The 72,089-nt window shown below is 33.2% G+C and overlaps 3 protein-coding genes across 4 annotated transcripts; all 3 read left to right on the forward strand.

The window, feature by feature from the left end:
- The first annotated feature begins 3,900 nt into the window (after positions 1-3,900).
- On the forward strand, positions 3,901-26,555 carry Wat (worker-enriched antennal transcript). 2 transcript variants are annotated; one of them, XM_083096825.1, is made up of 5 exons: positions 3,912-3,930; positions 4,002-4,256; positions 15,654-15,780; positions 19,490-19,588; positions 25,105-26,555. In XM_083096825.1, exons 2-5 carry the CDS (start codon positions 4,248-4,250, stop codon positions 25,128-25,130), a joined length of 261 nt encoding a protein of 86 aa, XP_082952951.1. In that variant the 5' UTR covers positions 3,912-3,930; positions 4,002-4,247; the 3' UTR covers positions 25,131-26,555. The 2 variants fall into 2 exon arrangements, with proteins under 2 accessions (XP_082952950.1, XP_082952951.1); XM_083096824.1 differs by having other exon boundaries at positions 3,901-4,256.
- Positions 26,556-34,323: 7,768 nt separating this feature from the next.
- LOC145970090 (uncharacterized) lies at positions 34,324-35,063 on the forward strand. The gene has a single exon (XM_083096547.1). The coding sequence runs from the start codon at positions 34,324-34,326 to the stop codon at positions 34,858-34,860; it is 537 nt and encodes a 178-aa protein (XP_082952673.1). The 3' UTR covers positions 34,861-35,063.
- LOC145970089 (uncharacterized) lies at positions 34,867-37,603 on the forward strand. The gene has a single exon (XM_083096545.1). It carries the CDS (start codon positions 34,867-34,869, stop codon positions 37,342-37,344), a length of 2,478 nt encoding a protein of 825 aa, XP_082952671.1. The 3' UTR covers positions 37,345-37,603.
- The last annotated feature ends 34,486 nt before the right edge of the window (positions 37,604-72,089 follow it).

Raw genomic sequence — 72,089 nt, forward strand, 5'->3', positions numbered from 1 at the left:
TTCAAATTTCCGTTAAAAACGAAATTAGCTCATGGACGTTCAACACGCGTGACGCACCTAGTAAATTACTAGTTTATTATTCGTAAGACGGTGCTGTGCGCGCCGAAGGTGGATAATTAGCGGTACGAATGCACTTTTCATGAGGTCGTGTCGTTACCTTCGATAAACAGGCTCGTTAGACTCGCTTTCCGAGCGGACCTTCTCTGGCTGGAGATCCTTAGGGACACTTCTCGTCAACGGGCTTATCTATCATCTCAAAATATTTTGAATAACCTCGATTATCGGATAATTGCTCATTTTGCGTTAATTATGCAACGGTAATATTTATTATTATGCGCATAACTGTGAGAATTAATTAGTGTGACACGTGGCATAGCAAGACAGCATAGAAATATTGGACAAAGCCTTATTTGCTATCCATGATGATCGGAAAATGAGTCTTCATAGCAAGAATATATTCTTTGATAAGCATATAAAATAGTCATATAGATATATCCTTGATAAAGATTACCGATTAAAATGTCATTATAGTGTTACTTATATAACAATGAAAAAACGAGAAAATTCTCCATCAAGTTAAGAATTAATATTACACTTATATATTTATGTTTATCTTTAGAATCTAACTGTTTTGGTAACAGTTTTAATAAATATACACACAGTATATCGATATTTTACTTTTTAGTTAGAGTTAACAGAAATTTAATTGATGTTTTCATTATCGAAGTAATTTATGTAAAACATTTTAAGGCTGCGACAAATGCAAATATATGCAAAATACTGTTGTAACGTAAGAAATAATTCTTATGGTAATTATAAAATATTAATAATTAATCTCTTTTGCAATTATGTTAAACTGTCGATGATATTACTGCTTCCGCGTATTCTGTCGTAAAATAGAATTGAGCGTGATCAAGTCGTGACCAACCCACAAATAAGATCGTGTAGATGATGTAGCTGGATTTCTGCATTCGTTCATGTTATATTAGATGCGTCAGATTATTCATGCATTCACGTGAATTAATAAGAAAATTGTCAATAAAAAAATTATTGCTCATTAAATTCTGCATAAATATTACAGTTTATTTTTCTTAATCATCTCTATCAACTGTTCTTTTCAATGGCCTTGTTATACTTTTATAAGTGTCATTCTAAAGTTCTCGTAATTGATTATACAATTTTACGACAATGCTTCGTTTCACAGTAATGAGCGTCCTCGATCGATTGATCGAGATTTTCTCTTCAGTCCGACTTAATTCGCTTGGTCAGGAAGCAGAACGATATCGAAACGAATTCGAAAATATATCCAAGGTCAACTCTATAAATGTAATTTAAATTGTTTTTTCTATTTCGCGAGAATTTATTTGTTTCTTCTATAACATTTATTAATTACAATGCTATAAGATGATCTTTCTATGCTTCAGATTTTCTAATACTTACAATACAACATTAATTACAAACAATGAAACGCATTGCTTGTATAGTGGTGTTTTATAGCTGCTCTTGCATGTTATATGTTATAAAATATCATAAATAATGTATAAAGATAATAGTAAAGATATTCTATATTATAATTAATATAACACATTGAAACTAACGCGAATCAAAACATCGATATCTTGGCATTATAAAATTCTATCTGTAGTAAACGAATTAATGGGAATCTATCGATATTTATTTAGCTATTTATATTGCCATTTTTCTCTTACAATATTAGAAATGTTTGCTGCGTTTTGAAAGGAGAAGTGAAAAGCACGAGAGAAAGGAAGGAAGCACGCGGGTAGGAAATGCATGTCGAAAGCGAAATATCCCCCTCGGGCGAGTGGCCTCGTTAATTAAACCGAATTTAGGCAACTGAGGGTCACAGTCAATCGTGCAAGGTTCAACTCGTGACTAGACACGGAGCCCGATCGGAAAGCATTTCTGGTTCGTCTTTCCTTGCACGATGTTGCGGTTAAAAGCACGCTAATTAGCGGGTTAAGGTTGAGCATTCCATTTTTAATGAAGGTCAAGAAACCGCGATCTTACGCGTGACGAGGACTACGCTGATGCTGCGCTGCGAGTACTTTCTCAACGCGAGCAAGATTGCAAGAATTGCTCGAAACGATCGCAACTTGCGACTACGATAAATGGGTCAGATACAGTTAGCGGTTTAGAACAGAGTGGTAATTAAATCGGCGCAGGCTATTGACGTTGATAGCTCTAACAAAGCTAATCATAAAGTATCTCGCATATACATATGTGGTATACGTCGTTTCGTTCAAAACCATAATTATGTATAATATTATAGTATCATGTTACAGAGATCATGTTCTCGTTCACGATTTCGAATGATCTCGACAGACGCAATAATCAGAATCTTTCTATTTCACGTGAAAACTACGTGCGTCATCGAGAAAAAAATTAAAATTAAACAACACACTATTTCCTTCTTCAACTTTAACGTAACATAAATTAAGATAGCAAAATAATATATTTTTGTGCATTATTTTTATAATATTAATACTGTTATTTGGAATGTGTCAAAGATATTTTTTTCCAAGGTAATCGGTTATGTTGGATTATGTAAAGAATAAGGATTAGATAAGTTTTTCCTTTCTAATAACGATTCGCGGATGTACTACTAGTCGATTACCCTATTATCGCAATTATTGTACGCACGAATGACACACATATGTGTGACGGGAATTTTTCCTGCATCGGAAGTCACGGCGTATCCTGCGAGAATAGTATATTACCATGTCTTCATAATCAGTCAATTACATGCAATCGAGCAATTAAATGCAGTACTATAATAATGATTGTAAAATCGGTAAATGCTTAAATATACTATAAATGCTAATTATGCGCTTGCGATCATATTCTAGTCCTCTGTGTTATATAAATCTGGTAAATAATTTAACCAATTGATTCAAACAGGATTCCTGTATAACTATTCCTATAAAATTTTATAATAATCTCAAGACTTTTATTATCAAATATGATTCAAAGGATTAATAGCACATGATTAATAATGTCATATTTGTAAGCAATTTTAACGTCTTTAATCTATCGTTTTAAAAATTTTGGACGTGCAGAGGGCGTTTAAATATTCGAGATAAGATTTGCATACTATGCATTATTCTGTAACAGTAGATGACGTCATAATGTTGCATTCACAGAATACAGATCCGGATTCCAAGCCGGGGCACGATGCGATAGCCATTGAGATGTAATGTTTAGAATGTAATGTTTAGATACGTTAAGTAGCCGCATGCATTATTTTGCCATAAAGGATTATGCCAGCTAATTTGCCATCTTTATGAGCAGCAAGAAAGAGCTTCTTTTTGTCGCAAAAAAAGAGAAGAATTGCGATTCAGTCGACATTAATCACAATTTGCATTGTTTTTTACTTTATTTTTCGTTGTTTCCGCAGACGTAATCGCAGATGATTCCTTCACATATGCAATATTTATTAAATATTTAATAAAACATTTATAATAAAATTATTATTTTTTATTTTTATTGCTTGTCAATGTTACTTTGCTAAGTGATGTTTGCTACGTGAAAAATCTTTTACTTTTATTCGATTCAAAGTACATTTCACGAATTTATATGTATATAAAAATATTCTGTGCCACTTTCTTCCTCCTTCCTTGTCGTGATTCACACTTCAAAAATAAAATATCGAATCGACTGTCTGTCTGCGAAATCTGGCTGCAATCTTTCTGCTGTTTCACTGCTGCCTATCCGCGGTATCCCCGCGAGGCGAAGGTCACCTTGACCATCACTGGCGCCCCTCGGAAGGGTAATGATTCGGGCGAGGGCGCAAGAAGAGGGGAACAGGGAGCCGGCCGCGGATGGCCTCCAACGGCGACATATAAGTTCCAGGAATGGTCCCCACCTGGAGTCAAACGGTCCTCTACGCCAGCAGAGACGGACAGCACTTGTGTGAGCCGCCGATCCGATCCGATTATCTAGGATTTACACCGTTACTTTGAGGAACCTTTATTCTACTTCAGACCCGCAAACAGTAGTAGGCGTTGCTTCCGGAGCCCCCTACCATCCGCGACCATCACACCGGGAACGTACCCCCGCGAGACACAGGTGGCACACCACCGTGCTCTGTTCCTAGGCTCTCGCCGACTAAGAGCCGACGAGAGTGCAACTGCAGTTGGCAGCCGACTTGTGCACGGTTCACGGGGAACGCGAAGAACGTGCTCGTTCCGTCTCGCGGTAGTTTCGGGAAGATCAAGAAAGAAAGAGAGATGAGACTCGTAAGTACATTGTGTCTGTGATATTTCACACGAAGATTAAAAGTGGAAATCGAGAAAAGACCGAAAAGTTATCTTTTCGAATCAAGAGTTTCTTTTGCTCTTCCATAGATAATATAAAAACGAGAATTATTTTGTTTTGAATTAATGAGATTCGTGAGAAACTAAGAGGGTTTGCTAAAAATTTTCTGATTGTAAAGTGCAGATCTTTATGAAAAAATAGAGCATGTAAAAGTATGTTGATTCTTACACATTGATGGTTTTTCTTTTATATTGATCACTTGTCATTATTAATTAAAGCATAATTTTATTTAGATAATTGCCTTGTGTTTTAGTATTCTATGGATCACATTTCTATGGTGTAATATTTCATTCTGATAAATTTTTGCGACGTCAAATTTCGTACTGAACTTTTTGCTTGAAGCGAAAGCGAATTTAGTATTCCCATATCAAATTCAAATTCCATTTTAGTTTCATTGTCCACATCCATAGTATCAGATTGAAATTAGAGAAAGGAGAGCAAATGAGAATTTTATTTACATCATTTCGAGATGTAAAAGCAAAAATATAGGTTTCTAACTATTCCGACTCGACTTTCTACGTTCTTATTTACTGAACCTTGCGTTCGATCATAAAACATACTTTTTTACGTTTTTTAGCTGTCGGTTCGTTTATAGCATCTGCTTGATAATTCTCATTGCAATTAAAATTGCGGAAGGAAATGAATTGCTCTGATTCAGGCAGTTAATTAGGCAAAATTAAAATGTTAACAATGTGTTGTCGCGATCTCATCATTGTCAGAATATAATGTTTCTATGTCATAATTATTCTAAATTTCGGGCTTTCGTAAATTAATTCTTAAAAGAAATAATAGCTAGATAATTTAAATTAAATTTTACTATAAATGATATGAATAATGGTTAATTTAATAATGGTTAATTTAATTTAAAAACAGAGATTTCAAATGTAGTTACTTAGAAGAAGAAACTATATTTGTAAATCGATTTTTTCTGTTATAAATATATCATTTAAAACTCGACATCATCAACTATTCATATTTATACTATAATGTTTTTTCCTTTTAATACATCTTTATGCGTATTAATCACAAATTATTAGATATGTAAATTGACGGAATAGATTAATTCGTTGTCATAAGGAAGAAGAGATAGTACATAGGGATAGTACCCCCCTGCGGCGAATGAAATCTGCAACCATGTGATACTTCATTCACGAGATTCTAGCCAGTGGTAAGACAGGTCTACGGCCTTGCCCCGGGCTGTGTACAATCGTTTGTTGGTGAACTGACATTATCTGACCGGCTTTAGATAGTTCACATATTATGTAACACGTAACAAGAGTGACGTGGCTGCTAAGAAGACGCTTGATGACTATATTTCGAAGAGATCAGTGATCTCTACAGAGTCTAATTCAAGATATATATGTCATAGAAAGAATGGAAACTAAAAATTAGGACGTCATTGTCGTTAATTCTTATATCAATGAATATATAACATTGTTGTGACATGAAAAAATCTGATAATTGATTCAACTTGTTATTCGCGTTAAATATTTTAATTTTAATTATGATTTAAGATTATTTATATTCACACACACATAACTTAAATTATGTCGTCCTCATACGATTCTTCGATTTATAAAAATTTCCTATTAATAATAAATAAAATGACGGGGTAATTAAATAATATAAAACAATATACAAATATTGATTGTGTGTGTGTGTTATCTAAAATTCGCTATGATTTATGCTGTGCTTATTTTCTTTTTGAAATATTACATATATTACACATACTATATCTTTCTCTCTTTATAATATAGCAAAAAAAAGAAAAAATAAATTAAATAAATCTGAACTTAAATTTGTAGAAAGTGTAACAACCCGTTACCGTCATGAGAGAGAATAATGCTATAATTAATATACTGATATTTTTAAATTATATTTAAAAAAGATTTGAAACATATATTTAAAAATAATCAATTTAACAATTTAATCAAATTGCATAACTATTTGATCTAATTAATAAACTTCTGAGTCACTAACACTTAGATCAAGAAACATCTCTGTCAAGTATCAAGTTTGATTCAAAACTGATTTGAAGTCATGTGCAGAGCAATAATGTTTTTTAATTACACAATATTTTCCAAGTATTATCTTCCCAACTAAATTTTGCGAGAAAGTCGCACTAATAATCTTGACTGGTTATGCAAACTATTAGTGAAAATTTCGTAACGACAAGAAATTCTGGTTTACCATACTGTAATTTTGCAGACACTGAATTTATCCTATAATTCGCGCGTCAAACTATGTGACATTAATAGTATCTTAGCAAGCGATTATTAGTACTGTTTATGCGCAAAATATTTCATTTGATTATTAATTGAAGATAATATCAACACTTTTGCGAAAATGTAGCTTCTGTACAACATTAAATAAAATAGAATCGTCGCGAAAAATATTTATATTAAATTTTTAATGGCTCTTATTCTCTCAATTTGTTTTAAATTTGTAATATATGCTTTTATTTGTTTAAATGCTCTCTTTATTTTTCAAACTTCTAACATCAAATAAGTTAATTAAATATTAAAATATTAAATAATTAAATATTAAAATGTTATATATATATATATATATATATATATATATATATATTACACGAATCGATATATATGATATTTTCATAGATAAATCTCTATCGAGACAAGTTTATTATAGGCATAACCGGAATGGATTTAGTCCTGGAATGGCATGCAGAAAGCCACAGTCGTGTCATTTTCTTCGCGATTTCACAAGTAGCTGTTGGCTTTAATAAACAAGAATGATATGCTTGGCTTAACGTAATTAGAATATGTATATTTTTATTTTATTATTATTTAGAATATGTTTATTATTATTTAGAATATGTATATTTTTATTTTATTATTATTAGAATATGTATATTATTTTATTATTAATTTTATTATTTTTTATTTTATTATTAATATTATTATTAATATTTTTCTCAAAGTACACAACAAATTTTGCCAAAAAATAGATTATAATATATTATTTTTTTATAAAGAACTATTCAATTTTTATAATATAATGAGAAAATTTATGGTTTAAAAATCTATTATTTCAAATTTTTTAATTTTATAAAGTTAAAATTTCTTTATTTATCTTTCTTATGAATTTATTGAGGAATTATCCGCATCTTGTTAGATGAAATTATTACAATTGCTTTCGATTTATTTTGATCGTAATCTTACGCATGCGACTGTATATCTAATAAAATTATATAAAGTATCGTTATTTCCTATTAATAGAGAGCAACATTTATTGAACAACGAAAAATCATAAATACTATTTTTGTAAGCTAAAATATAATGCCAATAAATTTATATATGCGTAAATCGATCATCGATCAAATTTCTTGACTTATAAGAATATATAAGAATCGATTTTAAAATGCTTGATATTATCAGGAAATTAGTTATGTTATCGAAAATATTTTATAGACACTGTTTTTTGTATCTTCTTAATGGTAAACGATCATATTATTGCTGATATATTATTATTGCATTAATGAAACATATAATCATTCAATATATATTTATAATTTGTATTTTATGCATAAAATAAAATAATCAGTAAATACTTCCTCATATGCATTTATATGCATATGTAATAAAAATATAATATATATATATTAAATAATATAATTAAAAATCTAATGATTTTATAATACATACTTTTTATTATAGTCTGTGTATAATACACTGAATATACACTGAATATAATTTTAATATAATTATTCTCTTTTATTTTCTTTTTGAAATATCGTGGTACAATATAATACAATATATTTTGTTATATACATTGACATTTGAATAGATGTCAATGATTACATATCTTACTAATTACCCAACTGTGACAATCACTGTGAGAATAATCTTTTACAATCTTTTCCACTTTCTTGAGTAAGCACTTCACATCAAGCGTTATCAAAAATCAATGTAACTGCAGCTAACATATAATGTATTAGAAATATTTACTTATGTTCCATGTTATATTTACCTAACGAGGAAAGGAAATTACTTTCTAGGAAGAGGAAATAAAAGTAGAAACAATAATGTATTTCTGATAAAATGGAAAGAAGTACTACTTATGCATAACATTTTTAACTGAGAAATTTTATGTTTTTTATCTTTATTTGTCTTTTTTATTAATTTTATTCATATTATTTTATAGTATTTTGACGCAAATTTAAAAAAAAATTCTTCTCTTTTCTGCAAATTTGTTAAATATACGTTTGAAATACTTTTTGTTTGTATGCATTTCAAATCTTTTTATTATGAACATACTTTCAACAGCTCTAATCCTTTCTTTGTAATAGCTGGCTTACTGCCAAGGGCGAGATCGTTGTAATATTAGCACAGAAGCAAACGTGCTTCTTCTGGAATGAATTTAGTGCGTATACTTTCACTTGGCAGCACTTTATATGATATGGTGTAAAAATGATGTGCTCTTGTAACTCTCGCTTACCGCGTTTTACATACAGATGCAATCAAAAGAATAAATGTTAATTAAATTCTCTTAATGGTTTAATTTTAATTATTTAGGGCAACTTTCCTAGCACTTTTAAATTTCGAATATAAGAAGTTGATTTTGAGAGAAAGAACAATAATATGTATTTTACTTTTTACACATACGCACATGCAAATTATTTTTAGTTCATGGAATTGCTTGTTTAAGTTATATCTTGTAAATTTCTCGGCTTTTTGCAACTACCATGAAATAATTTTATTACATGCAACAAATCGATTTTGCAAGAAAGAATGTCTTTCAACTCATGAAAGAAGCAAAGAAAGTGACGTTTATTTTCTTCTCTAAGGAAACATTGTTGTCGAGATGCATGCGTTGTCCGTAACGTGCAATTTTCTAACCATTTCAAGAATTGTAAGTTAAACAATGAATTCTCATAGTTGCTTTTTCACTTTCCTTTTCTCTTTTTGGCCATTATGATTAAGTTCGCAAAATTTACGTAATAATTGCAAATGTTTTCCGTAATATTGACTACAGTTTTGTTTCGCCATCGACTTTTGTGAAAGAGAGGAAATCATCGACCACATGTCCGTGTTAAAAGGAAATTTCATGCGGGCATAGAAAATCGCATTCGCGTTGACCGATTGCGGTATCGTTGGCGTAACGAATTTAATCACGACACGTTAGGCAAGTGCATGAATACTAAACAGTCTGTAATGTTACAAACCGCATCTCATAAACAGAACGATTTTCTTTTAAACTCAACATCCGCAGCCGAATTATGGTAGATTTCCGTGAACATTGGCATTGTTCAGATTTCGCACAAACGGTGCAATCTTACACGAAACGACATTATTATTAACTTTCGGATTGCTTCGAATAAACGAAGATAATTATACACACCTCGAATCGCGTAACTTAAAAGTAAAAAATTTTAAAAAAAGTAATAATTGGGATATGTAACTGTTTGATATTGAGAATCAGATGTAATTTCTCTTTCTGCGTGCTGAGATCAACGTTTCGAGTCGAATTCCCGTACATTTCCTCGAAATAAATTACGGCGGCATTACCAGGATTTATTCCAACTAGTGTGAAATTATGGAAAATTATACATTTGTATTTTTACGGTCCGCCATTAATTTTCAGACACACAAATGCATTAAATGAAAATGATTGTTCGTATTTTGGCTTAAAAATAAAAATTTCAATTATAGCAGAAAAATAATTAATTATCTCGTAATTTTTATTATTTTTGTGCTTCTATTGAAATACATAAATAATCTTGAAATTGCGATATTTTATTTTACAGCCTTATATGAAAAAATATGAAAAAACAAATTATGATTATGTTTATATTTAATATAAGTAAATTATCTTTATGTTTAATATGAGTTATGATTTTCCTGACATATTCAGGAAATAAACATATGTTTCTTTCATAATACTCATTAAAATGTAAATTAACATCATTATGGCAGACATTTCACTACAAGAAAAGTAATTTAACGAAATATTTATATTGCAATTTGTTATGTATAAATGCATTTCGGATGCACTGTACGAAAGATGATTCATAATTTTTAAATTATAAAACATCTTCCGTATTTTTTAATTCCGTTTTATAATTTTTTTCATAAAAAGTAGTAAAAGTAAACAATATATTACACAAATTATTATATTACACAATATATTACACAAATTATATAAACCTTTAAACTTTCTTTCTTCTCTCTCTCTCTTTCTTTCTTTATAATTTCTATTAAACTTCGACTATGTTTTATATTATTAATTATGTATTATAAATAATCGATAGTTCAACAATACATTGTATATTAATAACTGTCGATTATATATAAAAAACAGAGATTATAGAATAAGGAAGTGATTTCTAATTCCTACGATGATAAATGCATTAAGAGTTTTGTTATCGCAAATTATTTTGTAGCCAACATTTGTTTTAAATTTTTATCTATCAATGTGATTTTTGCTCTCTATATAGACACAATCTAATTACATCAATTAACATTAATGATGTAAAAGTTCTACATAGACAGGAATAAGTCGAGTACGGTCCGTTTCACTTCGATGTTAAATGCGGAAGTACGCCTATTAATGCGCGCGATATACATATATATACATGTATAATAAGTAATTTTAACCGTATATTCTCTAAGCGTTTAAGTATATTAGAGATTAACTTCTCTTTTTGCGATAATATATCAAGTAATTTTTTGGAGCAAGTAAAGAATCATTTATTCCATTGGCAGAAAACTGCAATAAACAAAAAATGTATTCATTTAATTAAATCTATAATCGCACACAAGTACGCGTTTTTAACTTAACAAATATCAAGTAACATATTTAATTAAAATTATTAATAAATCATTTAAAAAGTAATAAATTAATATGTATTGAGCAATCTTTATTTATATATATATTGCATTTATATGTGTTGTACACTATATAATCAATAAGAAATTTATTTTATTTTATTAGTAATAAAAATAAAAATATCTTTACAGTCAAATATTTAGCACTTACTATGATCTCGTTGATGTAATATTTGTGCAAAACAAATGCAAATTAGTGAAATTAATACCAGTCTATTATACCGGTTTGTCGAATTTTTATTGCAAGTTTTTCTACGGAAAAATCATAAATAAAAACTTAAGATTGAATAATTGGCACTGTGATGTTGTATAAATTGATACATTGATGTTGCATAAGTAAAATTAATAAGGCATTAAACTAATAACTTGATATTTCAAAATGATTTCAATTTTAATTGATTGATCTCTTATCGATTTACAGATAGGTTCAAGAAACATAGATCAGGAAATCGTTATTTAAATTATTATTTTCATAATAAGTAAAAAGAGATTTTCTAAATAGAATGAGAGAGAAATATCAACTGAAAGATAGTCTTTAATAAAAAAAAAACAGAAATTACAAATTTTAACGTTAATTAAGACTTTTTTCGCGTATAACACATGGTGATATAATAAATTAATATACCGCATAAAATCTTCGCAACGTGTCACGTGTGTGACATGTGCTCTAATATCTTTCGAAAAAATCATTTCTAATCCCATAAATATCGCGACAACGGGATGTGTGCGCACGCCTTGCATGAGTTATTATATCATAGATGATGAATATTCATCGATGTGTCATACGACAGAGACGCGGACAAAACAGCGCAATGAAATACCGCCCGCGTAATGAAACCGCTCCGTTGTCCGCCCGCATTACTCTGACACGTCGCATTTTTTTTTTCCTGAACGCGGGTAACGAACGCGCGGGTGCAACCTTTGAGCGGTGAACAATCGACGCGCGTGATTGCACCCATCGGTTGCACCGGTCGATCGTTACCGTCGCGGGCGATATCGATTCTCGCGACTCGTAAAACAAATTGCCGACCGAAGCGGTCTTTTCGCGAGCGCGAAATCGCGATTGCAATAAACCGCTGTGGTTTTTCCTCGCAATCATCTGCACACTCGCGGAGATATCTGGCCGACATAATCTCTCGGCGGTCACAGTCTTACGCACATGTGTGTCGCACTTTGTAGATTTCGTAGAAACGAAGGCGATGATGCCACCCGATGGCGTGGCTCTTTCTAAATTACATGTATTATTATTTCCTTGGGCTCGGCGCCACACTTCTCTCTCGATATTATCGTTGCATTGTCATTGAATTTCCGCTTGACTGACTAGTGTATCGCAATCGCGAGTCTGATCTTTTCTGTTCCACTCGAAGATTCTATTTCACTCTGTCGTGGAATTCCATTTCGACGTGCGAAAATAAAAGTGCGCTTTGCCTTCACCTTGTTTACGCGTGGTGTGAACGAGAGATGAAACTGCGGCAATGATAAATGCTACATTGAGATTGCACATAGTTGCACGCAATCAAGATTTTCTCTCGCTGTTATGCCTCGATTTTCATGTTTAATTTTGTTATGGCGTGACGTTATTAATAATAGCCGAAGGAACACGAAAAGTTTCCGAGAAAGATTTAATCATTAAAATTAAATTGCTTCAAAGAAAGAAATTAAAGTTATAACGAATGGATACAATTTATTATATGATTTGCCATAGTGTACGTCGTGTCTAATTGACTCTCACATAAAAACGAGAGGGAAATGTTTATGTTTGATATAAATTCGTACGTATATAATTTGACATGTCACACGCATATTATATCTAATCTTTCTAGTCTTTTTAACCTTCATTTAACGACTTCTGCGTGGCTACTTCGTTTTCATAGGTCGCGAGATCAATGCTATTGTATGTCTAATGAACAAAGTGAATTATGCTTGAGACACGCGACCGCGCACGATAAGAATCGGAAACAAGAAAGCGTGCCTCTCGCTCTGCGAGAAAAAGAATTGTAAATGATGGAACGCGCGTTTATGCTCTTTTAAAGGATATTATTAAGTAAAAGCCGCTGTCAATCTGCAGTTCTTGCAACCGAGCCGAGGTATTAATCTATCTTTCCGCTTTCGTATTCATTCTCAGCGATATAGTCATCCATATAGTCCAATAACATCCGAACTCATTTATTGCAAGATTTTCAATCCGTCAATTATGCTCCGATGCAACATTATTGCATTACGCTTTTAAGATAATAATCTACATTTGGAATTAGACACGAGTGTGAAACGAGCCGCGTACATTATTAGAAAATTGGTAATAAATCGTGACCACGTGTCTCCGCTACTTTTCCATCATAATTTTCTTATTAAGTGGATAAATCGTGGTTATAAAAAAATATCGTTGCAGTTAAATCCTGGATTTCTGGAGTCGATTTATCAGATTAAAATCTCATCCGAAAGTCATAACGTAACAGGAATTGTCGGTCTCGAGTTTCCTGTTCGAATATTAAATGCGAATGCCGTATCTACTTGCATACAATCAACAAACTTTCAATTGAGAAACCTTTCGCGTGCGCACTCATGGTATTCGAATTTTAAACATAACCATCGAGCGCATTCGCCTTGACATTGCGCCGGTAAGAGAAAATCGCGCAAAAAGAGGCGGAAAGTGGCCGTGGCGGCGACTCACCTTGCCTTTGATATAGAGATCTCGCGGACAAATTAACTCTCTAGCAGCAAACTGGTATTGCACTTCGTTCCGACGGTTAAGATAACCTTTACCCACGATTGCTCCAAGAACCAGCTTCGTAATTGCGAGGTACGGTGTCCTTCGACGCGTCTGACGATACCTCGAGTGTCGTCAAGAGATTCGTAAATCGGCTGTAATGATTTCATCAGGCTTTACGTAACAAGAATGATCTTGAGGGAAGAAGAAATTAGGTCCGAAGATTCTATCCCATTGCTCCACCTTTCTCGAGTTTGCGCAAGAAGGACGAAATTTATGCGATAACGGATTTTCGAAGCAAATGCGATTTGCGTCATGCGAATCTAACTAATCCTTTCTGTAGCTTTCTTCAGTGGTTTAATTGTGACAGAATTCCTTTTACATTACACACACTGGTTTGATTGTGACAGAATTCTTTTTACACAGACATTATACAAACTGAAAGGCAAGAGAGCGAAAGACCGAGATTAAACACGAAATGATTATTTCAGTCATAATATCTAAAATTGATAAATCACAAATTATAAGGATTGTTGCTGTCGAGAGCAAAATTATTATTAATAAAAAGTAAATAAAGTCACGTTACGTGAATTTTTCGCTGTATTTAATATCATTATTTATGGATTTAAAATCTTTGTGTCAAAACTTAATTTTTTGATTCTTTGAGTGTCGAACAGTTTTTGATAAAATGTGAATATTGATAAATGTATCTGCCTCTAAATATTCCAGGTATTTAGAGAGAAATATCGTTATGGAGTCGTAAATTTCTTTGGCTTATAGTGAAAATTGTGGTAAGCGATCGATTAATCATAAAAATTGTCATGCACTTTCGTCACAGACGATATAACTTCAAAGATCGGAAAGTGCGTGGTCAGATGTGCGTTAGATTGCAGGAAGAAAGATAATTCCGATGTTTTACGCGCAATTTTCAACGCACGACTGTGTACAACATTTCTATCGGCTCTTAAAGCCTATCTTGATAATTTAAAGTTTATCACTCGCTATCATTACGCAGCTAGTGTCATTATTTAACATCTGACAGGTCTACCTGAGTCTTTAATATAAAATAGCGATAATTACCATAATAACGGTCATTTTTGGACAGTTGTAATGCGGATAAAATTATCCTCGCTATGATTTGATCGCTCGTTTACGGTACGCAAAGCACGTTTCGTCAGACAGCTGTTGCTACATGAGAATCCAAATGATTAGAGACTACGTGAAAATACTCTTACTTTGTTATAATTAATAGCCGACAATTTATATATGTGAAATAAGTGAGATACGTTCTTTATATCTATCTTTCATTCGGATCTATGTAAATCACCGGTATAGTCTCTGAACGTGTGAATGCTCATTGAGAAAGATTATTTCTCAATTAAACGTCCTGTGCTAATATCGTGTACTTGTGTAGAAACCTTTTTGTAAACGAGGCGTTGTCCTACTTTGTAATATAGTTTAAAAGTATAAGATTAAATCTTTGAGACCTATTTTTTTGAATCCATACATTACATTTCCTTTTCGCAACAATTTTCACAATACGTGTTCTACAATTTATAAATTAAAACTCTTGTTATCTTATTGTGTTTGTGTTGTCACAGATATATTATTCTTTTTATGAAAATCTTTTAATTTAGAAACTTGTAAAGAAAAATCTAATTTTAAATTTATCGAGACACACACTCTTGAAAATTAATATAATCTTTAGAAAGTATTCCTTGTATCTATATGAGAATTTATGAACAAACTTTTACTTGCAGATAATTCTAGTCCCATTTATCATGGCTATTCTGACGGGAGTCTCGGCGCAGAATTTCAGGCATTTCTTCGGGGGATTTAGCCCTTATATCCAGGCCGCAGTAATGAGAGATCCGAGATCGAATAGAGGTAAGTTATTTAAAGAACAGTGACAATATGACAATAACAGTTATTTTATGCTACATAAAGCTTAAGCTTAAAATATTAAAATAATTTATAATTTTAAAATTATAATATAATTTTAAAATTATATTAACATGGAATTTTTATATTATATTTATCTTTTAAAAAATTATTTTTGAATATATCATTATTAATGATATAACTAGCAATAATTTTAGAAGAATTTAGATTAATGTAATATAATCATTATTAAGATTTTATTTATGATATAAAGTTGTAAACTACAATCCAAATATAGAGATTTCTGGTGTAACTTTTCTAGTTTTCTGAGGTAACCTTTGCACTTTTATAAGCGTGCAGCTATATCAATTTGCATAATTCGAAGACGATTTGTCGCTATATTATTAGTGGGACTGCACATTTGCTACGAAACAATTACGCTTTCCTTTTTTATTTGTACGCTGTTATTAGACTTTTCAAAGTGGTCGTTGAAGTTTACGATATGCTTCGGAAGCATTCTCCTTGTATATCCTCTATGTTATCAGGAAGCTGAAAATCGTGCAATTACGATAATTTGTTATTATGTTTGAACTATTTGCATACGCCATCAAGAACCGGCCTTGTTTCATGTGCAAAATAAAGATAGACATTCAGACATTGCTCTCTTAGAATTCCACAATCGTTGGAAAGTTCTTCCTTAATGTAAAATATCTCTTGGAAACGAATTTTCATTTATTAGAATTATCGAAAAATGAAATAAATTATAATTGTACTTATACTGTTTCATACATTATTAATCTAAAATCTTGCAAAAAATTAGAATTATACGACAATATACAACTTTTGTTTGAGCATATAATCTCGCAATAAAATATTATTTACTATATTTATTATTTTTTTTATTATTTTAAATCATATAAATCTTAATTTAATTTTGGAATTGACGTAATTAACATACAATGATAAACTAAAGATTGAAAACTTAAAATTATTGTAATCCTAAAAATTTATTTAACAGTTTGAATAATTTTAATTAGAAATTCAGCAGATAAAATTGATAAAAAAATTACACGGAAATATTTTAGAGAATTAATTGTTACAGTTCTCATTATTGTATCGCGTTTGTTTATATAACATTTTGTACAAGACTCATAATCTAACGACTGTTTTTATGACGGTTAAATTCGCTCAACCGTAAAGATCCAAGATATAAAAGGAATGCTCTTGGTAAAGTCGTATAATCAGACGATTGATTGCAAGAGAAGAACGAGACCGAATTGAATTGTAGAGTTTCGCAGTTAATATAGAACCTATATCTTGCTTAGACGGTATGAAACTTTTACCGGAACAGCGAGACTAACTAGAAATTTACTTGTATACGTGTATGCATGTAACGGAAGGAAAAGCTAATGTTTATGTATCGTGAGCATCGTGAATTATGATAAAATGTTTAATAACGTAGTGCACCGTAGACCATCTGGCTTCTGTCAATTATATTCCTGTATTGGATATAATTGACAATTAATAAATGGTAACATGTTTATAGAAAATATTGACACGAATTTTATAATGTATTATAAAATATGATTTATGGAAATAGAAATTACTTTACGCTAAAATTTATTCTAACATAATAAATTTATAAACATATAAATTTAACATGATATTCTAAAAATATTGCAATGTCTGTATCTGACGTTGCAATACATTCCTCGACTCCTAGTTGATTGAACTACATGTTATTTAAACTATGCGTAAACACTATTGCACGAGCAGGATATTCGATCTTTGTAACTAGTTCCAGTATTATTATGCGCATAACAGCATTGGTATGAGTGTCAAGTTCAAATTCAAGTATGATAAATAATATGGTATACTACGTGTCTGACGAAATCCTCAACAAGTAGCCTAAGTCATATAAATCACAATTTAACTCAGCCAACGCAAATGCTAACGCTCAAGTCGTATACGCGATCGAAATCCTAATAGAAGGTATTATTTTGCTGTTACTGTCTATCCTATAATATACATGCTCCTTATTTAGCTCATGCATTTTAAATTCTTGTAGTCAAACGTCAAAAATTTTGAAATGTGTACATTATATCGCACTTTATAAACGATTAACGCTTTCGACAATCCTTTCGACAATCTATCTTGCGTTCATATTTTTTATTATATCAAGGTTATTGCTGACAAGAAGTCTGCAATCATCGGGATAACATCAGAGGTCTACATCAGTCAAATAAATTGTCCGTTTTCCTACTGCTAAATATTCATAACGATTACGCATTGAAGGTGCGGTTAGCTCGCGTATTTTATTACTACGCGTATTTTATTACTTCATTATAAATAATGAAGAGGAAAAAACGCGAAAACTGGTATTTGTTACATCCATATGTTACATCGCTGAAATAATTATTTTAATAAATTTAAATGTATCTAAATAAAGATAATATCTTTATATATACAATATTGCAGTAAATTGATTAGTATAATACACGAAGAAAACTTCCTGGTATTAGAAAGGATTTTCACTACTCCTCTGTAGATAAATTCAACTTTCTTTTAATGAACGACATAACAATGTGATGCTATTATTAAATGCGCTTTATTGAATAATCTAAAATACACGATAAATAAAAGCAATTTGAAAGTAATTTTCACTTATAAGGTTACTGCTTTTGAAGCAGTTCCTCTTTAAAATTACTTTTAACCGTTGGTAAAACTTTTATGTGCCATTAAAATAATAGCTGCCGTCAGTTTTGAAAAATATTAAACGAATAAACGAATAAAAAATGAATTTAATTGATGCGAGCATATTATAATAATTATTGATGAACATTATATATTAATATTAAAATACATTAATATAATATGTATGCAATTATATTTATATATAAATAATATTATAAACATATTATTTTATTAAATTTATTACTATTATATATTATATTATTATATATTATATATATATATATATATATTATTTTATATTTATATTTTTCTAACAATACAGTATATATAAAAAAAGATATTTCTATTACGCGAATAAAAGTAATTAAACTTTTGTGAAGTTAATTAAAATTTTCTCAATATTTAATGTGTTAATGATACTTTATTTTTTACTGTGTGACGTGTGTATCAATGCATCAATGACCATAAGACTAATAATAATCTTTGTGATTGATCCAAGAATTCAATCAATTTTTCTCAATCTTATTAAACAGTTTTGATAAGACTCTAATAGATTTTCTATATCACTATTTATTGTATTACACAACACACATATAAATATTGTTTAATATATCTACGGATTATCAAGTTTATTAAAGACGAATATCTACAATAATCATGCTATTGTATTACTATTTGATTATAATTCGTTGATTGATGATATATAGTCTCAAAACAATAGTTAGGACTTTCCAATGAAAATTATGCTGAAAATATCATGTATTTTTTTATATAATTTAATATATAATTTAATTTAATAATATATAATTTAATAATATATAATTTAACATATAATTTAATATATTCTCTTAAGATCTTACATACATATTCATTGACAGAAAATGCAAAAATAAAATAAAGCTTACATTTTTTTTGATATCATGACAAACAATCGTGATAACGATTACAGCTTCTACAAGAAGATTGTGAGAATACATTTAATTGTTGTTAATGTTTACGTATATGATTTTTTTTTCCGTAGGTCCAGTATTATTCCCACCTGGGCCGCCACCTAACTCAGCTGACAGCAGTGGTGTCATCGTGGGCGCGAGCGGATATGGATTTGTGCCACCCTCCGCAGGTAATTCGTACACCAGGTTCTGAGAATCGAAAGATTCGGAGAAGCATTTAAAAAAAAGAAAAAGATACAAGAAGGTTCGGGAAAGGAAAGGGATCGGTGATGGAATACGAGTCGGCGAGCCTTCATATGACCAATCCCTGCATGTTAAATAATTTAAAGAGCCGAAAGGTAACAGAATGAGATGAAAGGAAAAAGAAAGGGAGAAAGAGAGAATATCTCTCATCACGTAATACCTCGTTCACCTCTCTGCACCCAACTTATATATAAGCACTATTTATTTTGTCACCCACAAAATAAGTCAATGATACACCCACAATCTTCTCTCAAACTTTAATTCTATTTTAATTCTATTTTAATTCTATTTTAATTCTATTTTTTTCTCAAGATCGTCGTGCATGTACAACAATTGTTGTTTACAAATCGTTCGAAGAGACACATAAAGCTAATAATACGCATATTAATATTTCAAAATAATAACATCACGTAATAAAAGAATATCTATGATACTAATATCAAGTAAGGGGTTTTAGTTATTATATAAATTTGTCGCGAAAAAAATGCGTTTAAATGCGTATAAATGTATATAATAACATTGCTGGTTTATTCACATCACCGAACTTGATACGTTAACATTGATAATATAATGAAATTCAATGTGATATCAAATTGTGTAAATGCAATATTGCATTTTAATATACTACAATTAAACGAAATATATTAAAACAATAAACGTGATATTTCTTTCATTGTAAAAAAATTGCGTGACTATTCGAACAATCTTTATAATTGTTAAGAATATTATAATATATATAAATGCACTGTAACTTAATAAAAAAAAATCTAGCAAAGCTGACGTACGCATAACCCTTGTACAAATTTCGATCTCTTCCTTTATATGTTATATAACGATAAAAAAATTGATTTATTAAAAATTTAAAATATATATGTAATTCCGACCATCGTATCGAATACACAGAATTGAGTTCAGATTGGCAAACTGTAGAAATCATTTCCCCATTACCTTTATCATTATGTTCTCGCGAAGGTCGACTTTGTTACTTTTTCTGACGTCCGATCCTTGAATCTTGACAAGTACGTCATTTTGCGAATGTACTAATGATATCCCATCGTTCAGTGTTCAAGAATAATAATCAGTTTTTCTCCTTTTACATTCTCGAGAAACTGTACGTGGGGATAGCATTACAATGGACGGATGCAATTGCGAGCATGCTAAGCTTTAACTTCGATATCTCGTTCTCTATTTTACGATTCCCATTGAATTGGACGATTGCGATTTCGGGATCGCAAACCGCGACAACGAGACGCAATACTAATACGTGGTACGCGGGTTCTTTAGTCACTCTAGTAACGTGCACCACAGCATATCTCCGTCAGCATGCCAGAAATGCACACTAGCAAATAGATAACATAATATCCTGAAAATTGCAGGTAAGTCTATAAAATATATATTTTAATATCTAATATGAATATATATTTTTTGTTATAATTGGGGGATTTCATAAATATCCAATAAACATTTCCGCTGACATAATCTATAATTACATGGTGACGATGAACGTAAATTATTATTATTGTTTTTAAAGATGAAAACTTTCGCTAGATCTTGATCTTATTAACCTTGGCATCCAACATTCCATTTATCATCACTCGTTTGCTCGAAACAAAGCGAAATCGGATTCACAAATTCGAGATATTCGATTCACAAGCCTAGATATATTGTGAGAGAACCATAGAATACACATAGATTTCCTCGTATACACATAGATTTTCTTGCGTAATCGGCTTCTCGATTTCCGTGACCGTAATACAGACAGCATGTCTCTTCCGGTAATTTAAGCGTACTCGCGGCTTTCATTTTTTCGCGCCGTCCTTCGCACCTGCTTTCGACCGTTATCGAAATAGACTCATCAAAAGGCGTAACGAGAAACATCATGAGAGGAAGCAAGAGGAAAAAAAATGATTGCCACAAGAGGAAAGGAGCGTGAGGTGGAACTTGGTACTTCCTTCTTCCGCGAACGCAGCTGGATACCGGTTTTCTCGCGCGATGAATCTTCAGCCTTGGAACACGCTCGAAGCGTCCGCGACGGTCCAGTGAAAGCGATTTCGATGCTACGTGGCCTCGTGTGTGGCTTAAACCCGTTTAACGCGTAACCTTACTTAAGTTGCTCCATTGCGTGTAACAGGTGTTACGAGGTCGACAAGGTTGCTTTTTTGGTCAGCGACCAGCGTTACACGAGTGCTGGTGGAGAGAGAGAGACCGAAGAGCGAAGATCAATGCTCCCTGCTCTCGTCTTTGACCCGACCGAATCAGACTTGACGGTCATGCGCGGTCAAGTTCGATCAACTTATTTTATCGTCCGCGCGAATCACGTCCTTTCTCCTTTAATTCTAAAGAAAGGAATTACGATATCAAACGAGAAACGCAATTTTTCGATCGTTCTTTGATTTAAACAATTTTTTTAACATAAGCGAAAGTCGATATGCGTAAAGATAAAATATGTAAAGGTATGTATCTTAATTGAAGAAATTATGTAACGTTCATGTTACAGCTTATTGAAGAATTTCGCCAACAAATGTTTATCGAATAACAAAATGATTGCAAAAGCCCATAATTCAGTACTACATTAGTAACCATAAAATTTTAAGTCTCTCCCTGCGACAGATGTTATGACATCCTCGATGGAGACGACGATTTTAGTCACGAATTCGTAACCGACTGTCTCCTGGAAAGATCAATATTATTCGAGAACCTCAGGTAGTCAAGTTTGTAATCATCGACGAAAGGAGTAAGAACTCTTTCGATTGAGTAATATGTGCGTCTGCGAAATTCAATGCAAAAAACGGAGAAAGAACGTAACCGCGCAATGCATAATGCGTGGGCACGTTATTGCAATAAAGGCTCGATTCGCAATAAAAAAAGCTTTATTCCCATAAGCTGATATATACTTCTGTCGACAATAATTGCCCAATTTGACGAGAACTAGTTGTGATGAACAACAAAGGTTCATAAATTACTTGTACTGAATAACTCCTTGTTTTAGAAATTTGTTGTCTTGTGCGAAAGATTAAATGCAAATACATATCCACTAAATATCATGCAACGTTATGTGATGCGTAGATTCCTATAACTCTATAAAAATTAACGAGAGATTATTACTAATGATATTAAAACTCGAGTACGACGCAGAAAAAGTGAATGGTAAGCGAATAAATTCCTCTGGATGAAGAAACGCGAGGCGGATATCGAGGGAGGACCTGTACACCTCGCATTTTATAACACTTTGCACTCGTTAATACACGCAACTCGACGCGAAACAGGAATCTCGGCAATCGGGCCATGATTAATGGTGTAGCGCATTAAGGGCAAGAAACGTTAAGCCTGAAAGTAAGACTTGAGGTTGTAGTTAGGGTAGCAGCTTTATCGGGACAATTTTGAAGATTAACCAGCCCGTTAGCAGATAACGAGTGTAAAGTATGATTTAATTCTCTGGTGGAGGAGAAGTTAAGGCGCTGAGAATCGTTGAAACACGTGCTAATCGGGTTGATAAAACCGAAAAAGTAAGATTGATGCAATTCGCATGCGAGCCGTTTTCATGAATAATTCCTGCAATAATTTTCATTTCTAAAACTCGAGAGATATTCGTGATAAAAACGAGTGCGTGTGAATATCCTTGTCTGCGTATCCTTACACGAACTCTGTAAATCTTGCGCAGCTAAACAAATAAAATGAAAAGTGGAAAGATTCTAGAATCAAACGATCATTCGTTTCCCTTAATAGTAATTAAACCCGACGATCTGCATTTAATTATGTAACGCACAAAAACTGACGACCCCTCCGGACGTCCTTGACAGAAATTTATCTGGGGGTTGAAAGAAGGAGGGAGCGTGAAAAACGAATTTTCTCCAAAACTCGTCGCCAGTATTCCCATGTGGGAACAAACTCTCGTAACTTAACGATGTCTCTGTTAAGTACTTTTTCACGGGACATTAATTTAGAACTTGAATGAAAAGACCTCGCACGACTGCGTTAAAAAGTTTTATAGCGACTCGATATAAAAGTAGTGGTTTAATATATTCGATCAAGCAGGTGCAAATAATGTCGATATTATACCGACAATGCAACGTACTATTTTAAGAAGTGCATGTTATTTGCAAGATATTTATCACTTTGCCATTGATTATTATATTCATTATGTATTAAATAAATTAAATGTATTTTATAGAGCAGCATTTTACATTGCATTTTTTATAGAGCAAATATTTCAACGTCTTTGGACAATAAATGTTATAATAAATCTTAATATATAAATAAAACTTACAAATCATACAAAAATTGCAAATATAACGTTTAATACGTAAAATTGTATAATTTGCATAACGTTTATAATCTTTTAATATAAAATCAACGGCATTTTCTAAATATCAGCAATATAACGAGGGGAAGCAAAATACGCGCTTCGATCATGCAATTCATTTTAAAACCGGATTCGCTCACCGCCATTTACCGACGATTATTTCGGAACACTACCATTCGTTGTTAGGACGTTTAAATTGACTTTAATCAGAACTGGCAGACTCTTTTCGATCCCCTAATGGCTTCCATTCGAATTCCTCGTTCGTTTCGCGGTCGACTTTATTATCGACACTGCGTACAATCTTGCTAACGCACACGCATGCTATGTGTGAAAGTGAGAGAGAAAGAGAGAGAATTGAGAGAGCACCAGGGGACCGGAAAAGCAAGCACCTACTAATCAAAGGGTGGAAACGAAGGGGATGGGGTCAGTCGCTACTATAGCGGGTGACGAGACAAGGTGACGAGGGTCTTATAATTAGCAGCTTTGAAGTGGTATTACCTCTCGCTACTCATTAGCGACGTTCAAATGCTCTGAGCATTAGCACTTCGAACGAGGCTTTCGGCGATAGCAATGGCAAATGGAAATCATACGGACTGTTGAACGGATCTGATGAATCTCGCGCTGATAAATTTAAGAACTCTCGATGATAGTCGCGCAAGAATATCGAAAGATAAAAGAAATGAGAGAAACGCCAGAAAAAAGAGAGAGAAGGAGAGATAATTTGATTGCGCAAGGAAAATCGAGAAAGTTTAAAAGCGATTTTACCGCGACAATGACGAAGAATCTGGCGGAATCTCCCGGCGTAAGCATCCCGAGCGCGAAAGTGCAAGCAGTTGGCAGAAGCAAAAGTTAATCTCTTCCTTGCTTCCTTGCAGTTTTGCAAGCGGAACAAGAGATGAATAGAATAGTTTCTTTGAATCTGTATAATTACAGTTTAAGATCAATTGCAAATCCCTTAATATATTATATGAAATATATCCGCGCGATAAATTTATAAGGAATAAATTTTGTCTAAATATATTCAATAGATTATTTTTTAAATATTTTTCGATTATTCTGTTATCACTTTAAATGTCATTTTAATATCAATCCAAATGCTTAAAAATGTTTAAGAATCGATTTTTCATTTTTATGTTGCAGGTTACGTCACTTATTTATATTACTAAACGTCGAACGATAGCAAAAGGATGACAATTTAAAGAAGTTCAAGATTTGGGACGTCACGGCTCACAGATTTTAATTAAAATAATTGTGGTAAATTCATAGATCAGCGATTACGCGATGATACGTAGCCATTAAAAGAAGGACGAGTCTAGAGTAATTTAACAATAGCTTTCCTATTCATGATTAGAGGCGTGAGAATACTTCCATCTCTTAACTCCTTGCTGGATTACATAAAGTTCTCAAGATAAGAGAAACTATTAGTGCAATACAAATAGAATAATGTAAGTATGTCAGGATGCAATAAAGAATTTCAAATGAACCGTTTCTTCTCAAAGCATAATGAATAACAAGTATTAACGCAAAAAGTGAAAATTTTACGAAACAGCATACAGTAAACGAAATCCATATTTTCTTATCTCTTTAATTAAAGGTTATTTAAAATCAATCTATTATAAACGGCATCAATATTGAAATTGATATTATGCTCTCCACTTGGTCTAACGCCGCGATAATCCCGTATAAGGCAACAAGAACATCCGTTATGCATATAATGAAGTCTACGAAAGTACAAGTCGTATTTTATGGTGCATTATATTACGGGTACTCGCGCCTTTGCGTGGTAATAACGTTAAGGCGTGTACAAATAATAGCAAGCAGAAAGCATTGTGTACGACAGTGCAATCCTAGAACAAAGCGAGCGACACTGAATTGCGATCCGCTCCGGTATTACAGTTGAGATATTCGTAAAAACAAGATCGGTAAATATAAGCGGGTCCGCGCTCCGCTGAATTTATAAAATCACTAAAACCAGTGGTAGGTTTTACCTACTGGTAAGTTATTTATTGCAACTGCAATGGCGATTTAATTAAGTGTAGATAGCCTTTTTTGGGGCGAATAGCCGTAATGCGATCCCAAGACCGATCCGTGTTCAAAATGTTACCGCTGTACAGCACGATACAGTTTGACAAGTAATACGTAACGTTGCATGTAAATATAGTATACCTTATGGTGCAGAGTAAGAGAGAAATGGACAGAAGTCGCGAATCTCTCTATGAGAAGCTATTGCATTTGATTCCGTGATCTAATCGCGATTTTTTTTTTAATAAGATAACATTTTACACATTTTATATTTTTTAATTGAGATAATGTTTCACTTATCACGTTCTCGATTAATTTAAACTGGCATTCGCCAGATTTAATCGCGCGGTGCACACTAGCGAATAATATGTAAATTCGCAACTTTATTGATCTATGACGCCAAAAATGTCATACTTAGAAAGCGTCCTAGATATAATTCCCGTTTGTACAATTTTCTGGAGACATATAAATATGGCCGATCTTAGGAAATTTTTGTAAGAATTTTTGTAAGAAACATGTAAATATATTATGTAATCTATAAGAGTGGAATAAAAAACTGGCTCTGCCTATATATCGTATTCACTTTATTACCCTTTACCCATAATTACAAATTTTACATATGCATATCTTGTAAAATAAATTAAAATGCATTTAAAAATACTTGACTAAATTTCTGTACATTTTTCAATAAAAATTAGTCAATTGCGATAAATTTCTATTGTAGACAAGCATTAATAATTGTTTGACGACAATTTTACCGCGCAAAGAGTCTAAATATTCCGAAATAGCAAACCTTTCAGTTTCTCAAGTAGATCTCGTTTAAGAATGAAATTTGCCAATAAAATGATAACACGATAGGCAGCCCTCTTATCCGCGACGAAATCTGTGGTGCACGACGCTCGCACGACGACGATAATTACTATTGGCGCTGTGTAACATCGTGCTCGTGTATTGGTAATTACGAAAGTTTCCTGCAACTATTTTAACGCGCTCGAAATATTCAAACACACATACCTTCAACTATACGTAGACTCTCACTCGATCTTTGCGGACGGAGAAACTGTGTCTTATAATATATAACGAAAGTCGAGTCTGTATCGTGCATTAATAACTCGGGAAAAACACGAATATTAATCTTAGCAGTTACAAGCAAAATGGAAAATAGAAATAAGCGGAACTATTTATATATTCACGATTAAGGTTAAAATAAATTGTTAACTAAATAATTATCCATGTAAAATAACGGTCTAAAATAATTCGTGTTGTATGATTATTCGTAATCTTATATCTCAAAATTGAAGCAGGCAGTTGTAAATACTCAAATTATTTAGATTCTTTGAAATATAAACTCATTACCATTATAAAAGTTCCAAAAATTTCTATATAGAGAAAGCTTTAAAACTTTCCGAAGAATCTGTGATCTTCTAACAGCTTCAAGACCGATCTTATTCTAATTATAATGTTTTAATAGAATGAGAATTATGCAAATTGGATTTACAATATTATTTACTAATATTATTGATAATAATTAGCTAGTTAACGTTTGGGCTAGTAATTATTAAAGAATGATGATTTTAGATTGTATTTAATTTTTGATTTAAATACACTTATCCATTTACGACACACGGATATACGACATGACAAACAGCTACTTAATAAGCATATTTTCACGCATGACCTGCTAATTAGTTCTAAGAGAAAATATTTCAGAGCGAATGAAGCAGAATATTCGCGCTAGATAGTCGCAAAAAAATAACTAATTATTCATGCAATTATCATTTTTGCATAAGAATAATATTTACATGATTTCGTACAAGAATAATATTTACAGTAATATTACAGTTGATTTCTAAATTACGATATATCGTCGTTATGATCTCTCTCGTAAAACCAGTAGGATTTTTCATCTAAGATTCGATCGACGTGAGATTCATCACGACATTCATTACAACATCGCGCGCAAGATTTCATTACATGATTCGTGTAAGATGTATCGTATATCCGCGCAAAAAGATAAGGATCCGGTGGAAGATCCACTGAGAATACTTATTCATTCTGGAACTAACTAACTCTAGCCACGTGTTAGGTAGCTCAAGGAAAATTTGAAAGTATGTAGAGAACATTAATACATCGTTTGACTTGGCGTAGAACAAAATCATCAATAATTCTATATAAAAAAAGAATAATTTTATGAGAAATATTTCATAGAAATATATTTATTATTTATTTAAATATATTTATTTCACGAATTACACCGAATATATATAAATTGCATATTTCAATGCAGAAAGTATGTATGTAGTCGATATGATTGTGCTCGATATCTTAAAATAAAAGAATTTTAATTAAGATTTCTAAGAAATTAATTCATTTGAGATAATTATTACTTTTTCTTATTAAAAATAAAAATTGTACGTTTTAAATATTACATATATATGCAAGATGTTATCAGCATCTTGTTATTATTCTTGTTAAAAATCTCCAAAATTAATATTTTATAATCATGAAAAAAGGCGACGTGATAATACAATATTTATGAACCAATTATTCTAATTTATACGAACTCTTTCGCGTTAAAAGATGCGGAACGTTAATTGTGCATGCGTGATTTGAGAACAAAGGTGGAATTGGACGACGCAGGGAAAGTTTCTCTCAAAGAGAAGATGTCTCGCGATACTTACGCGGATTTTTACTTCGTTCGTCGTGTTGCAAAGACATCGTTCCCGTCAAATCGGTGCCACTTTCCGCTTCCGTGACGAGGAAACGTCGTGCTTGCGCGTCACTTTTACCTCTCCTCGAGAGAGTATCGGGTACTTCCAGTCTACCGAACAAATGTTCAATCGATTATCAGGCAAGCGTCGCCGTTGCAGCCTCTCGCCTGCATCGCATTTATCGAGTAGCTGTCGCGGCGAATTTCTAAAGACTCCAGATCCGCATTTCACTCAACTGATGATAATATGAAATAGTTCATGACACGTAATATGGATATCTCTCTTGATTTGATTCTTCCCCTTTGATCTCTAATTCGATAATTACCATCGATATAGCTCTCAAGTTCATTGGAGTACTCAAGTCTCCGCCTGGTAAATAGGATGGAGATATCATCGAAAAGGTAAAATTTGTATTATTCTAATCATGTATCATATTCGCATACCGTAATCGAATGCATTCATAGCATTCTTAATTATATGCCGATAGACGTAGAAATACGTAAATACATATATTTTCCACATAAACACATGTATATCCATGGCTACATCTAGCTAGAGATGTAGCTTTGATCTTTATTAAAGAGAAAAAAGAAAAACTGCTTCTGTGTTACTAGTTAATTATTATCGCAGATAAGCGTGAAATATTTTATTCTTATTTACAACCCGATTGCATTTTAATTTAATGCACCGATATGTTTTTCGTTCTCTATTTATTTTAGACACTTGTTCTATTCAGATTATATACCCTTACATATAGATACGCAATAACACATGCATATTTTTTTCTAGTGTATTTTTTACATCCGCTGACTAATTTTGATTATTTATCGTAGTTATTATTATGCTCAAATTAATTAATTTTCAGATCAGTATTGGGCTTATCTTTCTTAACCGCATTCTGACTAGGCCTAGCCAGATATATAGTTTCTTAATATTTATTGAAGATCGATGAAAAAGAGACATTCCTCCCGTTCTCAGTTAATTATTATCGCTGGTGAGAATAATTTTATGCGGCGAGAATAATTTTATATTTATAATAAGATATGACTGTTTGTCATGTGTCGTTTTAATATAAATTTGCTTTAATTAATATAACGCCGTTATCAATCAAAATTAATTGATTGGAATTTTTATAATAATATATAATATTATTTATAATATATAATTTGTTTAAATTAAAATAAAATTAAAAATTTCAACATTTACATTATATAAAATTCAATTGATCAATAATTTGGCTTTACATCAACTAAAATAAAGCTTTCTAATATTTTACCGCAGATAGATGTGCTATAAAAAATTAAGACAAAATCGGCACAAAATAAAAATAAAAATAAAAGTTGTTACTATTACAAATAATTAATAAAATTAGTGCCTTTCTTAAATTATACTTATAATATGCTTTAATGCATATTAAAAAAACCTATTAAAAGTTATTCGACTTAATCTATTTTAGCCCATCCATTTTAAGCACCTACCTACAATTTCTATAAATCCATGCTCAAAATTAAATGAAAGTTTATTACTCACTAACATTGATATGCAATAGCAGAGTTATTGTACGTGCTGAATTTTATATCTGATGTGTAAAATAATAAGCAGATATATAGAAAATTTGGAAAAATATTTAATTTATAATTAAATTGTAAAACTATTTTTAAATAGACTTAAATATGAACTTAAATATGATTTTGATAAAAATCTTTAACATACAAAATCTATAACATACAAAATCTGTAACATACAAAAAAGATCCAAATTGTAGTTACGCTCAAAAAAATTAATATTTCAAAAATTATTATTGTATGCATTTAATTTTACATTCGACTCATATAATAATAAGCAGAAACAATTTTATAAATTTTGAAATAATTTTATAAAAACAATTATTTAATAATTAGAAATAAAAGAAGATTAGGAATCAAAGACGCAGGTAATGGTGAGTGATAGTAATAATATATTATGATAGAAACTTTGTAAAGTTATTCCACTTACAATAAGAAGCGCAAAAATACATGTTTAAAGTGTGTTGTCGATGACGTCTCGACAAAGTCAAATAATATTTATTTGACTTCAAAAAGGATCCAGAGCAAGTCGAAACGTCGTCGACAGCACACTTTAAACATATATTTTGACGCTTCTTATTGTATGTAAGTGGAATAACTTTACAAAGTTTCTCTATCATAATATATTATTACTATCACACACCATTACCTGCGTCTTTGGTTCCTAGCCTTTTTTTATTTTTTATTAGATTTGTATCATTCGAACCATTTTTACATATTAAAATTTTTTTACTTATTTGTTTAATAATTCTACTAAAAGTTATTTGGAAATAAATTTTTAGATTATAGGTTTTATGTAAAAATCTTTTTTCTAATTTTTTTCTTGTTTATGTCATGTAAATAATAAATCAAATTACGCGACTAATTTAAACTTAATTTAAATCACGCGTACGCAATTAATAAATAATTATATATAAGTGATAAATTACTTACAATAGAGTTGCTCCACCGATGCCCGATGCCTTTCCTAAGCCTCTTCTCTCATGACGCGCGATACTTTTAACGGCATTCCCGCACTTATACGTGTGATATTTCTATCGTCATTCGCGCGTTTTGATTTTTACTCGCAGTAATGGATGATAGCACTTTGATAGAGATTTATCATTATAACAATATAATTTCGCGCGCGTGTATTTATCAAAAATTTAATAAGATTATTAATTATGATAATCATAGCGAATTATATTTCGATCGTCGCGATCGCGTTTAGAGAAAGAATTCGACTTATACAAAGCGTTTCGCAGCACTACCTTATTGTTCGAGTGTCGTCGTGCGAATGATAACAAGGCCGTGACATGTAAACAATAGCGCGCTATACGTCAAGGCCGAACATTATGTTATTGTCTCGATTTGTTGTCGAAATATTTTACGTATTTTAACATATATATACGCGAAATATTAAAGTACACGCACCGGCAGGACTGGTGTCCCGGTATGTATGCGTGGATGGTCGACGTCATACGCACACACACAAAGCGCGCACGTACGCGAGCTAAGAATTTGTTCATTAAATTTTATTTTTTTATATAATTTAATTATTATTTAATCTAACAGAAATGAATGCCGACTTGTAGTGCACACGGTTAAGCCGCATTTCTTAAAGAAAGAAAAGTACGCATATCGATACTAGAGCGCACAAGACACGTATAGAAACAGCGCGGTGTCCCGCGCGGTATATAGCTGTCTCGCTCGCACTCTCTCGTTCGAGCGTCGAGCGAGAGAGACGGCTATCGGACACCTCTAACTCGGTATCACGTCTTATAGTGCTTTCTCTCTCGCTCTTGTGCCGTACGCGAAGGACGCAACATCGGAATCCCCCGCACTACTCTACCCGGCCCGCGTACATGCGCGCTTCGCTTGTGTGAGTGTGACGTCAGTGGGCGTCACACAAGCATACCGGGATGCCATTCCTGCCGGTGCGTGTACAAAAGTATTTCAGATTGTAGATTATAATTATTTATTAAGCAATTGACTCACAGAGCCTTTATGCTAATTATTCGATTGTACGATTTAAATGTTTTATATTATGTATTCTCGATGTGCAAATTATCTAATCAAAAAGTAGAACGATAAAGTATTACGGACGAAATATATTTGATTTTATATGTTATTAAAGAAATAATTATTATCTAAAAATCGCAACAAAAAGATAATTTATAATTTGAATTCCTGTTTTTCACACGCATACACGCACACATTGATTTTTACTCGCAATAATAAATAATCCCGCTTCGATAAAAATTTATTGTCAGAATATATTATATATGTATATTAATTTCGTGCCATCACAAGATAATTAATCTTTAATTATAATAAATCATTTCAATATTTGTCGCTATCTAAAAGGAATTCGTCGTGCGAATGATAACAGGATCGCGACATATAGTAACTAAGTAATAGCTTGCTATATGCCGTCAAAAGTCAAATATATTCAATTTATGGAGCGTCTTTCTCTCTCGTATCACTAGTTTAATTCTCGAGTCTCATCGAGTGAATGATAACAAGCTTTATATAAACAATAGGACGCTATACAAAGTAAAATATTGTGTTATTGTTTATTCGTTGCCGAGATATTTTATGTACATACTAGAACAAGGAATATATTATGTTTCTGGAATTAACAGATATAGAATTATAAATTATATATTAACTTAAATATATATTAATTATAGAATAATTATACATTTATTAAATAATTGGTATATGGACTTCCGGTTGACAGGCGATAGAGGAAAGTACTAGTAGTTTAGAAGGAAAGTAAAAGAGAGTGAAAATTGTGTAAAAAGAGGAGCTGAGCCGAAAGGAGAGTGAAGTGAGTGAGCAGAAGATAAAAGGAAAACGAGGAAGTGAAGAAGAAAGAGGAGGTGACGGGAAAACAGAAAAATCAAGGAAAAAGTCAGAAGGCGGCTGTAGAGGTTAGAAATAACCTCAAAGGAAAAGCAGAGAAAGTAGGGAAGAGAAGCCGGCGAGGATAGTCGGTAGGTAACAAAAGAGATCAGGAAGAAAGGTCAGAAAGTTCGAAAGGAATGCAACAGATGGCGAAGGTGGGCAGACCGGCGGGAAGCAAAAACAAACCGAAAGAAAAAACGTTGGAAAATTTCGGGATGAGCAGGGACTCAGAGGCGGATACAGAAAGGAAGATAGAAGGAATAATGAGAGCTTGCAAAGACGAAACGGTAACAGAAATGAAAGAACATTTAACGATGGTGATGGAGGAGATAAGGAAAGAAATGATGGAAGAGATAAAAAAACAAATGACGGAAGAAAGGAAAGAGAGAGCAGAAGAAAGAAAAAGAGAGAGAGAAGAATGGTCGAAAGAAAAAGGAATGCTGGAGAGAAGAATAGCAGAACTAGAATGGATTAATGAGAGAAAGGAAAGGAACGAGAGGAAAAATAATATAGTGATCAGAGGAGTAAGTTGGAAGACAAAAAATCTGGAACAAGAGATAACGGAATACATCAAAGAAAACATAGAAGTAAACGTAGAGATAAAAAGAGCGAACAAAATTGAAGTGAGAGGGAGCAAGGAGATAATAATTGCTGAAATAAACAAATGGGAACAAAAGAACAACGTGATGAAGAAAAAGAATAAATTGAAAAAAGGAATAATAATAGATAACGACCTAACTAGGAAAGAAAGAGAGATACAGCGAAGACTGAGAGAATTAGCAAGAGAAGAAAGAGAAAAAGGCGACGGAAGAGTAAAAGTAGGATACAAGAAAATATATATGAGAGGAAAATGGTACAGCTGGAATGAAAAAAAAGAACAATTGGAAGAAAGAGGAGGAGGCAAAGAGTGAAGGCGCGATGGACAAGGAAAAGAGAGAGGAGAAGAAGAGGAAAGAGGCCTAAAAATCTGCTTCTGGAACACAGCTGGAGTAATAAACAAATGCGAAGAGACATGGAAATACTTAGAAGAATTTGATATAATAGGCTTAACTGAAACATGGCTGGAAGAATACACATGGAACAAAATCAGAAACAGATTGCCAAACAAATTCGAATGGTTCTGTATTCCAGCAACCAAAGAAAATAAGAGAGGCAGAGCCAAAGGAGGGATAATGACAGCAATATGCAAGAAACTGAAAGGAGTAAAGGTAAAAGAAATTAATAAGGAGGCAATGGAGATAAATCTAACGCATAATAGAAACAAATGGAGAATTGTAACACTTTATAGCAGAAATATCGAAGAAATTCTAGAAGCAATAATGAAGGAAATACAGGAGGAAAAGGAGAGCCATCTCATGCTGGGAGGAGATTTCAACGCGAGAACGGGAGAAGAAGGAGGACCGGTAGGATCAGGAGAGGAGGAAGAAGAAGAGAGAAGAAGATCAAAGGACAAGGAGATAAATAAAGAAGGAAGAATATTGATAAACAAATGCAGGAAAAGAGGCTGGATGATTCTTAATGGCAGTTATGGAAAAGAGGGAGAATGGACGTATATCGGGGAACAAGGAGCGTCAATCATAGACTACGTAATAACAAATGACAAAGCTATAGAAGAGGTTAAAATGGTAGGAGAAGGAAACAGGACTGAATCGGACCACATGCCAATAGAGGTGGAATTGACGGGGATGGAAAGGAAAAGAGGAAAGTAAAGTGACATGATAATAAAAGAGAAAAGCGTTTGGACGGAAGAAGGAGTGATGCAATATCACGAAAAATGCGAAGGATGGCAATGCACACAAGAAGAGAATGGGCGGATATGGAAAGAATTAGAAGGGAAAGTAAATAACTCGATTACGAAAATCAAGAAGAAGATAATACCATGGAAGTTCGGAAAAAGAGAATGGCACAGCAAGGAATGGAAGATGAAGAAAAGGGAGCTAAGAAAGACACTTAGGAAAGTGAAAAGAGACAAGATAGACAGAGAAGAGTATATTAAAAGAAGAAAGGAATATAAAATATGGTGTAAGGAAGAAAAGGAGAAACATAAGAAAGAGGAAGAAGAAAGAATAAGATTAATCAAAACAGAGGCAGAAGCATGGAGATATATAAACAGATACAGAAAGAAGAGAGAAGGAGTAGATGAAGAAATAAGTACGGAGGATTGGAGACTACATTTCATGGAATTACTAGGAGGAATGGAGGAGAGGTGGACAATAGAAGAGAAGGAAGAAGAAAAAGTACAAGAAGAAAGGGAGGAATGTTACAAAGAAGAAGAAGAAGAAGAAATAACTAGAGAAGAAATGATAGAACAATTAAAGAAGCTGAAAAAAGGGAAAGCACCGGAAGAAAATGGAATAGAGAACGAAGCATGGAGGTTAATGCCGAAAGAAGTAGGGGAAGTATTGTTTAAATTGTTGAACAAAATCTGGAAGGAAGGAGGAATACCGGAGGAGTGGACCAAAGGGATAATAAGCTCAATATACAAGAAAGGAGACAGGAAGGAGGCGAAGAACTATAGGGGACTAACACTAATGGATACGGCATATAAAATATATGCTAGCATACTGAACGGAAAGATGAAGAAGGTGGCGGAGGAAAGGATGGAGGAGGGACAATTCGGTTTCAGGACAGGAAGAGGGACAACAGATGCAATCTTCACACTGAACTACATAGTCAACAGAGAATTATCAAAGAATAAAGGTAAGATCTTTGCCTTCTTTGCAGACCTCAAAGCAGCATTCGACAGAGTGGACAGAGCAAAACTAGGAGAGATGCTGAGGGAGGCAAGGATCGGAGAGAGACTGAGAAGGAGAATTATGGAAACATACAAAGAGACAAAGAATATAGTAAAGGTTGGAAATAGAAAGTCCAAAGAATTCTGGACGAAATGCGGAGTCAGACAAGGATGCCCCATGAGTCCAACATTATTCAATATATACATAATGGATCTGGAAAGAGAAATGAAAAAGGAGCAAACGGGAGGCGTAGTGATAGGAAAAGAGAAACTATGGTCGATAACATATGCAGACGATATTGTGTTGATGGCGAGAAGCGAAGTAGAACTTAAAGGGATGATGAAAAGATTTAAAAGATACATTGACAAGAAAGGATTAACCTTAAGCGCAGGGAAATCAAAGGTAATGGTATTCGAGAAAGGAAGAGGACGCACAAAGAGAAGAGAATGGAAATGGGGAGAAGAAGAAATAGAAGAGGTAAAAGAAATGAACTACCTAGGTTACATTATGCAAAAGAACGGCGGAGCGGAGAAACATATAGTAGAAAGAATGAGAAGAGCGATGGTGGCGATGAAGCAGACCTGGAGCATAGGAGAAAGGATATTCGCGGACGACTACGAAAGAAGAATAAAGATGTTTAATGCGTTAGTAGGAAGCGTGGCTCTATACGGGGCAGAGATATGGGGATGGGGAAACGAAGAAAGGATGGAGAAAATAAAGAGGAAATATATAAAATGGATACTGAAACTAGACAGGAGGACACCAAACTACATACTGGAAGAAGAAACAAAAATGAAGGAACTGAGAACGGAGGCCATAAAAAGAGCAATAAAATATGAAGAAAAGGCAAGGCAATCGGAGAAGAAGATAATAATAGAATGTATGAAAGAAATAGAGAAAAGGAGAGAAAGTGGAGAAGAAAGTAAATGGGAAAAGAAAAGGAGAAGGATACTAGAGGAGGCAGACATGGGTAAAGAAGAACTGAAAAAGAAGAGAGAAGAAGGGGAGACAGAGATATCCGAAAAGATAATGGAAAGAATTGAAGAACGACAAAAAGAAGAGAGGAAGAGGAAAACAGAGGATTCAAGATATAACGATATATATAAAAAGATAAAGACAGAAGGAGTACCGAATTATCTGAAAGGAAAAAAGAGTAAGAAAGATAGGAGCAGAATTGCAAGATATAGATGTAGTAGCGAAGTGAGAGGAGGATACTACTGGAAGGAGGAGACAGAAAGAGAATGCAGGATATGTGGAAAAGGAGAAGAAAGCCTAAAGCATGTACTAAAGGAATGTGAAGCAACAAAAGACGAAATATCAATGGAAGAATTCTTGAGCGAGGAGGGAAACGGATTGAATATAATAAGAAAAATAGACAAGATACGAGAAGAGAAGAGGACGGAGAAGGCGGATAAAACCATCGCAAGGCAAGGAAACCCGAGGTGCAACGAAAGATAGAGACAAGAAGTAATAATGACTAAGAACAACAACAAAATAGGAAGCCAAAGATGCCAAAGAAACCAAAGATACCATAGATACCAAAGATAATAAAGATAGAACACAAAGAATTACTAAACTACAAAGGGAGATCTAAGAGTTTTTACACACTCCATATAACATATAATACATAACATTTAACATTTTACTCATTTAGATTAGACTAGATTAGATTAGATAGGAGCTAAGACAGATAATGTTTTCTTATTCGCAACGTTATTTTCATTTCATTATATTTTTATTTTATTTTTGATTTTGATTTTATTTTAATTTTACTTTTATTTTACTCTTATCAGCAGTTACAATTTAATTTAATCCAATTTTATCTTATCTTATTTTATTTTATTTTATAATATCTCATATTACTTTCCCCGCCTGTTACGCTAAAGTTTAGATTTTAGATTTTAGATTTTAGATTTTAGATTTAGATTTTATTTTATTTTATTCCATTCAAGTACTGTATAACTTACACCTTACACTCTATACACTTTATATATTATACTTTATTCTATTTCTATTTCTATTCTATTTTAATTTTATATATTATATCACATTTTATATTTTATATTTTATACGTTAATGAATACAAAACATGTAAAGCTCTGTAAGACTGGAAGTCCATCCAAAGCCGTAAGGCATGGATTAAGAACAATAAATAATAAAATAAATAAATAATTGGTATATCACATTTAGATTCTTATTCAAAATAATAAATTAATAAATCACGCGAAATAGGCTATTTTTTTGATAAGGATCTATCGTCATTATACAGCTTTATATCGTTTATGAAAATTAAAAAATTAACTAGTAAATAGAAAATTAATTAATTCCTAGTTATAATAATAACAGCAAATTATTTCCCGATACTTATCACGATCGCGTGTAAAAAAGGAATTCGACAGAGCGTCTCATAGTATTATCTTATTATTCGAGCGTGTCGTACGAATGATAACAGGATCGTGTCACATAATAATTAAATAATAACTTGCTGTACGCCGTCAAGGTCAAATATATTCATATCATAATTAATTCGTTGCCAAAATTTATTTTACGTATTAGATATATATTTATTATTTTCCCTTATACATTAAGAAGAAGACATCATTAGTTTTAGACTAAATATTGCAATTTTTATTTAATATTTTAACACACTCGTTATAATACGTAATTTATATTGATTGAGATTTTGATTTATAATGATTGATTAAATGATTTTTTTTATTGTTAGATTTTAACTTTAAAAGTTGATTTTAGCTGATCGTGCATCATCCATTATTAATTTGTTACATAATAAGATTAACTAGGCGTGAATCCATGAATCTATATGATTATTAGAGCGTGCAATTTGTCGAAGCAAATATCATTTTATATCTTTTCGATGTAAAAAAACAATAGCTTGCGATGATATTTTTGTGAAGTATTAAAAATCATTGATGTGATTATAAGATAGATTTTATTTTACAATAAGAATCCTAATAACACAGGTAATAATATAATAGCAATTATTACATAATTATCTCAAATATGAGTCATAAAAAACAAGGTAGGAATGCATCCTTGTGCTGTTAGAGAAACTCGACTAACTTACATTTAATTGAAGGTCAAATGTTATAAAAAAGTAGTGCAGTGATATCAGCTTACCAATTATAACAAGTAAAGGACGCAAAAATTAAGCGACTTATATAAATTGATTTAATTAATTATGTAAGAGAGGAAATATATATCAGTCAATACTAAAATGCTATCATTTTTTCAAATAAATTCTTACAAATTCTCTCAAATCAGAATATAATATTTGCATAATAAAATAAATATTATTTTATTATTATTTTTTATTTTTTATTGTGAAAAATTCTATACTTAACGCAATTGAAAGAAACATCTCACGCAACAAGAGAAAAAAATGTAATATAAAATATCTCCAAATATTTTATCTCGATTATGCAAGATAAGATAGTTTTATGCGATATCTGTTTGTCACAGGAAGTAATTCCATAATATTTCCCACGCGATTGTCTCACGTTTTTATATCGCCGCGAGACGAAAAGTCGATCGAGTATGACGACAAGAATCGCGTAGATTCTATCCAAGAAGCCGTAAGCAGCATTTTGCAAGCGAAATGACGAAAATACGTCAATGTTGAAACTGCATGGTACTATCGGCTCTGAAAGCTTGCCAAGACATTGGATACTGATTTTAGAATGGCGATTCTTTCTCTCTTGCGATATTCTTTCAGATGGCTGACTGCCAGATTTGAAAATACACATGGGACTTTCAGAAATTATTATGAGCAAAATAGATATCCAAAAAATGAATAAACTATGATTTGAAAACAATAAAATAATATTTAATACATTAACACGATGAATGTCATAAGAGTACTGGCTTCTCTGTAGCTTTTGTGATCATCGGTGATATCAAATTTAATTAAAATGCTTAAAACAAATAAATGACATATTTTTAAACTTTTGAATAATATTAATACACAAATATAAATGTGCTATAAAAATTATTGATGAAATAAATATACTACGCATGATATAAACAATATTCAATCAAATGATATATCTTATAATTATATGTTTTATAATTATTTAATAGTGAAAATTTCTGGCATAGATATTCAAATTTTGTTCAACATTTAATATGTTAAGCTCTTATTTTTATTAAATATTATAATTTACTGCAATTTTTTATTAAAAATAAATCACAAACATACATTTATAATAATTAAATAAAATATATTAAATATTGATAAATATATCTCGTATTTATATACATTATTTTAATCATTTTATTTCAATAATATATAATAAATTAATTAAATTTAAATTTGATGTATTATAGCTTAGATCAGAACCCATGTGTCATGAGTGAAAGTAAGCAATGTAGTGCTAGCTTACCATCAAAGCGAGATATTGATCCATGTGAATACAACAAGATTTCTACCTGCTCGTCAATAGGTGACACTTGTTGTACAAGATGTATGATACATAAAATTTTAAATAATTCTAATAATTAAAAAGAAAATATCCGATATTTTATGTGGCTATATAAAAATTAAAATTTATTGGCATAATAAAAATAATAATTTACAATAAACATAAATTATATATTTTATTATATAACTATTTATAATTATTTTTAAAATTAATTACAAATATTTATGAAAGAAATGATTTATATATTATATTTTATAAATTATATATAATGTAATACACACTCATACATATCTGGTTCACACTTATATACTATATACATCAAGAAGATTGAAGCTTATTATGAGAGAAGACCATCAGTTGTGAAGACCACACGGTTAGGTCGACGACATAAAATCACGTTAGCAGGTGAAACAACGAAGCCCATCTCGAGTTAGGCAGATAGTTCGAGGGTCGGTGGTCTTTAGTCCTTGACAGGATTACGGTAATTTTAGAAAATTTCCACGTGACGGGAGCTTCCAGTGACTTAGTCACGTCGGTTGCTAAACCCTTGTTGTGGTCCATAACTGCATCATTATTATATCTCAGACGGTTTGTTCTAAAGGGTTGATTCTAAATTGTTTCTAAGCAAAACTTACTGTAAATTAAATTAAATAATTAAGAATAATTACCATTAATGCCTCTCTTTTTACAATTGAAAAATATATAGAATTTTGTAAAAGCTTTAATCTTTGGAAATCTTATTTCCTAAGATTGTATTTATCTAGTTTAGAAGCGAAAGCAGGATACATCAATATTCAATCAACGATGCACCGCTTGTTAGTATCGCGATAACGATGTTAGATAGTTTATTTTATATTTCACGACATCATTTATCTAGGTATGAACATGGGTATAAGATTCTTATCCTGTCTATTCAACGCCCATGTACCCTTACCTCCGCGAGGCTGCGAAAATAGAGATTTAGTTCGTTCTTTTTTACACGTCGCACTTCTCTTCCCTCTGCTACCGATCTCTGCAGGAGATCGAGTATTTGCGGACCATGGGAGTAGATGGGACGCATATCTATCTTGTTCGAGGATTTTAAAAGAGACGTGGCGCGATGATATCATGGATCGACCCGATATTTTGTCTCTCAGATGAAAACTCATATCTTTGACGAATCTGATAGTATAGCAAATGTCTCTCCTTGCTAATATACATATATATATAACATAAAATATAATATATAATTTTCCAAAATATAAAATTATATGGAATTATTAAGGAATTACGAACAATATTGCAAATAAATACATTATCAAATCACATTTTTGTCGTGAATTAAATATTACATCTGCCGGTAAAAAGCAAAAATGATGGATTTATTATACACATTGCATAATTAAATCATATGAATGTATTGGATAAAATATTACATATATACCGTATATTATTAAGATAATAAAATGTTCAAATTATGATTGCGTTATTTAAAATATTATATGTAAAATAAATAACATATTATTTTAAAAATGTAAAAAAATAAGAAAGAACAATATTAATAAATTATATATATTATTCTCTTTATATTTTTTCTACAAATATATTTCGTTTATTTATTAAATTTTAATTTCAACATTATTGCAATTCTTATATCATATTATTTCCATCTAGAATATAAAATTAGGTAAAATACATGCTCATATCACAAGTGATGCAAATGTTTCGCAGCACTTTACAGATTTCTAATAATGAGATTGTATATAAACAGACTTTATACAGATTGAAGAAAGAAACAGTTGCCGTTGATTCAACTACGTAATGAAATTTCGTATGCAATCTAGCTTAATTGAATATTCAGAAAGTCAACTCGTTTGAAGAAGCATGAAAGTGTAAGCGAGTTTTATCGCTATATGCAAAATCTTTCCAGAAATGAAAAAATATACGATAACGCTACAAGATTCATCTCTTGCTGTGTATTTGTATATGTATATGCATGTATGTGACGATTAGTATATTAAAAGAAACTGATTTTTTTTGTGATATTGAAAAATATAATGGTATGCAATATTAGAAATTTTTTTTTTATTTACAAAATTATTCTGTATTATTTTATTTTTAAATTTTGTATTAATTATTGTTAAAAAAAATGTTAATAATTATAAATAAAAGAATAAATGAAAAGAATAAATAGAATTATGAGAAGAATAAATAGAAACTTTAAATTTAGACGGGCCATCAGAGCTAAAAGCTTTTTAGCTCTGATGGCCCGTCTAAATTTAAAGTTTATGTTTTAATATACGGAGCCTAATTTCTTATAGTTACTTTAGAATAAATAGAATCTGAAAAATAAATCAAATAATAAAAAGAAAAATAATCGGTTTTATTCTCGATAATATAATTTTCATTAAAAATTACTTTCTGTCAATATCAGTCATTTCGTAAGGAGGAACATGGTATTTCTTCCTTAGATGCTCTGCATAAAGGGACCTTTTTGAGGGCTCGCGGATCTCGAAATGTGTAATAAATATTTTATTCGTGAACTCACCCGGCGAAGCACTCGTAAAATAGTAATTTCCGTATAGCGTCTTAATGTGAAGTCCATTTTTTCGTGAAACTGTAAAAGCACCTGATATATTTCCATTCAACATTGCACGCATTACATTTCGTACGTAATAATTTTCCTCTTGTTTGCAAACTCTCATGGAAGGATATACTACTGGGGTATTTTGGCGATAAATTACACAAGTTTCACAAGTAAAATTGCATAAATCTATGGTCCTTCCTTGCGACATGTGCGACTCGCTTTATGAAAATTTCTTTCGTCGTAGCTACACATTAAATTGATACAAAAAATCCTGGTTACTACGATATTTTCTGTTTTCTTTTTTTTAATCCTGCACTTTATATATTTCTAAAATAAATGAAGAAATATTTTTTGAGAATATTTTTTGAGTAGAGATATCGAAAAAAGAAACTGCTTAAATACAACATTGTAACACAAAGCTCATTACAATACAGTAATTAGCAATTTTTGATTATTGTATCTTTAAAAAATTATTTTACGATATATTACATAAATAAAAAATATATAATCTTCTTTTTACAAAATTGATCTTTCCGCTGTTTCCGAATTGCTGTTGCAGAAAAGAATCCACCTTATATCACGATATATCAAGTCCATTAATTTACGGTTGGCGCGAGCGTTCACGTCACACCGATGTTACATCGATCGAGGGAAAAAATTTACGATGGCAATTAGCGCGGCAATGTCTTGCAAGCAGTTAGCTGATTTTTATTAGCTATTATCGTAGTTCCCCGCAACGTAGCCTTGCGTTCTTCCCCCTCGTCGCCAACGAATTTTTACTGCCAACGGTGTCCACGTATTACGTCCTTCCTGAGTTTTTACGATGGCACGTGCGGCAAGACACTGCTGCGGTTCCTCGCGAAAAAAGGATGGTACCTGCGCGCGGGGCGAAACAATTAGTCGTAAATGTTCTCGGAACATCGTATTACGAGGAGATATGGTGCGGCGGCTTTTATCGCTGATGCATCGTTTCGTTTTGATGGTACACGCGCAGGCAGTCTCGTTTCACGCAAGAAAATTACGGATGTGCCGAAATAACACGTGAACAAAATCCGTATGTGCGATATCGTTCCATTCAAGCAACGACATATGTAGCTCAATAAATGTGCGTATGATAACTTGCTTCCAAGATCTTATAAGAATTGTCACTTTCCGCAAATATTGGTATTATATAATATATATAGAGAAAGAAAGAAAAAATGATCTAATTAAATATTTAGATACATAAGATCGTACAAATTAAAAATCTCGACATAAATGATTTATTATTCGAAAGTTACTTTGTCAAATCAAATGTAAAAACACATAAAATTATTTAGATTTTTTTAAAAACTTATTCAAATTTTCTAAAATTTTCAGATATATAATAAATATAATAATAATAACAGTAATATTTGCATTATTATAAATATATATTTCAGAAAGAAGTCAACTTTGTTGCGGAAAATTTTCCTTATTTCTTCGTAAATTCAGCTTGTCATTCAAGTGATGGGAGGGCCGCAGTTGGACGACAGTGGGTGCTTCGAGATGCGAAAATAATTCCTCTCCAGATCGTTACGCTGTCGTTAACCCATTAACACATCGATCAAAGTCGAACAAAGAACGACGAATGTTACATCGACCACGATGCTGCATCACGCGACACGGGACGATCAATTTTTTATTTGCATCTTGCCTTTTTTTATTATTCGATTTAGGGGAGGAAGAGAAGGCCCACGGAACAATGAACTATCATAAAACGTGTCTATCGTAAAGATACTATAGAGAAACTGCTATTGCTATATTTTTTATTTTATACACGTAGTATCGCGAGGGAGAAATAAAGAACTTTGTAGCTCGTTAGGATGCACGTAACGATATATTTAACAAGATGTTCTTGCTATAAATTCTTTTTAACCACATGTAATTTCCATTAATGCACCCACGTCACTGCAGAAATTCAATTATTTTCGCAATGATAAGTTTACATAAAATTTTTCCGCTTTATAAGATAACTTTTCATATTTTAACGTCTCTGTGTATATATAAAAAAATTGATGCTTACAGGTAGATGAATCTTAATCTATTTAACATGTAGATCGTATCTCATGTATATTCTGTTTGAGAGTCGGCGATCGCTTGCTGCCGAAGATATTAATAAATTGTTCTCCCTGGGGACGTATTTTCTTTCGTTATCCGACGTATACCTCCTCTGGCGAAGAAATGTTATTATTGTTTGTCTACACGGGAAGTCCCGATACTACGATGAGCAGGAAGAGGGAAGCATTTCCCTAGGAGTCGCGAGAGCAATTACTCTCAAAGTTTTCCTGGCCGTGGCACAGGGCGGTGACGCGATTTACGGTTTCGTAAAGGCAATGTAATAACCTATCTAAGCCTTCTCCCGGACGTCCTAATCCCGAGTTACGACGACCCGGGAACGATTTAGTCAATCGTACCGTCATAATGAATCGTAATATCGCGATTCGCCACGACTAGAAGCGCCGCGAGATACGACGTTAAGCTAATAATAAATGAGTTCGTTGTTCGAAACACTCGCGTAATCGCTTTTGTCCATTTATACCGGTATAATGATGAGTTAAGGGTTGCTTCTGCTTTGGAACGAAGACTTTAACTGTTTAAATTGTGGCATTAAATGCACGTGCAAAATTACTGCGCTTTAATCTTTGTTAAGCATGTTTTCATGAGATTTAAACTTAAATATGTTCTTAATTATTTTATATACTATGTTAATAAAACAAGAGATTAATATTTAGATATTTTTAATTGATATTAATGGGAGAAGTTATGTAATGAAATTTTTTATTGAAAATGGAAAGAAGAAGACTATTTGTTTGATGAAATTAAACAAACTTTCTTACACAAAATAATTTAATGTAGGATATACATAAAAAATAATAAGCAATTTTTTTTTTGCAAATATATATTCAATATCTATTAATTCTTGATTTAAAAACATCATAAACAAGTGCTTATGACTAGCACAGAATAAAATCGCAGTGTCCCTCATTATCATTATCTTGGAAAATCAGAGATCGTAAACAGACTTCATATTTCCCGTTATAATCCTCATAAGACAAGCCATAAAAATAATTATTGCTTGTCGCGCAACACGGAGAGGAGCTCTCTCGTTCGTGGTGCCGTCGTTAACGTCAACCCCCGCAGCGAGTGCGCGTAAGGGCGCGCGAGCTCCCGTAAAAACGGTCGGAAAAGGGACGAGGACGTCGTTTCAACGTTTCATTTCGTTGCGCGGGAGATTAACGATTCGGAAAGATAATTCATTCGTTCGACTGGTTCGACGCAAAAAACTCTTCGTGCTGCGGCCCGTCTGAAACGAGCCGATATCAATTCGCTCATAACCCCGCTTGGCCCATCTTTCTCTCTCTTCCGCCTCTTCCGTTATGAAATCGAAAGAGCAACAAGGCCGATCGAAAGGAAGAGGAAGAGAGAGAAAGAAACAGGAATAAAACGGGACACTCCCGGTACCGAGCAAACGGTGTCGTTGAATATGAAAAAAAAAGAGAGCAAACTTAATTCGCGAGACAAATGGTAGCGTGGATTTACGGCTGAAATTGTCTCGGAATCCCAGGCCAGTCCGGAAATAATCCCCGTCTGTCGGCGCGCGATCGATGGGTCGATCGTAACGATGGAAAGGCGCGAACGCATCGAGGTGCAACGGGTCATTTGTATTCGCGGAATGCCGGCGAATAACACAGGAGGATACTAACGACTTTGCGACATGGGTGGTCGATGGAGCTCTAATGTGATCCCGCGCAAGAACTCTTTCGTTTTCTTACGGTCATTTATACACGCGCGAATTTCTCTCCAATTGATATTTGATCGCATTATCGCGCACGATTCGACACGCATTCCTGCGACGATTACCCTATCTTCGTCGTTTCTTTAAGTCTTTCTAAGATAAATTAATATAATAATTAGTATAATAATATATAATTAAAAGAAACACAATTACATGTTATGTAAAGTGATAATTTGCGTTGTTCCTTTTATTGATGCATTCGTAATTTATTATAAGAGTGCAATTTTTCTTCCTTTTTTGATAGACTTCATATTGCATAACCTCGTTTCATCATAATTCTAATAAATACAGTTATTAATCTATACAGTTATTTTACCTTAATGTTGTTTGTTTCTCTTTCGTATGTTATTTATTTTATGCTGTCGCGGTTATCGTTGAATGTATGGAGGATGCTTTTATATCGATTTGTCGTGCACGAAGCCGCAGCTGGGAATCAGTGAAAACACTCAAATCGCATCAATATCCTTTTTTTTCTCCGCGTCATAGTTTATCTCGCGAAGAGATCGAGATGTGCGCCACAGAAGCAATTCTAGCTGTCCTAATGGTATGTATTATTCACATTGATGAACCGAATCGAATCGGAATTTGAAGTCCACCTATGGGGTGCCATTTCTTTCCACCCCAATACATTTCCAGATCTCTGACGGTTGTAAAAAATTCTCACCCTTCCCCGATCGCGCTATGAAAAAACTTTTATCCAAACGCAATATCCCGCATATCGTATGTATAACGCAGCCGATACTTATCATAAACCACAGTCGCGATCAATTCTTTGTCCGACAATATTTTTCCACCTTGAGAAGATGGTCGAAAAAAAATTAAGAGACAAAATAATCATTTTTACAAATCTCCGAAGGGAAGATATTCCAAAAGAGAGACACCGTTACGCGGTATCTTTTTGCATTTTAAATCGTCAATAATAAAAGACCTTAACTCGTTACTAAGCGGGCGTATACAATGTAATCCTCCCTTAATAACGCAGGTTTAAGAGGTCGCGCTTCCCCGAGCAACGAGTAACGCCAGACGTCGAGATATCAGCATGAGTCTCGCCGTGATAATTCCGGAACGAAGCTCGGAGAACGGGACGCGACTCCGACTCGCAGGCTCATCGCTCGGGAGAGCGCAGACTTTGTTCTCGACGGTGACAAACGCCTGGCGCACGGAGGGCGCGGACGAGGTCGACGGCGGCGCTACCGATGGAGGGTGGGTGGCTGCGGCGGCGGCGGCGGCGGCGGTGGGAGCGGGGGTAGTTGGCGTTCTGTCCGACGGCCACGGCCACGACCCACGACCGCGGGGGCTACGGCCGGCCCGGGCGAGACATTGAACTCGTTGCACGGGGGCGGACGGGCAATGAGCATCGATTCGTCTGCTCCAGAAACGAAAGCTCGGGGGCTTCCACGCCGCATCCCACCGCCGCCACCGCCGCCACCCGGCCCGTTCGCTCACCTTCCACCCCCCTTTTCCCAGCGAGCGAGAACCGAGAGCTTTACCTCTCGCTAAGGTCGAAGCGGGGGTGGAAGCGAGCGCCACGTCCGGGGATGATGCCGACGCTCGTGAGACGTCACGGCGAGACGACGTGACACGCTTGCTCGTGCGATCGGTATTATCCGTATCGGGATTCGTCACCGAATTGGTTCAACGAGGAGAATATGAGGATCGAGCGATGCAGTCGCCTGAATATTCTTAAATATAAAAAATAAACTTAATTAGGGAAATTAATTATAATTGATTAATTTTAAAATATAATTAAAGGAAATATGTTTTATGCAACTATATATCCTGATGGGAGGACTCGGTGTAATCCAAAAATAAAAAAACGTTTTCTACGCGATCGTCAAAATAATGAAACAATCGGAACGCTCGTTCAACATTGTACAGGTAGAACAAGCAATGAACAAAGTATCTTATAATTATGTTTTTCTTCCGCTTATATATTTTTTATCCTCTTTCTTCGATTGAAAAGGAAAACAGATAAATAAAAAGAAACGCGAGCGGTTTCGAAGGAAACGCGAGAAGTTCTTAACAAGTGGGGCGTTTTTATCCGGTCCATCTTATCGGGCACGGGTGATTTAGTCACGGTTATGCTAAGGGATATTTACATAAACACCAACGGAGAGCCGACATTATCCCCACGTAAACAATAAATAAGTCCGATCCGCCGGCGATCTCGAGCGCGGAGTCAAACCCGGGCGATATTGTGGGCCACGTTTTCTCGTTACCGTATGGCCCGTATCTCTCTTCCTTTTAGGAGAAATCCACCTACATAAACGTTATGGTCTTAAGGGGCTGGCAACCCTCGCATACAATGTAGAATTCCCGAAATGCGTCGTCTTTTAGCACGATAAGCCGTAGGTCAGGATAAGGTTTCTTACGACTACGCTTTGTCAGATAGATCATACATTAACGCGTTACGACAAATCACTCGTGACTACAAAAAATCGTCACAATACCGAGAAAACGTATGTAATTTATGTACTTAGCTTTCTCTTGAGATAAAAAGCTTATTCTTGCAGCTGTGCGATAAAAAAATATGAAAAAATGAAGAGATAAAAAGATTGAATAATACATATATTTTAATAAATAATTAAAGACTCTCTAAACTAAACTGAAGATTCTCTAAATTATCTTATTCTTTTTTTGCAAATTATTCCTTGCAATTGCAAGAAATGCTTTAAGTTCGAATCAAAAATATAAAAATTCGTCGAAGCTTGCTCTGTTCATTGCGATTATACTCTTCATGCGCTGCCTCGTTAAAATGACGAAATAAAATTAGGATTTCGATCAAAGTGATCGGAAATAAAATTACATTGTTGCGTCCTGTAAGACAATCGCGGCAACAAAAGCTCAGAGAAATTTTACACGCCAGAATAATCTAATCGAGCCAGCGTGCCATGATCTAACGATGGTCGAAAGAGCTTTCTTCTCGATGCGACACTTTCAATTCGATAAAATAAATTTCCCGAGGACGTGAGAAAGAAAGACAGTCGACAGTTAGAGCAAGGAAATAGCGCCTGCGAAAAGGGATGAAGATATTGCGGCCGTGACCCTCCATCTGTGCGTCACGTATCTCAGGGGGATATGCGTCGACGATATAAAGAAACGCTTCGGGGATCATCACTTAGAGGGGTGACTAGCGTTACATTACAACGTCTTTGATCACCCACGGGAGATGACCAAGAGACTTCTGCACGCGCCATCGACGATTACATCGATGTCCAGTCACGTGGGAGTTTCGCTACAAGCCATCCCGATAATCATTTATGTGAAGCAGAAATGGAAACAGGACCTTCTCCCGGGCCCAATCGCCTCGATTCCGTTTCGTAAGCTGGAAATTGCTGACACACCTGACCGGATGATTTCTTAGCGTAAAAAATTGAAATTCGATGCCCTACACTGAGAAAAATACCCGGTGAAAATTGAACGAAAAATCCGATGAAAAGGTAACAAACGGATATTACCGACCTCTTTAATCGGAAAAAAAAATGATGAAGGCCGAAACGACCGATCAAAGATATCCAATCAGAAAGTTCCGATTAGAAAATATCCATTTTTAGCGTAAAAAATTGAGATTCGATGTCCCTACACTGAGAAAAATATCCGGTGAAAATTGAACGAAAAATCCGATGAAAAGGTAACAAACGGATATTACCGACCTCTTTAATCGGAAAAAAAACCGATGAAGGCCGAAACGACCGATCAAAGATATCCAATCAGAAAGTTCCGATTAGAAAATATCCAATCAGAAAATTCCGATTAGAAAATATCCGATCTAAAATATCCGTTTGTTACTTTTTCACCGGATAATCCGATTACATCATATCCGATCAATAGATCTAACTCTTAATCGGAATTTTCCCATTAAATTATCAGTGTAATTAGAACGGATATTTTGAAAATATTCATTGATATTTGAGTCGTTCACAGGCTAAAGCGATTAACTCCATTTTTTGAATGTTTTAAAATTTTAGTTCCAAAGCACTTGATTGATCAATCATGTGCTTTGGAACTAAAATTTTAAAACATTCAAAAAATGGAGTTAATCGCTTTAGCCTGTGAACGACTCAAATATCAATGAATATTTTCAAAAAATTCGTTCTAATTACACTGATATTTGGCGCCATAACACTCATGAGCTGATAAAATTATCCATATTACCATTTTCGCAAGTTGAGATATTAATTATAGAAAATCAGTGAATAAGTGTATCTTGTTCGAAAATTGTCTTTAATTAAAATCTCAATTATAGAAAAAAGCAAAAATCACACAAATATAGGATTTTTCTGTTTACCTGAAAATACTCATTAGCTCACAAGTATTGTCGTACTAATAATCAGACACCGTATATACATAATATATATATAAGATTATACGAATATTAACAAAGACCAATAAAGAAGTTATGAACGGTGAAGAAATACATATACATTAACTGGAAATAAAAATGAAAATTACATTTACCATGATATGATATTTATTTCTTAAAACTAAAACATTATTTACATTTATATTTGTTTTACAAAAATGTAAAATATACAACACGTAGTAAATATAATAAATTGTATATCAGTTATAGTAAACACAGAGCTATACAAAAGATATAAAATTGTTATTTTTTGTGTTAATCTGTTCGTAAATTAATCTATATTTACAGTTTTACAGATACAGTTATATATATAGTTACAGATATAGTTACTGACTTTAATGCTACTAATTATTTATTAATCTTGCTAATTATGCATGTAGCATTTTCATAAAATAAAAGTACTTAATGATGTGGCATTGGCTATAAACAAAAAAAGAACAAAATAATTATATTAATTTAATCAAAGGAATTCCGCACTGTAATGTAAAAGTGTCCAGAAGATGGCAATATAGAAATAGTATTAGGATGTACAAATATGAGCGAGTCATAAGATACGAAATGATGACGATCTGTTTTCTCCACTAAATATGCATAAACATGAAAATCAAATGTAATAGTTTCAAACAAGCGGCCCTCAAAGAATACTTTTTTACTAGTTGAACAAATAAAAATTTTCAAAATTTCGAAGAAAACAGGGTTTCCATATTCTGACTCGAAATATAACGCTAAAACATCATTATATCTATATGTAACACCATTAATTATGACGAAGAACACGTTATATAATTTTGTAGAGGATGATAGATTAAATTGTGTTAAAAGTAATGTTAAATTTGAGGGATTTAAATTTTCAAAATTTCGAAGAAAACAGGGTTTCCATATTCTGACTCGAAATATAACTCTAAAACATCATTATAACTATATGTAACACCATTAATTATGACGAAGAACACGTTATATAATTTTGTAGAGGATGATAGATTAAATTGTGTTAAAAGTAATGTTAAATTTGAGGGATTTACTTTCTTCATTTTATGAGAATGCTGAAAATTAGAAGGGTTTATTTTCCAAAAATAAATGATTTAATTGATTTTTAATTGCAAGACTTTTACAAATATTGATTCTGTTAGCTGAACTTCTAGCTGCAATTTTTGAAATTCTATGTTTTGACTCGTATCTCATAGACCACAAGTTACACAAAGGACCTAATTTTTCCATTATCCCTGCATAGTGAATTAAATGATGAAATTTAGGTTTAAGAGGAGTTGAGCTAAGTTGTAAATACAAATCATTAAATTCCTTTACTGTCCATCTTAAACGGTCGCATATACTCGTATCAACAGAGTCAGTCATTGCAAAATCCAATACTCGTCTTAATAGAATATATAAACGCCAATGCTCATCATCATCAGGTACCTTGTGAGAAATCAAACAGGAAAAGTATCTAATATAATTAAAGGTTTCAATTGATGACATTTTCTATTTTATCTTACAAATATTTTCTGAAGACAATAAAGGTGATTTATTATTTGTGTCAGGACCATAATCGAAAGCCTCAGCCCTGTCATTTAATTCTTTTAAAGTAAAATATTTTTTTAATAACAATGAATTTATAACTAAAACCATAGTGTAATTGGCAACACCTTCTAAAATATCGTGCATCAAATCAACGGCCACCTGTTTAAAGAGATTAAAATCGTCAAGCGCATACCAAATAGCTTTATATTTGACACCTGTTTCGTTAGGATTTTTACTATTTACATCAGCTATGTAATTTTCTTCATTTCGTAAGATGGAAACGTTTTCGGAACACATTTGTTTCATTTGTTCTCTGTTAGCTCTGCAAATTCGACATGAATATTTGGCATTGAAACTTTCTACAAATCCAAGAACAGAATGAAGTCCCAAATTATCTCCTAGTATTGCTCCCAATTTAAATTTAATAATCCCCTGAAATTCTGGAATATCTAAAGAAATATTCCCACTCTTGATAAATAATTTAATTCATTAAGAACAGGTTGAAAAGCTGCTTGATTCCCATTTTCACTTAAACGATCGGAATAATGAAATAAAGCGAAAAGAAAAATGTACTTTATTTGAGAAGCTAAATTTGGAGGTAAACATGCTATTGAAGTGTACACTGCTCCCAATTTATGTATCCCTGCATGGCTCGATAACGGGTTTCCTGTCTCAAATTCATCATAATAAATGAATAAAGGATAAATTTTTTCATTAACGTTTTCAGATTGTTTAATTTGTAACCAAGTAGAAGTACGGATAATGTTAACAATTGAAGAGGAGTGCATACAATCATCTACATATTTTTCAATAGCCGTAAAAACATCAGGAATTGATAAAAATCTATGTCAAACATATCGAAGTGGAATAAATTGTCCTGTACCCGTAACTCGTCTTCTTAAACCCCTAGAAAATTCTACATTTTCAAGTGCAATAGGATATTCTTGAGGAAAAATCAAAGTACCAATCGTTATGTAATATTGATTCCTCTTATATTCACTTGAAAAGTTGGATACTGAATCTCTAATTACATTTAGAATATTATCAATGTCGATTGTACCATCCTCACGCGTGTTATTATCATGCCATTTCTGCAGAGCTAACGTTAACGAAGTAGTCATAAAAACTGATAAACTTTTGATTAAGAATTGTGCAGTTTTCCTAGGAACAATAAGCTCAGATAAAAGTGAACTAACTATTAAAGCCAGGTCACGGGTAAGGATGCTTTTTGCACTCTGATTATCATTATCTGAAGCTGCTGCTTCTTCAAAATTCATGATTTGATTGTTTTCAAAAATTTCTTCATTGCTAATTCTTATTTTATATTTGGAAGTATTTGTTGACACATTACATATTTCAGGATGAGTTAATGCGTTTACAGCTTCACCAGTATCAGAGGTAATGCCGTCGCTTAATGGGATTATTTTATTTATCGCACTATGCTTTCTTTTTAAATGCATTCTAAGACATCGCAATGAATCGAAAATCCGAAAACATCCAAATTCCCCACACCGAACACGTGAAGCTGTTGTAAAAGAGAAATTGGAACAAGTGTATTGGTAATGATGAAATAATTCTGCAATGACTTTAAATTTAGCTGAACAGTAGTAGCACGTTAACATGATGCACGAAAAGTTACAGCAATAATGGAACAAAGTAATAATTAAATAGAAAAAGTAATCAAAATATATCAAATGTTCATATTTATTATACTTCATATATTTAGTTATAAAGAACACAATTTTTTTTTAATATTACTTTTTAAATTTGCAAAAATAAGAAAAAGTAAGCAAATGTGGCAAAAAAAGAAAATATAAGAAAAGTTAAGATATCTCAGCAAATACAAAAAATTAAATATTTGTTAATATCTAAATAAAAAAGTATAAATAAACAAAATGTCTAAATAATATCTAAATAAAATATCTAAATAATATCTAAATAAAATATCTAAATAATATCTAAATAAACAAAATGTAGAAATATTGAAAATAAAATAAAATAAACTTTAAAAATATGAATTAGATTTTTCTAGCTTTTTTCGATGCTATTTCTTCTGTGATATTTAATTCAATGCCAATATCAGCTAAGGCCTTAGTAATTGTTCGTCTTTGTAAATCGTGATCTTTCAGAAACAATTTATAAAAGCCTTGTTGTATTAATTGCCACACATGCTTACTTTCTGCGGGATAATCGGAGTGATAAGAATGAAATAACTTAAAACATAATTCCGTCGCTTCAATTATAGTCTCACACGTATACAAAATTTGGTCCACAATGATATATGCATGACTAATATTTTCCCAAGTTGGACCTATTGCCAAAATATAAGGTTGTACAGAAGAAGGTATTTTATCTGACCTTTTAATTTTGGACAGTGATTTACGTCGATACTCGATGTATTCTTTTACGTCTGTTTCGCTGCAAACTCTAGCGATGAAGGAGTCCACAACATCTAATCTTGTAGGTTTCCATGTTCTCTCCACAAAAGTACGGGGAAATATGAAAGGGAGAAGCAGTAGAGCTCCGGTCACTCTACTTTGAACATCTGAATCCCCTGAAGAAAAAAGAAACAATTGTTTTACAAAAGAAACAGAAACATAATTAACAGCTTTTGTATCATATCAAAAATATTATAGCAATGCAAACAACATATTAATCGCTTGATTAATTCTTCATTATTTATTTATTTTTTATTAATAAATGTGAATAAATGTGAATATCTTTGAACAATATAAAAATTAAGAATTAAAATCTGTTCATAATTTTAAGTAAACTATGTTTTACAAGATGTATTGAATATCAAATCAATATAATGACCAAAAACAAATCTGAATAAAATATAAATATAAAATTAAATGTTCATAAATAATGTTCATAAATATAAATGTTATAAGAGAAAAATGAGACTTACGTTCAGCTAACTCGAGGAATGAAGCAGCTATATCCTTGTGTTTCCGTTGACTACCTCCTTGAATAATAACTTTGGCTGTTTTAATGATTGCGAGTCTGTGATCATCAAGAATTGCAGCCAATTTACCGTTTCTCTCTTTTGAATTTATAATAGGATTTATGTTTGGATATAGTAGCTCAAAATCCTTGCAAATCTACAAATAAAAATAATTAGTTATTGATTGATACAAATAAAAATGATTAGTTAATTGATTATAATATTATATTCTCATATTAAAAATAATTGTTCAATTTTGCATTTTATCTCTCATTAAAATCAACGATAAATTATATATAATTATATATAATTATTATTATAAATAATTATTGTAAATAATTATATATAATTATTATTATAAATTATATATAATTATATAAATAAATAAAAACTTAAACTTAAATTTAAAGGCCATAAGAGCTAAACGCGGATGATAGTGCGTAAGTTCAACGAGAAAATAAGTTTTTCGTTGAAACTTATTTGTGTGCACAGGGCACAAATTTTCTTGGTACGATACCAAGCAAATTTAAATAATTCTCAATTCGAGAATTTATTTAATTATTATCCCTCTTTCCCCCCTGTAATGTTGTAGGCGAGAAAAATATCGGGCCGAAAGTCGCTGAATCGGGAATCGAACCCGAGTCTTTCGCTTGCCGGGCGACTGCTCTTACCACTGAGCTATTCAGACCCTTCAACTCGATACTTCTCGGTCGCCTACAATTATATATTAAATTGAAGAATAACGCCATCTTCCGCCGGCGTGAATTTTAAATAACTATAAGAAATTAGGCTCTGTGTATTAAAACATAAACTTAAATTTAAAGGCCATAAGAGCTAAACGCGGATGATAGTGCGTAAGTTCAACGAGAAAATAAGTTTTTCGTTGAAACTTATTTGTGTGCACAGGGCACAAATTTTCTTGGTACGATACCAAGCAAATTTAAATAATTCTCAATTCGAGAATTTATTTAATTATTATCCCTCTTTCCCCCCTGTAATTTCTTATAGTTATTTAAAATTCACGCCGGCGGAAGATGGCGTTATTCTTCAATTTAATATATAATTGTAGGCGACCGAGAAGTATCGAGTTGAAGGGTCTGAATAGCTCAGTGGTAAGAGCAGTCGCCCGGCAAGCGAAAGACTCGGGTTCGATTCCCGATTCAGCGACTTTCGGCCCGATATTTTTCTCGCCTACAACATTACAGGGGGGAAAGAGGGATAATAATTAAATAAATTCTCGAATTGAGAATTATTTAAATTTGCTTGGTATCGTACCAAGAAAATTTGTGCCCTGTGCACACAAATAAGTTTCAACGAAAAACTTATTTTCTCGTTGAACTTACGCACTATCATCCGCGTTTAGCTCTTATGGCCTTTAAATTTAAGTTTATGTTTTAATACACAGAGCCTAATTTCTTATAGTTATTTTAAATAAATAAACTAATTCTATAATTCTCTAAACCACGTAAAATATAATAAAAAATAAAATATAATAAACTTTTTATAGAATATAATAAAATATTTTATATAACGTAATAAAATATAACAAATAATAAAAGTAAAATAATAAAAGTAACAATATATAATTAAAAAATTGAATAGATGGTCAATTTAAATATTTGTTAAAAATATTATATATAAAAAGATAAGTTTAAAATAAAATATGACATTAAATACAATAAAATTATTAAATAAAGATGACAAAGTGTTATTTCAAATAAAAGATGAATATTTAATAAAAAATCAAAATTAAAGAAAACAAGCATTATAAAAAAGTATATTGCTAAAAAGTAGAAAAACTTACAAAAGCTTTTCCAATGTCATCAATTTTCAAGAACGAAAAATGATTTAAATAATCCCAAACAGTTCCTGGTTGATTAACAAGTAGCTTCCGTCTATAGTTGAAAGTTGCTTCTCAAGAAGCAGCTAATTGTAGAGTTAATTTGTTGTGTAATTGATTGCACAAAAAATGTAAATGGTGTTGTAATTCTGGATCACTATCTGAAAAAGTAAAAAATAATTACAAATAAAAAAATAAAAATAATGGAAAATATAATAAGCGTTGAGAAAAGCTCTCTTTAAATTAACAATAATTAGAAAAAATACAATAGGCAATAGAGAGCAAGAGAATTAAATTTAACTTAAAGTAAATAATCAGAAAATATAATTCATTTAAGTTATACAAAAAACTAAAAACACGGTAATAGAGATAAGTACATGAAAAGGCGAACGTTTCTGGCTCTCGTTTGAGCTTTCTTCAGCGCATTAACAAACGGTACAAATTTAAATACGTAATATCTTAAAATCGGACAGACAATTCAATGCTACGCAACCAATCGTCGGTGGATCCTGTACAAGTAGACCCGAGACGCATCGTTGGTGGACTCGCGTTTACCGTAAAAGGCTCCATGGTGGTTGAGCCAAAAGTCTTCTGCGGAATACTTATTACTAATTTCCGACCTGATAATGATACCAATCATATCCTAAAAAGTGGCACGATACAAGTGTACAAAAGAGATTATGTAAATGCACTTAACTAAAACACTTTGACGTTGATCTTATCACACTTACAGAGAGAGAACATTCGGTAAAAATATTAAAACGGATGAAAGCAACAGTGTCTTTCTGAAGTCAGACGGTTAATGTGTGGAACTCTCGAGACATATTGTTTATATACAATTGCATGACTTTTAAATTTTCGGAAGCTTATTTATTATGTCCTGATATAAGGCCGGTAGGTTATCTGTGTCTGTCTGCAAATTCAAACCATTCTTTTGTCTTTTAATATGAAGCATTTCTGAAATCAATCTTTTGCTGTAGTATGGAACCTCCTCCAAAATTTCAACATCGTTCCAGCAAAATTCATGATCAAAAAGAAGTCTGTGGTTAGTGATCACGGAATAATTAGTTACATTCCTATTAATTTGTGATGTATGTTCAGATATTCTGGTCCTCAGCATCCTAGAAGTTTGACCCACATACGAAGCATCACAGTCAGAGCTGTTAATCTTATAAACAACGTTATTTTTGCGTTCATTAGGAATGTTATCTTTGTGTGCTTTGATGAATATTTTTAATTTGTTTAAACTAAAGTAAGATAATTTAATATTCATATTTTTTATGATGTTTCTATATTGCTCTGTGACCTTAGGTAAATACGGAATCGTAAAGAAAGAGGAAGCGTTCTCTTGTGTCTTGTCATTAGTGCCGTCCTGTTTATTAATCGGAGTTTGATGACTACGAAGAGCTTTCTCCATTCAAATAAAGATCTCATCCTCACATGTGCAGATAAAGGTAATGTCACCGTAGCACTTGATAGAACTGATTACCTTAGTGAAGTGGAAAATTTACTTCGAGATAGAAATACATATACAGTTGTTAAAAAAGATCCAACAAAAAAATTGATTTCCAATTCAAATTTTGATACGCCGTAACTCCGCGAAAGAAAATCGCACGGGCTTCAATTTTTTTTAAACTTGTAAAGAAAAGTCCATATTTTATGATAGTTATGATGATATTGACGAAAAAAATTTAGTACACCCCGTAGAGTTCGTCAAACTTTGCAATTTTTTGAAAAAAAAAACACGTCCTTACTTTTAAAGGGATGAAGAGAGGGAGAGAGAATGAAATCAAAATTTAACGAAAGTTTCTTAAAGTGGAGACTTTACCCTTTAAAACAAAAAAAAAATTTTTCAAATGCGATAATTTTTCGCGGAGATACGCTTATTTAAATTTAGGTGAAATTTTAATATTAATTGCGTGTTGCGATAATTTTTTTGACGAGTGTATAAGAAATTGATATAATAAATTTAAATTACGTTCAGGCGCGCCAATCCTTTGTCGTAACATATGAAAATATATGGAAAAACATAAAACACGCCGAAATTCCCCGTATATCCCAACCGTAAAATTACCTTAAGTATCTCGACCTAAATTTATGGATTTATATAGCATCTTTGCATCAGAGCTGAACATCGGGGAGCTCATAAACGCCTGAGCTTCGGGCTCGAAAAGGGGCTTTATTAATGCAAACTCTTGTTACCCGTGTAAAGTCGTAAAGCGTATGGCTTTTGAAGCTACACACAGTCTCGTCGTAACGATCAATATCTTCGGCTTTGCAATCGCTAGATGCCCTATAACGATGGAGATCGTGGTATTTCACCATTGTATAATACATGATGTCATATATTTCCCTAATACTCTCATTTACAATCAATCGCTATAATCCAACAATAAATCTTCTATTCTTTCTCTCTTTGTTACTTTATGCACGATTAATCGGTTTAGCACTTGCGTGATCTACATCCTAATTCCGCGAAATAATCAAAATGCTTATAATCCCGTCAATTTACTATTCCAATTATCAGAAAATTTGATAATGATATAATTCTACGATATAACAAATTTTTAAAAAGATATTGATAAGGATTATATCTACAAACAAAATCATTAAACTAGTAGTCTTATCTTTCGAATTAAATAACTAAAAGAGAAAAAAAAGAGAAATTGCATTAATTTCATACACATGTAAATAAAAAAATATTAAATGAAATTATTAATTAAAAATTTTAAATAAATATCTTAATATGTACAATAATCGATAAAAATCGAAAGCATTGTTTTCAAACGATTATAGTTTTTATTGTAATCTACTAAATCATTATATTAAATTGTAATCTTCTGATATCCTTATAGTACGCACCTTCCTGTCCCCGCCAAAAATAGATTCAAAAATTTGCGTGCAATTTCTCATGGAAAGCAATACCTGCCTGATAAGGAAAATAAATTAAGAAAAATGTGCCTGGTTTCGACCAAGCGAACTTTCATTCGCTTCCGTCATTCGATGACTTTCGCTGCGAAAAATCCTTTGTCACGAACTCTATTCTGCATAGTGACGGTCGAAAGTCCTGCACGCAAAATCCTGCGGAACCCCTGCCGCGCAAACTCGTAGACATTCATCCACCGACTTTCCATCGACTGTTTCCGTGCTGCGTCTCTACCGAATGTTTCTCTGAGCGGTTATCGATCATGAACGACAAGACCTAAATGAGTGTCCCATACAACCATAATTCAATGCTGTACATATGAATTTTAATCTTAAAGTCAACTACGCGTATATACTTTGATATATATTTTTTATTACTGGAAATTTTTAAAGATATTTTTATTAAAGATATTTTTAAAGATATTATTATTAAAGATATATTAATATATCATGTAATTTTGCATAGCCTAATAATAAAATTATGAAAAATACACGCGAGACTTCACTTTTCAGCAAAATCCCGAACGGTAAAAATCTACTCAAAATAGCGCGTGTACTGTCGAGCTTATTTCTTTTCATTTCTTCTCTTCCTCTTCCGATCGTAAACTCTGAAAGCGAAATACAACTCGCTATATACGAAGATATTATAGGGGAGGAAGCGAGGGTAGCAGAACGGCGGCGGTAATAAAATGTGTAACATTAATGAGGTAGTAAAAGTAAATCCAGCGCTATCGTCAGCTCGGCATCAGATAGTATAGACCTATCTAGTGCCCAATATATCCGGAATATATAAAAAGTCACGTTTTTCTCCCCTTTTTAAATTTTTTTATGAACATGAATTAATGAAATTTATTTATTTTTTTTTTTAGTAAAATGTTAGAATAATTTTTGTTTTTTTCATTCTCCCTTTGTAAAAGAAATTAGAGAAATTAAAATTAATCAAAAATCTCGCATAAAAACAAAATGTTATAAATGTTAAAACAAAATGGTCAAAATGTAATATGATGTTGCTTGCATATTTCACGATTTTCTGTTCGGCAAAATATATAATTTACACATTGTAGTTTTTTATGTATGTATCATACAGGAAAGCTAGAATGGAGCTTGCATATGTCGAGTTAAATTCTCATGCGTCCTACGACCGTCAGTAGAAGATTGAAACTGCGAGCGCGTAAATCCAATTTCTTTGTAGCACACGGCTCGAATTCGAATCTGTTCTCCGGAAAGTTATTTTCTCCCCGCGCGTAGTAAGTTCGAGAATAAAGTTGTCAGAACGTTTCGTGAATAAAACTCGCGCGGCGCTCCCGCTTTTCGCGACGTCCTGTCACGTGGTGCGCCCACAAAAAGCAATCATGCATAATCAATTATTCGACGTTAATAATTTCACGTGAATATTACCCGCTTGATTAAATTCTATTTGAGGTTTCTTTAAAAGTCAGATGAAGTTTAAGCCTCAAAATTTCGTGGCACGAGCAAAAGATGTATGAAAAATTATAAATTAATTTTGTAATCACAAGGTTTGAGATGCGCGGGTCTCTCGTATATAATTTTTATTTAATTTTTGCACTATTAATTGTTAAACAATACTATTATTTTTAACAATAATTCTTTAGAAATATTACATTTGCAGGAAAAAGTTCAATTTCGTATTGCGAATCGACTTCCCGATGCTTTTTGTAACCCCAAACTTAATTTTAATGCGATTTCGGCGTGTGAATAATTCATGAAGTTGAAAAAGTAGGAGGCACATGCATTTTCATGCAAATTGTTTGATGATCTTACGGGGCGTGACTCACACCACTTTCAACGTGGTTCAGGGAGGTGAATATTCCTCTAGATCCCAAGTGGTCGCCTCTTTCTCAATCTTCCCTACTGCGGCGAGTAATTAAATCTGACTGCGTGACTGGCGATAAACCACGATTACCTGCCGTAAATCCAACGAAAGTATTCCTTCATTCTCTTATTCGCAACGTGAAGCCTGGTACACTCCACGGAGGTATTACATACCGTATGTCTAGCCAATCCTTCTAACTTCAGTTTTAGGCTGACGTAACAAAAGTGCAGATTGAAGTTAAAATTAATTGAAAATTGTGAATTTATGTGAAACTACATAACGATAGATCTCGTTTCTCACCGAAGATACCGGGTTGGATTTCACTTGCATGAAAAGTTGCAAACTCGTGTGTGAAATCATAAAATTATAAATACCATTTCGCATCAAATGCATCAGTCGAAATAAACGAACTTTATATCGCAATTCCAGTTTTAAATTTATGTAGAATTTTTTCTCGCATACATATTATATTTTTATATTTTGCACATGAATAAATTAAATATGCTATAATAAAAATTAAATAATACTAAATTTAAGAGTGGTTTATATTATTACATAAAATAAATGGATTTGTCTATTTATCTCATTTCCATCTCAACAGTCGATTGCGATTGCTTTAGTTATTAATAGACTATTATACGCCCTTCATTTGTCAACGAATTTCCATTAAATCGCTATTCGCGTGGAGGAGAGGGATTCAAGATACTCGAGCTAATAACGGATTCCGTTGTTTCGGTGACGTGAGATAATTAGCGGGCGCAATTAATTCTACGGCGGTTAGGGATTGCCCGTAGCGCAATGTAAGGGGCGAGAGTGTGGTTTGCACTAGGTTGACGTGATGCAATTTGTCTGGTTACTTGATGTTTTAATGTCTGTTTACCTGAACCAACCCATCACGATCTCGCTTCTTATTAGCTCGTCCATTTCGCGAAGCATTTAATCACAGATAGTGGGATAAATTATGAATTTTGATGGACAACCGCGTTAATGGAGATTACAATAGCTATAGTTTTTATACAATGGTATAGTTTAATATAATGGGAAATATAATAGTGAAATAACAATATGTATGAATTAATAAATAATTTGTTGCAATACAAAGAATCTTACAAGCAAAAATCGAATATAACATTTATATTACATTGAATTATACAAACATATATATTACTATTTTTATATCAGAATAAAATATTATATTATATGTATTGTATATTTTTATATCATATTATTATTATCATTTACATGTCATATTAATATATCATTATTATATTATGTCATATTATTATTATTACTATATCATATTATTATTTACTATTTTGTATTTTATACTATATTTTATTTATTAAAATAAAAAAAATTCTTCAATTTTCATTTAAAAAATTTCATTAAGATAATTAATCATTAAGATAATAAATCATTCAACTAGTGTTTCCTCTATCATTTTTTTCTATTCTCATATTAACTGTTTACAAAGAAATCGCGCAATCATTTTGAATTATTATTTGTATTTGTATGCATGTCTTTTATATTAAATTCCCCGATATTATTATAAAGGAACAGATTGCGCTTATGCTTGATAAAGCATAAATCACACATAAAATGTAAAATAACGTTTCTTTAGCAAGAACGTCTCTCGTTCTGCATTAGATCAATCATCCGCCGGATTTCCATAGTCTATTTCTCATTTGTTTGCTTGAGAATTATCGCCGAGCAAGGCAGATCGTAAGGCAGCTTTTACCTCGCAGTTCTCTTTCGTATGTTTGCCCTACCCGGTAATTCAGCCATGTTTACCCAGACGAAGTGAATCTCGGAAAGTAAGCATTGAATTGTTGCGTGGATGGAAACATATGTATATTATGCTTGAACTTACTTTATTTTGTATAAGATAGTGTTGTTCATCTCTCTCATAATTAATAGAATCATTTAAATTAAAATGGCATACAATTATACAATGTAATGTTGTAAAGCAGTATACTGGGAATTTTAATGTATTAATATTGCATATAAAATTAAAGTATTGTTATTTGATGAAACTAATGGCATTTTCTTCATATCATTCAGAAAACTCATGAGGAGAATAACGAAAAGAGGAGCTTCAAGCGGTCAAACAAATGTACTCACTGAGCTATTCAGCAGAGAAGAAAGGAAAAAAAAGAGAAAAAAAAGGGAACCACCGTAATTTGAAATTCAAACCCCTGTCTGCGTTTCATATTTCTCACCAGAAGTTTCGCGTAGTGTATCGAACAGAGAGATTGAAAACGCGGAATATATTAAAATTTCATTGTTTCCAATCCAAGATTACGGTTCTCGCACTGAAAATGAATTTTGAAAACATGTTCGTTGTTTTAACGATCTGTGTAATTATCGTTGAAAAATTATCTGTATTAAAAATATTTGTGTTAAGAATATAATTTTTCTTTTATAATAAAATTTAATTATATGATATATAATTAATTAATATATAAATAAATGAGCGCAAAATAATTTGCTGTTTCTTTGTAAATGTATCAGAGTTGATCTCTGATATGAAAAATATAAATTAAAATAACTTTTTAGTATTTTAATCTTCCCATAATTCATTTTCTCTTAATTTTGAACTATACTTGAGGTACGCATAAATCATGCAATGCAGTAACGTCAAAAGTATAAAATAGTGCCCAACGTATTAATGTTCATCGATTGCTTTCTCGCATTTTTCATGCCTTTGGAGGAACTTGACGATGAAATTCGATTAGTAAACTGACCGACGTGCAACGCATCATTAATCCCAAGTTCAAAGAATCACTCGCAGGGCGCGTCGACAGGACGGTCGCCCATAAGACAAATTGCTCGCACTCCGCTCTCGTCGGATGCACCTTTCATGGAGGTTGCAAAGAGAGAAAAACGGCCAGCACTTCGAGCCACCGTTCAAATGACTCGCCGAATCTACATCGCAGGAGTAATATGGGGGGAGTGAACGATATTTTTTATCGTTCACGCACCTGTTTTTCTTCCATCAAACTTGACCAATCCGTGCGCGACGTATAGCAAGGTGAAAAATGCACGAATCGACGAGCACGACGGAGAGATCATTGCGAATATTTTTGTATCCCGTGGAAATGTTTCTCATTCAACGACATAGCACAGCTCGAGCGAAAAGTGCCTCATCTTCGTATGCGCATGCATTCGAGTTGCTTTTCATCCGCGTTTCGTTTCGTCGAAACATTTCGGCGGTGCTCTGTGTCCTGGAAAGATTGGTATTTGCAATTCCATGCCGGATATCTGCGCTTCTGAGCTTCCTTCGATATCGATCGTGACAAACCACGGCTTTATGCTAACTATACAGAATGCGTCTAGACTATTTTTTATGTTTATCCCGGTTTATAAGAAATAAAGAATGATCACTATTGATGGCGTAACCGACAGCCTTTAAGCAGACTATTTTCTTCGCCAGTTCAGCCAAAGGAAGATTCACCGCTTTCTGTGATCGTAGAGATTGAGAAGTGCATCGGCTTTGCCGAGAATTCCTTTCTTCTTATCGACGGACTAATCTAATTGAATTTCGATTTAATTTGCTATCATAATTCAAAAATATTTTTACATAACATCATGTCACATAATTTTCAATTTTTGCTATATAAAAGAAACTGATAATTCTTTCAAGCAGAATTCAATCATTTCTTTTTACTCCCGACTGCTGTCAACCTACGGTTGGCAAAAGACGGAGGGAGTATGCGTTTCACCGAGCTCGGATCGGTTCTGGTCGCTATTCTCGATAACAATAATATAGTTTGGTGTCATCTTTTGCACATCAGGTTTTTATTAACCAAGGATGGTTTAGAACATATAATTATCGTTCTTTTTTCTTTCAATAATTTACTAGATAAAATAGACGAGATATTTTTCCATCATGTGGAAAGATAACAATATATGTGTAAAATATACATTATTATTCATATTGGACATCGATGAATCGTCAAAACTGTGTGTTAGGACAATGAATATATTAATGCACCACAAACATTATAATTTCTATAAATGTAACAAGATTTAACACAACGTTTTCTCTCTCGCGTACTTTGTCCATCGGATATTACATGCATAAATATTCGCGATATTTCATACATTACGCAAAACAGCGTACGCTTTTATACCAACATCATGTCCACGATGAAACCGGATGTAATCCTCCGTGCCGAAATATTAGATACATCGCTGTACCGCAAGCGTCATTAACATTGAATGTTTCGCATAGCGGTCGTTCCCTGCGGTGGCAGAGCCGGCGACAGATTGACGAATGAAAGTAATTTCGCGCCTCGGGCATATGTAACACGGTAGCATTCGGATTCGTCGCAGATAACAGGCAACCTGTTCTCCTCTCGCTCTTTATCGTCCTCCCATGTCGCTCGATGTTAACTCTCACCCCGAAGGCTCGAGACCCCATTAGATTCGAACGTATTCAAAACGAAGGGTCGGTTGATCGATATGTAAAATTCACTCTCGCGACCTGTGCGTCGATAAATCGTACCGAGGAAAACTCTTAAGGAAAAACGTCCGGACGCGAAAGTAACCGAGATTTATAAGCATGCAGTGGCCTCACATCCCGATTTATCAGATTCGGAATATCTCATGTGGAATGAACGCTCGTGGAATATTACGATTTTCAAAGCACGCGTCTTCATAAGTATAAATGTATTCTTTCAAGCAAACAAACTATTTCTAATCGTTGCAGATGATCCGGGAAAAGAAACAATGAATTGTTAATATATAAATAGAGAAAGAGAGAGGGAAAATTATAAGGATTCTACGTGAAATATAAACAATGTACAAAAACTTATATATATTTCTTTGATTCGTGATAAGTACGTCGCGGATATACAGGGTGACCCATTTTAACTTAGGCAGCCAAATAACTCGAAAAATAAGCAAGATAGAGAAAAATGTTTTAGACAAAAGTTGTATGGTTTCGAGGGGGCCATAAGATGGTATCATTGGTTTGACCTTGAAGAGTCATTTGAAGGTCACGTGAAGGTAACTTCAATTTTTTTAAATGGAACATTCTATATATTTTTGTACATTCTTGTAGCTCATCTCGAGAGCTTTCCAAAACACTATAATTAAGTACATTTTCGTTAAGTACTTTTTGAGTTATGAGGCTTGAAATAATTTCTTAATTTTACATAAACCGTAAAATATCTTGTAAAATATTCATTTTTCGATTACCTTACCTTAATAGTTTTATGTACAAAATAATGAGAGGAATCAATTGGTGTAAAGAAAACACATAGTTGTTTCGAAGAAAAAATATGTAATTTGCAATTAACAATTCCATATTTTTTCTTAAAAACAACTATGTGTTTTCTTTACACCAATTGATTCCTCTCATTATTTTGTACATAAAAGTATTAAGGTAAGATAATCGAAAAATGAATATTTTACAAGATATTTTACGGTTTATGTAAAATTAAGAAATTATTTCAAGCATCATAACTCAAAAAGTACTTAACGGAAAGGTACTTAATTATAGTGTTTTGGAAAGCTCTCGAAATAAGCTACAAGAATGTACAAAAATATATAGGGTATTCCATTTAAAAAAATTGAAGTGACCTTCACGTGACCTTCAAATGACTCTTCAAGGTCAAATCAATGATACCATCTTATGGCCCCCTCGAAACCATACAACTTTTGTCTAAAACATTTTTCTCTATCTTGCTTATTTTTCGAGTTATTTGGCTGCCTAAGTTAAAATGGGTCACCCTGTATATTACAGAAGTGGAATGACTTCCACTCGAAGACATCGATAAATCGAGATGAGGAGAGCTCAGATTTATGAAAGAGATTCCTTTATCCCAATTCTTCCTAAAAGATTTTGGATTCCGCCCAAAACGCGTTGACACCCTTACGATCTTCCCGTACATGGCCTAGTCTCGGAAGTCGTAGCGGAGCCCCTCTTATTCCAGACTTCCGTTCGTCCTATGACTATATATCGGATCTCCTTTCTCTCTTTCTCTCCCTCCACGCGTCAGCACCCTCTTTCGCGTATCCTGGCTTTGCCCTCTTTACCGAGAACTCGTAATAGCGCTGTCGGCGAGCGGCAGACTGTACTCGCCCGGACCTTTGTCCGCCTTTTCGACCCCATCGTGCCATTCGCCATCCACGCACAAGGACCACCGCCAAGGGGTTCACCTAATTAATTACCCTGCCGTCCGCTGAATCGAGCGAACTGTCGCACGCACGCCGCTGATAAATTCCAATTGCGCCGAAAGCGCCGACTGTCATCTCGTTATAACGACCAATTTCGTGGACGTTATTTTCCTGTATTTTTCGCCATCGTCGAATAGCGAGCTATCAGAAATCAGTGTTACAGCAAATTTTATATATTAAATTCATTAGTAAATTATATAATAGTTAAGCGCTATTAAAGATTACTAGAATATGACGCCATTTTTTATAAATTTCGAGAAAAAAATAAAAGATTATCGTCTCTATTAAAATTATAAATTTTATGCAATTATATTATATATATTCCAATTTGTTTACTTTTCTTTTACATATAGGTCGATATTCTTTTTTCACGGTCACCAATTCTAGCGTACACTCGCTAAACGAGAAACTACCGACGAAGGGTGAAGAAAGAGTCGAACAGCGAATACGTGTTTTGCTAACGAGGAACCGTTGTCACTCGTCCGTATCCCTCGCTAGGATACGGGCGGAAGGACTCGGAAGAACATCCTCTTTCACGGACTACCGCCGTGAAAGTGGGTGACGCCAGTTTCTCGAAGATATCGACGATATCCGTGTGGGAAAAGCCCAGAAGAGCCGACCCTCGTGATTTCCGGGGCTCGCTCTGCTCCTTCACTCAGGGAAAAGGTTGCACATCTTCCCCGAGCTTTTGAAGCGAGTTTTCGAGCTACTCGCGGAAAGTCGTAATGCGGCGCGACAGGGCGATCGCACGGACCCTACTCTCCCGGCTCTTCCTGGGAGTATCTTCTTTAGATTTATCGTTGCGACAGAACTGTTAACGCTAGCATGCATAAATAGGTGATCCGCGACGAATGTATCCTCCTTCGCTCGCAGACCTCTCGATCGTTCCGTTCATGCACACGACAGATTAATGCTCTTGGGAGACGTTACGTTGCGCATGACATGCTTTATAGGCTATTATAGACTAAATTGCTATTTAAACATGCAAATTCGGTAATTAATAACGAGTAAATTTTCTATGCTAAAATGCATATTTATTCCTAGGTGATCATTTATTCACGGAAAAGATTTTCGAGAAATTTATCTTATTTATCACGTGCCTCGACAGACAACAACGGAAGTTGTAAAATAGCTAAAATATTCAATATAAAATAAGTATATTAAATGTAAATAATAAGAATAATAAATAATAATAAGTATCACTCATGCACAAAGAAAAATTGCATGTAATAATTTGAATCTCAATTATTGTACATTATCGGACTCTATAATTTCGATTGGCAATAGAACTTGCGACGGACGTTTGACCGAAATTATTGTCCATACGGTAAGCTCCAGACGGGAAGACAAAACCACCCTAGGATTATGGCGCGTCGTTATTATTATATTACGGGTCTGGGGGGGTAGCTTGGCGGTGGTCCCTGCGCGTTATTTCGATAAAACGGTATACTAAGGACACGAGGCGCCAAGACCGGCTACGGCACCGTGGTTTCAGAGTTACGTCTTTGAATTTACGAAGCTATAATTCAAACAACCGCCCTCCCACAGCAGGGGAGAGAACCGCGCCGCTACCCACGGGATGAGCCCTGCTTGCTTCTACCTCGCCCTTCGGCTTGGGGCTGCAAGTCGCTGGGAAAGGTTTCCGGCTGGATGTAGTCGCCGGGACAAAGAACCCGACCGCGCTACGCTTTATCCCCTTCGTCCTCACTGCCATACGATAGATATATGTCGATCTTGGCGCCATATACGTGATATCGATCTGCAGTTATTACATTCTTGATGGTTCTCGCACGTCGAGAAACAAAGAAAATATAATTATTTTATATCGATAATTAATATTTCTTTTATTTAGTTAATTTTATTCAATACATTTCTTTCCTATAATTCTCTCTGTATAAAAAAAATTTATCGTCTCTATTTGCTCATTAATTTTCGAACATTATTATTATATTACTTTGCATCAAGCATTTGTCTGAACGCTTTACATAAATTATCGCTAAAACAATATTAATAAAACTTTAAAATTGTATAAACGGTGGAATAGAGCTAATTTAAAATTAGAGGAAGCTAGATGTTTCTTAACGATGCAATTCCGCCATAAATGTCCATGAAAGCGATCTAGCGCGTCTCGTGCAAAAAAAAGGGCAGATATTGTCTTCTCCCTCGAGCGTGCTTTCAGGTGCGGACGAAAATTGGCAGCGCTCATTCCGCGAAGGCAGACAATGGGCGCGAATCGTAAAAACGTCGCTGCCAAACCACGGAGGGCGCGAGCAAAGACAATCTCCTCCTCTTTTACGGGGCCATAAATTAATCCGAAGGAAGGAGCGCCCCAAGTGTTCTCTCCTCGTAATGCGGCGCGCAGACTGTCGCTCGGAAGTCGCGCGCGAACAAAAAGCCCGGATATTATATCCCTGTGTAGAGAGGCCATCATCCAAGCCGATCGATCGTGTTTCGAATCAAATCTGATTCGAATTGACCTGATTCACGTGTACGCTAAATTGTAAAAGTTATTTTATAAAATTAAAAGATACTGTAGAGAGACATACTTACAAAAAAGAGAATTACACATCACTTTTACGTTAATGAGTTTTCGCTGAAAAATATTTCTTTAAAACCGAGAGCTGTTGAAAGCAGCATGTCTCGTATTTTCCTCGCTAAACGAGATAAAAGAAAGGGAAAAAAACATGTAGGAGTTGAAACGAGCAAGATGAAGCGTTTCACTTTCGACGCGAATAAGCCGCATTTGCCTCCCAGGTTCCAAAATGGAATTGAATTCGCGTGCGTGTCCTAGCCTGCATAAACAAGGACGAAGAAAAAAAGTGGAATAAGAGATGCGAGGGTGCAGTCGCGTTCAAAGGACGGAAGACGGAAAGGAACGCGACGGATAAAACGATATCGATTCGGCGAGGTAGAAGATCGATGTCGGGCGAAAAGAAGCGCGAACGAACACTTCTCATCGTTTTTCCTTTCCGCTATACCGAACGTGTCCTTTCCGTATTGAAGGGAGGACCCTTTCAAATATTCTCGTATCTCAAAAAAATGTGTTTCCATACGGCAATTCTTATCGGACGTATCACGACTGTGGAAAATGTCAAAAGATAATTTTCCATTTTAAATTTCTGTCTCAGGTCGATGAAACGCGAAAGATCGCGATTTAGCGGAGATGTGTCACGATTCTTTAAAAAAGCATCGAATAAAATTATGGCAATGATATATGCGGAGAAAAGAAAATCTTTTCTGTCTTCTGAAAGAATGCACCTTATGGAACTCTCGAGGGGTAAGCCCCGAAGCTTTCAGACAGTACAAGAAAGCCATCTACTTGCACTGTCGCAAATCTTCTCACGCTCTCTTCTAACTCTCGACCTCGTTTATCATCAAACGAAGGCCCTTCGAACCCTCACACGAGACCGAGGGGCTCGTGACCAATGCCTTTCTACGTTCGCGGATGCTCGTCACGCTCGCATTAGGAGACTCGCGCCTTGTTTACGCCGTCATTTGCTCGACGATGGATGATTTGAATTCGTCTGGCGTATCTATCGACGAATCGCCAAGAATCCCTGAATCCCTTCGGGAAAGAACGGGCTCTAATGCCTTCCCCTCCGTCTCGCAGACAAAGGAAAGGAAAGAAGCGCGCATCGTTCTTCTATCGACCTTCGTTATTTCTCCACTACTTGATTACCATGGCACGCCGGGAAGAAACGTGGTCGAAATTTAAATCGTATACTCCGGGCATTGACCCTTGATTACGTGTCTTACATTCGAGGGTATCAA

Source organism: Camponotus vicinus, unplaced genomic scaffold, assembly GCF_025532165.1.
Source record: "Camponotus vicinus isolate PSW18456_S1 unplaced genomic scaffold, iyCamVici1.0 SCAF_4, whole genome shotgun sequence".
Classification (NCBI taxonomy): Eukaryota; Metazoa; Arthropoda; class Insecta; order Hymenoptera; family Formicidae; genus Camponotus; species Camponotus vicinus.

What these genes read in the sequence shown, in the direction of transcription:
- Wat (XM_083096824.1), top strand. An exon ending in AGATCCGAGATCGAATAGAG is followed by an intron (nt 15,781 to 19,489) that starts GTAAGTTATTTA and finishes TTTTTTCCGTAG; the next exon opens with GTCCAGTATTATTCCCACCT. An exon ending in ATTTGTGCCACCCTCCGCAG is followed by an intron (nt 19,589 to 25,104) that starts GTAATTCGTACA and finishes TTTATGTTGCAG; the next exon opens with GTTACGTCACTTATTTATAT.
- LOC145970090 (XM_083096547.1), top strand. Translation starts at nt 34,324, where the DNA reads ATGACAGCAATATGCAAGAAACTGAAAGGAGTAAAGGTAAAAGAAATT.
- LOC145970089 (XM_083096545.1), top strand. Translation starts at nt 34,867, where the DNA reads ATGATAATAAAAGAGAAAAGCGTTTGGACGGAAGAAGGAGTGATGCAA.